Source organism: Rutilus rutilus, assembly GCF_951802725.1.
Source record: "Rutilus rutilus genome assembly, chromosome: 22".
NCBI classification, from domain to species: Eukaryota; Metazoa; Chordata; class Actinopteri; order Cypriniformes; family Leuciscidae; genus Rutilus; species Rutilus rutilus.
This window is the reverse complement of record NC_140227.1, coordinates 13,511,479-13,583,567: the sequence shown is the minus strand read 5'-3', so window position 1 is coordinate 13,583,567 and position 72,089 is coordinate 13,511,479. Positions and strand designations below refer to the sequence as shown.

The following is a 72,089-nucleotide window of genomic DNA, read 5'->3' as shown; positions in this document are numbered from 1 at the left end:
AATGCAAAATATTGACATCTAATTAATCTTGAAAGCCTATAATTAAAAATAATGAATTGTTGTAATTAAAATGTATTTGACACTGGGTATCGAGGCCCCTCCTCGAACTGCCACCTTAACGTGGTGGAGGGGTTTGAGTACCCGAATGACCCTAGGAGCTATGTTGTCCGGGGCTATATGCCCCTGGTAGGGTCTCCCAAGGCAAACAGGTCCTAGGCGTCGGGGTCCGGCCGGGCTCAGCCCGATGGAGCGACGTGGGGCCGCCTTCCTGTGGGCTCACCACCTGCAGGAGGGACTGTAAGGGGCCGGTGCTGAGAGGATCGGGCGGCAGTCGAAGGCGGAGGCCTTGACAACCCGATCCCTGGACACGGAAACTAGCTCTAGGGATGTGGAACGTCACCTCGCTGGCAGGGAAGGAGCCTGAGATTGTGCGTGAGGTTGAGAGGTTCCGACTAGAGATAGTCGGGATTCACCTCTACGCATGGCTTGGGCTCTGGAACCACACTCCTCGAGAGAGGATGGACTCTTCACCACTCTGGAGTTGCCCATGGTGAGAGGCGGTGGGCTGGTGTGGGTTTGCTTATAGCCCCCCAGCTCAGCCGCCATGTGTTGGAGTTCACCCCGGTGAACGAGAGGGTCATTTCCCTGAGCCTACGGGTCAGGGATAGGTCTCTCACTGCAGTGCAGAGTACCCGGCAGTGCAGAGTCAGTGCAGAGTACCCGGCCTTCTTGGGGTCTCTGGGAGGGGTGCTGGAAAGTGCTCCGACTGGGGACTACGTCGTTCTACTGGGGGACTTCAACGCCCATGTGGGGCAACAACAGTGACACCTGGAGGGGCGTGATTGGGAGGAATGGCCCCCCTGATCTGAACCCGAGTGGTGTTCAGTTATTGGACTTCTGTGCTAGTTACAGTTTGTCCATAACGAACACCATGTTCAAGCATAAGGGTGTCCATCAGTGCACGTGGCACCAGGACACCCTAGGCCGTAGGTCGATGATCGACTTTGTGGTCGTTTCATCTGACCTGCGGCCGTATGTCTTGGACACTAGGGTAAAGAGAGGGGCGGAGCTGTCAACTGATCACCACCTGGTGGTGAGTTGGATCCGATGGCGGGGGAGGAAGCTGGACAGACTCGGCAGACCCAAGCGTACTGTGAGGGTCTGCTGGGAACGTTTGGCCAAGTCTCCTGTCAGAGAGATCTTCAACTCCCACCTCCGGCGGAGCTTCGACCGGATCCCGAGGGAGGCTGGAGATATTGAGTCCGAGTGGACCATGGTCTCCACCTCCATTGTCGAAGCGGCCGCTCGGAGCTGTGGCCGTAATGTCTCCGGTGCCTGTCGAGGCGGCAATCCCCGAACCCGGTGGTGGACACCGGAAGTAAGGGATGCTGTCAAGCTGAAGAAGGAGTCCTATCGGGCCTGGTTGGCTCGCGGGACTCCTGAGGCAGCTGACGGGTACCGGCAGGCCAAGCGAACTGCAGCCCGGGTGGTTGTGGAGGCAAAAACTCTGGCCTGGGAGGAGTTCGGTGAGGCCATGGAGAAGGACTATCGGCTGGCCTCGAAGAGATTCTGGCAAACCGTCCGGCGCCTCAGGAGAGGGAAGCAGTGCCCTACCAACGCTGTTTACAGTGGAGGTGGGCAGCTGTTGACCTCAACTGGGGATGTCGTTGGACGGTGGAAGGAATACTTCGAGGATCTCCTCAATCCCACCGTTAAGTCTTCCATTGAGGAAGCAGAGGCTGAGGGCTCAGAGGTGGACTCGTCCATCACCCAAGCTGAATTCACAGAGGTAGTCAAGAAACTCCTCGGTGGCAAGGCACCGGGGGTGGATGAGATCCGCCCTGAGTACCTCAAGTCTCTGGATGTTGTGGGGCTGTCTTGGCTGACACGCCTCTGCAGCATCGCGTGGCGGTCGGGGACAGTGCCTCTGGGATGGCAGACCGGGGTGGTGGTCCCTCTTTTTAAGAAGGGGGACCGGAGGGTGTGTTCCAACTACAGGGGGATCACACTTCTCAGCCTCCCTGGGAAAGTCTATGCCAGGGTACTGGAGAGGAGAATACGGCCGATAGTAGAACCTCGGATTCAAGAGGAACAGTGTGGTTTTCGTCCAGGCCATGGAACACTGGACCAGCTCTATACCTGCTACAGGGTGCTGGAGGGTTCATGGGAGTTTGCCCAACCAGTCCACATGTGCTTTGTGGATTTGGAGAAGGCATTCGACTGTGTCCCTCGCGGCGGCCTGTGGAGGGTGCTCTGGGAGTATGGGGTCCGGGGTCCTTAGCTAAGGGCTGTCCCTGTACGACCGGAGCAGGAGCTTGGTTCGCATTGCCGGCAGTAAGTCAGATTTCTTCTTGGTGCATGTTGGACTCCGGCAGGGCTGCCCTTTGTCGCCGATTCTGTTCATAATTTTTATGGACAGAATTTCTAGGCGCAGCCAGGGGCCAGAGGGTGTCAGGTTTGGGGACAACACGATTTCGTCTCTGCTCTTTGCGGATGATGTTGTCGTGTTGGCCCCTTCAGACCAGGACCTTCAGCATGCACTGGGACGGTTTGCAGCCGAGTGTGAAGCGGCTGGGATGACAATCAGCACCTCCAAATCCGAGGCCATGGTCCTCAGTCGGAAAAGGGTGGCTTGCCCACTTCAGGTTGGTGGAGAGTTCCTGCCTCAAGTGGAGGAGTTTAAGTATCTTGGGGTTTTGTTCACGAGTGAGGGAAGGATGGAACGGGAGATTGACAGACGGATCGGTGCAGCTTCTGCAGTAATGCGGTCGATGTACCGGTCTGTCGTGGTGAAGAAAGAGCTGAGCCGCAAGGCGAAGCTCTCGATTTACCGGTCAATCTAAGTTCCTACTCTCACCTATGGTCATGAGCTTTGGGTCATGACCGAAAGGACAAGATCCCGGATACAGGCGGCCGAAATGAGCTTTCTTCACAGGGTGGCTGGGCGATCCCTTAGAGATAGGGTGAGAAGCTCGGTCACTCGGGAGGAGCTCAGAGTAGAGCCGCTGCTCCTCCACATCGAGAGGGGTCAGCTGAGGTGGCTTGGGCATCTGTTCCGGATGCCTCCTGGACGCCTTCCCGGGAAGGTGTTCCGGGCGCGTCCAACTGGGAGGAGACCCCAGGGAAGACCTAGGACACGCTGGAGAGACTATGTCTCCCAGCTGGCCTGGGAACGCCTCGGTGTCCCCCCGGAAGAGCTACAGGAAGTGTCTAGGGAGAGGGAAGTCTGGGCATCTCTGCTTAGACTGCTACCCCCGCGACCCGGCCCCGGATAAGCGGAAGAAGATAACATAACATGACATGACTGGGTAAAACTGTGGACACAAAAGACTGAGTCTCGCTGTATTGCTCAGGCTGCACTACAGTGTCTATTCACAGGCGCGATCCCACTCCTGATTGGTACGGGACTTTGACCTGCTCTGTGTCCGAGCTGGGCCAGTTCACCCCTCCTTAGACGACCTGGTGGTCCCAGACTCCCCCAGGAGCACCATATCGATACCGACCTTAGTGTGGACACCCGATCGGCATAGTCCACTGCAGCCCAGAACCCCTGAGCTCAAGTGATCCTCCAGCCTCAGCCTCCCATTAGTATCATTGCACCCTTATTAAATAAAAGAGAATAGACAAAATGTAACAAAATGTATTTTAGTTGCATTATTAAAGGTATTGGCATGTAGATTAAAGCAGCTATTATATGTGAAGGGAAAGGTATAGGCCTACCTTTCGGTTTTGAGTCTGAAGGGGGTGCATTGGAATCCACTGCTGCTTCAATTTATATGTAATGAGTGATTATAATCAAGGTATTAATCAATATTTTTCCTTCTAAATATCAAATGAGTTGAATGACTTCTCTGGAGATTTTACTTTGTTATAGAAGTTACAAGTGTGATTACTGAATGTGATGTTCTTTTCATGTATTCTTTAATGTCAGTATTTGATATCTGAATGCAGCTTGCTTATTTAGCCTGGTTTCCAGAAATGAAATAGGGACATGTTTTGTGTTTGAGAAAGGTCTTCAACGTGTTATTCTTCAGTAAAACTTTTCTTCAATTTTTTATAATTCTGACTCCGGGTCTTCTTTCAAACATCTGGTCCTTGGGTCCTAAACTGGTAACCCCTATTATCAGTGCTGGTACTACTCGACCTCAGTGCTGCATTTGACACTGTCGATCACAACATACTTCTTGACAGGTTGGAAAACTGGGTGGGGCTTTTTGGGATAGTCCATGGTTCAGGTCATACTTAGGAGGGAGAGGTTATTATGTGAGTATAGGAGACCATAAGTCTGAGTGGAGATTCATGACATGCAGAGTCCTTCAAGGCTCAATTCTTGCGCCACTCCTGTTCAACCTGTATATGCTCCCAATGAGCCAAATAATGAAAAAGAACCAAATTGCTTACCATAGCTATGCAGACGACACACAGCTCTACTTAGCCCTATCGCCTAATGATTACAGCCCCATTGACTCCCTGTGTCAATGCATTGATGAAGTCAACAGTTGGATGTGCCAAAACTTTCTTCAGTTAAACAAAGACAAAACTGAAGTCATTGCGTTTGGAAACAAAGATGAAGTTCTCAAGGTGAATGCATACCTTCACTCTAGGGGTCAAACAACTAAAAATCAAGTCAGGAATCTTGGGTCTTGTCACTAGAGTCAGACCTTAGTTTCAGTAGTCATGTCAAAGCAATAACTAAATCAGCATACTATCATCTGAAAAATATTGCAAGAATTAGATGCTTTGTTTCCAGACAAGTCTTAGAGAAACTTGTGCATGCTTTCATCACCAGCAGGGTGGATTGTTGTAATGGACTCCTCACTGGCCTTCCCAAAAAGACCATAAGACAGTTGCAGCTCATACATGCTGCCAGGATTCTGAGCAGAACCAGAAAATATGAACATATCACACCAGTCCTCAGGTCTTTACACAGGCTCCCAGTTAGATTTAGGATTGATTTTAAAGTATTATTACTGGTATATAAATCCTTCAATGGTCTAGGACCTCAATACATTGCAGATATGCTCACTGAATATAAACCCAACAGATCACTCAGATCAAGGATCACATTAGCTAGAAATACCAAGGGTTCACTCTAAGCATGGTGAGTCCGCTTTTAGCTATTATGCCAGCTGCAGCTGGAACCAGCTTCCAGAAGAGATCAGATGTGCTCCTACAGTAGTCATATTCAAATCCAGACTCAAAACACTTCTGTGTAGCTGTGCATTTAATGAATGAGCACTGTGCCACTGTTCGTCCGACTGTTAGTACTGTACTGTATTTTATTTTATTTTTCTAAACTGTTTTAATTATTCTTATTTCTTTTTATTATTTTAATTTCTTCTATGTAAAGCACTTTGAACTGCCATTGTGTATGAAATGTGCTATATAAATAAACTTGCCTTGGCTTAGCCTACATTTATTCATTTTTAGCATTAGTCATTTATTTGTAAGAAACACTTTAAGTGGGCTATTTAAAAAGTGTTATTTATATGTTAAATTATGTTTTTTTAAACATACCTGCAGAGTGTTTCATCATTATTGTGTGTGTGTGTAAAAAGAATTCTTTAGCAGCCACAAAAAAAAAAAAAAAAGAAAAAAAAGAAAGAAAAAGAGTGCAACTCCACCGTCAGTGTTGTGTTTATTAGTGCTGCTGTTTATTAGATTCCCACAGAATAACTGTAGTCTGTACAAAAGACTGAGTCTCGCTGTGGCCATTACTGATCAGCAATGGACTATGCAGATCCGGTGTCCTCACTAAGTTTGGCATCAATGGTGTTCCTGGGGGAGCCCAGGATCACCAGCTCACTTATGAGAGGTGGTCCGTCCCAAGTTGGAAACAGCGCGGGTCAAAGTCCCTGACCTGGGCCGGTTTACCCCTCCTTAAACGACCTGGTGGTCCCGGGCTCCCCCAGGAGCACCATATCGATACTGAACTTAGTGCGGACACCCGATCGACATAGTCCACTGCAGCCCAGAACCCCTGAGCTCAAGCGATCCTCCAGCCTCAGCCTCCCAGTATCTTGGATTACAGGCGCGCGCCACTGCACCCGGCGAGAGCTGCGAGAATCAGCGCTGATACTGAATCTAGTGGCTCACAGCGACATCTAGTGTATGAAAACAGATGATTAGGTTACAATAAGGCAGGGTGAATTAAAGCTTTTATAATCTCCTTGGTAGCTTTTTTTTTTAAAGTATATTTTTCATAATTATTTGTTTTCAAATTCATGCTTCAAGTGGATTCAGCAACAACACAAAAAACACAACATCAGATTCTGTTTTACCATATTTAAGTTTTCCATAACTTTCATCAAGAGTTATTGCATTTCATTATGCAATTAGCATTACACTTCATTCATAGCGCCCTGTATGCAAGCAGACTGTTAGACTACTGTAAGCACGGTGAACTGAAGATTTTTCCAATCTCTTTTGCAGCTTTTTTTGTCAAAGGTAAATGTCTTCAAACTTGCATTTAAAATTAAAACTGATGCCTCAGGTTGTTAGAGCACAACACACAAAATCACACAATAACCGTTTGACCACAGTCTAAATTTTCCAGACATAACTTTCATCTAGCCATTCATAACGCACATAGGCTACCATATTTACCTTCATCTGTTCTCATTCATTTTAACACAGCTGATTCCTTTTTAATCAAACTGATTTCTAGTTTAATAAGTTAATCATTTGCTAGGCTATATAGGCTAAAGATTTACAGATGTTGTTTTTCGATTGTTAAATATAATTATAAATGCAAAATATTGACATCTAATTTACAATCTTAATAGACTATAATTAAAAATGAAGAATTGTTGCAAATAAATTAATTTGACATTGGGTATAACTGTGTACACAAAAGACTGAGTTTTGCTGTATTGCTCAGGCTGCACTGCAGTGTCTATTCACAGGCGCGATCCCACTACTGATCGGCACGGGGACTTTGACCTGCTCCGTCTCCGACCTGGGCCGGTTCACCCCTCCTTAAGCGACCTGGTGATCCCAAGCTCCCCCAGGAGCACCATATCGATACCGAACTTAGAGCGGACATCCGATCGACATAGTCCACTACAGTCCAGAACCCCTGAGCTCAAGCGATCCTCCAGCCTCAGCCTCCCAGTATCTTGGATTACAGGCGCGCGCCACTGCACCCGGCGAGAGCTGCGAGAATCAGCGCTGATACTGAATCTAGTGGCTCACAGCGCCATCTAGTGTATGAAAATAGATTATTAGGTTACAATAAGACAGTGTTAATTGAAGCTTTTTGAAATCTCCTTGGCGGCTTTTCGTTTATTTTTTATTTTTAAAGGTAGGCCCTAGTGGTATATTTTCTTTATAATTATTTGTTTTCAAATCCATGCTTCAAGTTGATTCAGCACAACACAAAAACACACACAATCTGTTTTACCACATTTAAGTTTTCCATAACTTTCATCAAGAGTAATTGGCTATTATTATAAGAGTATTTTATTAATAATGGCCTATATGAAAGCAGACTGTTAGACTATGTAAGCAGGGTGAACTGAAGCTTTTATCTCTTTTGTAGCTTTTTTTTTTGTCAGAGATAAGTGTCTTCAAAATTGCATAAAAAAAAAAAAAACTGATGCCTCATGTTGTTTTAGCACAATACACAAAATCACACCGTAACCGTTTAACCACATAGCCAAAGTTTTCAAGACATAACTTTCATCTAGCCTTTGCATAAGATTATTTGTTAATCTATTCTCGTTCATTTTAACATATTTGATTATTATTTTTAATCAAACTGATTTATAGTTTAATAAATGAATCATTTGCTAGGCTACAGGATATATATAGATTTTCAGAGATTGTTTTTCGATTGTTAAATATATGTATTATTAAAGGCTAAATGCAAAATATTGACATCTAATTAATCTTGAAAGCCTATAATTAAAAATAATGAATTGTTGTATTTAAATTTATTAGACACTGGGTATAACTGTGGACATAAAAGACTGAGTCTCGCTGTATCACTCAGGCTGCACTGCAGTGTCTATTCACAGGCGCGATCCCACTACTGATCGGCACGGGGACTTTGACCTGCTCCGTCTCCGACCTGGGCCGGTTCACCCCTCCTTAGACGACCTGGTGATCCTGGGCTCCCCCAGGAGCACCATATCGATACCGAACTTAGTGCGGACACCCGATCGACATAGTCCACTGCAGCCCAGAACCCCTGAGCTCAAGCGATCCTCCAGCCTCAGCCTCCCAGTATCTTGGATTACAGGCACGCGCCACTGCACCCGGCGAGAGCTGCGAGAATCAGCGCTGATACTGAATCTAGTGGCTCACAGCGCCATCTAGTGTATGAAAACAGACGATTAGGTTAAGATTTTTCATTTAGGTTATTATTAAAACAGTGTTAATTAAAGCTTTTTGAAATCTCCTTGGTGGCTTTTTTTTTAAAGGTAAGTGGTAGGCTATATTTTCTTTATAATTATTTGTTTTCAAATTCAAGCTTCAAGTGGATTCAGCACAACACAAAAAACACAACATCTGTTTTACCACATTTAAGTTTTCCATAAATGTATTCATAATAACCTATATGAAAGCAGACCGTTAGACTATGTAAGCAGGGTGAACTGAAGCTTTTATCTCTTTTGTAGCTTTTGTATCTTGTCAGAGATATGTGTCTTCAAAATTGCATTTAAAAAAAAAAAAACCTGATGCCTCATGTTGTTTTAGCACAATACACAAAATCACACCATAACCGTTTAACCACATAGCCAAAGTTTTCCAGGCATAACTTTTGTCTAGCCTTTGCATATTAGATTATTTGTTAATTTGTTCTCATTCATTTTAACATACTTTTTTAAATCAAGCTGATTTATAGTTTAATAAATGAATAATTTGCTAGGCTACTGCTACACAGGATATGTAGCCTATAGATTTTCAGAGTATGTTTTTCGATTGTTAAATATATGCATTATTATAGACTAAATGCAAAATATTGACGTCTAATTAATCTTGAAAGCCTATAATTAAAAATAATGAATTGTTGTATTTACATTTATTAGACACTGGGTATAACTGTGGACATAAAAGACTGAGTCTCGCTGTATTGCTCAGGCTGCACTGCAGTGTCTATTCACAGGCGCGATCCCACTACTGATCGGCACGGGGACTTTGACCTGCTCCGTCTCCGACCTGGGCCGGTTCACCCCTCCTTAGACGACCTGGTGGTCCCGGGCTCCCCCAGGAGCACCATATCGATACCGAACTTAGAGCGGACACCCGATCGACATAGTCCACTGCAGCCCAGAACCCCTGAGCTCAAGCGATCCTCCAGCCTCAGCCTCCCAATATCTTGGATTACAGGCGCGCGCCACTGCACCCGGCGAGAGCTGTGAGAATCAGCGCTGATACTGAATCTAGTGGCTCACAGCGACATCTAGTGTATGAAAACAGATGATTAGGTTACAATAAGGCAGGGTGAATTAAAGCTTTTATAATCTCCTTGGTAGCTTTTTTTTTTTTTAAGTATATTTTTCATAATTATTTGTTTTCAAATTCATGCTTCAAGTGGATTCAGCAACAACACAAAAAACACAACATCAGATTCTGTTTTACCACATTTAAGTTTTCCATAACTTTCATCAAGAGTTATTGCATTTCATTATGCAATTAGCATTACACTGTTCATCCATAGCGCCCTGTATGCAAGCAGACTGTTAGACTACTGTAAGCACGGTGAACTGAAGATTTTTCCAATCTCTTTTGTAGCTTTTTTTGTCAAAGGTAAATGTCTTCAAACTTGCATTTAAAATTAAAACTGATGCCTCAGGTTGTTAGAGCACAACACACAAAATCACACAATAACCGTTTGACCACATAGTCTAAATTTTCCAGACATAACTTTCATCTAGCCATTCATAACGCACATGGGCTACCATATTTATCTTCATCTGTTCTCATTCATTTTAACAGAGCTGATTCCTTTTTAATTAAACTGATTTATAGTTTAATAAGTTAATCATTTGCTAGGCTATGTAGGCTAAAGATTTACATATGTTGTTTTTCGATTGTTAAATATAATTATAAATGCAAAATATTGACATCTAATTTACAATCTTAATAGACTATAATTAAAAATAAAGAATTGTTGCAAATAAATTTATTTGACATTGGGTATAACTGTGTACACAAAAGACTGAGTTTCGCTGTATCACTCAGGCTGCACTGCAGTGTCTATTCACAGGCACGATCCCACTACTGATTGGCACGGGGACTTTGACCTGCTCCGTCTCCGACCTGGGCCGGTTCACCCCTCCTTAGACGACCTGGTGGTCCCGGGCTCCCCCAGGAGCACCATATCGATACCGAACTTAGAGCGGACACCCGATCGACATAGTCCACTGCAGTCCAGAACCCCTGAGCTCAAGCAATCCTCCAGCCTCAGCCTCCCAGTATCTTGGATTACAGGCGCGCGCCACTGCACCCGGCGAGAGCTGTGAGAATCAGCGCTGATACTGAATCTAGTGGCTCACAGCGCCATCTAGTGTATGAAAACAGATTATTAGGTTACAATAAGACAGTGTTAATTGAAGCTTTTTGAAATCTCCTTGGTGGCTTTTCGTTTATTTTTTATTTTTAAAGGTAGGCCCTAGTGGTATATTTTCTTTATAATTATTTGTTTTCAAATTCGTGCTTCAAGTTGATTCAGCACAACACAAAAACACACACAATAGCTGTTTTACCACATTTAAGTTTTCCATAACTTTCATCAAGAGTAATTGGCTATTATTATGCAATTAATATAAGAGTATTTTATTAATAATGGCCTATATGAAAGCAGACTGTTAGACTATGTAAGCAGGGTGAACTGAAGCTTTTATCTCTTTTGTAGATTTTTTTTTTTTTTTTTTTTTTTGTCAGAGATAAGTGTCTTCAAAATTGCATAAAAAAAAAACTGATGCCTCATGTTGTTTTAGCACAATACACAAAATCACACCGTAACTGTTTAACCACATAGCCAAAGTTTTCAAGACATAACTTTCATCTAGCCTTTGCATATTAGATTATTTGTTAATCTATTCTCGTTCATTTTAACATATTTGATTATTATTTTTAATCAAACTGATTTATAGTTCAATAAATAAATAATTTGCTAGGCTACAGGATATATATAGATTTTCAGAGATTGTTTTTCGATTGTTAAATATAGGCCTATGTATTATTAAAGGCTAAATGCAAAATATTGACATCTAATTAATCTTGAAAGCCTATAATTAAAAATAATGAATTGTTGTATTTACATTTATTTTACATTGGGTATAACTGTGGACATAAAAGACTGAGTCTCGCTGTATCACTCAGGCTGCACTGCAGTGTCTATTCACAGGTGCGATCCCACTACTGATCAGCACGGGGACTTTGACCTGCTCCGTCTCCGACCTGGGCCGGTTCACCCCTCCTTAGACGACCTGGTGGTCCCGGGCTCCCCCAGGAGCACCATATCGATACCGACCTTAGAGCGGACACCCGATCAACATAGTCCACTGCAGTCCAGAACCCCTGAGCTCAAGCGATCCTCCAGCCTCAGCCTCCCAGTGTCTTGGATTACAGGCGCGCGCCACTGCACCCGGCGAGAGCTGCGAGAATCAGCGCTGATACTGAATCTAGTGGCTCACAGCGACATCTAGTGCAGGAAAACAGATGATTAGGTTAAGATTTTTCATTTAGGTTATTATTAAAACAGTGTTAATTAAAGCTTTTTGAAATCTCCTTGGTGGCTTTTTTTTTAAAGGTAAGTGGTAGGCTATATTTTCTTTATAATTATTTGTTTTCAAATTCAAGCTTCAAGTGGATTCAGCACAACACAAAAAACACAACATCTGTTTTACCACATTTAAGTTTTCCATAAATTTTTCATAATAACCTATATGAAAGCAGACTGTTAGACTATGTAAGCAGGGTGAACGGAAGCTTGTATCTCTTTTGTAGCTTTTGTATCTTGTCAGAGATAAGTGTCTTCAAAATTGCATTTAAAAAAAAAAAAAAACTGATGCCTCATGTTGTTTTAGCACAATACACAAAATCACACCGTAACCGTTTAACCACATAGCCAAAGTTTTCCAGGCATAACTTTCGTCTAGCCTTTGCATATTAGATTATTTGTTAATTTGTTCTCATTCATTTTAACATACTTTTTTAAATCAAGCTGATTTATAGTTTAATAAATGAATAATTTGCTAGGCTACTGCTACACAGGATATGTAGCCTATAGATTTTCAGAGTATGTTTTTCGATTGTTAAATATATGCATTATTATAGACTAAATGCAAAATATTGACGTCTAATTAATCTTGAAAGCCTATAATTAAAAATAATGAATTGTTGTATTTACATTTATTAGACACTGGGTATAACTGTGGACATAAAAGACTGAGTCTCGCTGTATCGCTCAGGCTGCACTGCAGTGTCTATTCACAGGTGCGATCCCACTACTGATCGGCACGGGGACTTTGACCTGCTCCGTCTCCGACCTGGGCCGGTTCACCCCTCCTTAGACGACCTGGTGGTCCCGGGCTCCCCCAGGAGCACCATATCGATACCGAACTTAGAGCGGACACCCAATCGACATAGTCCACTGCAGCCCAGAACCCCTGAGCTCAAGCGATCCTCCAGCTTCAGCCTCCCAGTATCTTGGATTACAGGCGCGCGCCACTGCACCCGGCGAGAGCTGTGAGAATCAGCGCTGATACTGAATCTAGTGGCTCACAGCGCCATCTAGTGTATGAAAACAGATGATTAGGTTACAATAAGGCAGGGTGAATTAAAGCTTTTATAATCTCCTTGGTAGCTTTTTTTTTTTTTAAGTATATTTTTCATAATTATTTGTTTTCAAATTCATGCTTCAAGTGGATTCAGCAACAACACAAAAAACACAACATCAGATTCTGTTTTACCACATTTAAGTTTTCCATAACTTTCATCAAGAGTTATTGCATTTCATTATGCAATTAGCATTACACTTCATCCATAGCGCCCTGTATGCAAGCAGACTGTTAGACTACTGTAAGCACGGTGAACTGAAGATTTTTCCAATCTCTTTTGTAGCTTTTTTTGTCAAAGGTAAATGTCTTCAAACTTGCATTTAAAATTAAAACTGATGCCTCAGGTTGTTAGAGCACAACACACAAAATCACACAATAACCGTTTGACCACATAGTCTAAATTTTCCAGACATAACTTTCATCTAGCCATTCATAACGCACATGGGCTACCATATTTATCTTCATCTGTTCTCATTCATTTTAACAGAGCTGATTCCTTTTTAATTAAACTGATTTATAGTTTAATAAGTTAATCATTTGCTAGGCTGTGTAGGCTAAAGATTTACATATGTTGTTTTTCGATTGTTAAATATAATTATAAATGCAAAATATTGACATCTAATTTACAATCTTAATAGACTATAATTAAAAATAAAGAATTGTTGCAAATAAATTTATTTGACATTGGGTATAACTGTGTACACAAAAGACTGAGTCTCGCTGTATCACTCAGGCTGCACTGCAGTGTCTATTCACAGGCACGATCCCACTACTGATCGGCACGGGGACTTTGACCTGCTCCGTCTCCGACCTGGGCCGGTTCACCCCTCCTTAGACGACCTGGTGGTCCCGGGCTCCCCCAGGAGCACCATATCGATACCGACCTTAGTGTGGACACCCGATCGGCATAGTCCACTGCAGCCCAGAACCCCTGAGCTCAAGTGATCCTCCAGCCTCAGCCTCCCATTAGTATCATTGCACCCTTATTAAATAAAAGAGAATAGACAAAATGTAACAAAATGTATTTTAGTTGCATTATTAAAGGTATTGGCATGTAGATTAAAGCAGCTATTATATGTGAAGGGAAAGGTATAGGCCTACCTTTCGGTTTTGAGTCTGAAGGGGGTGCATTGGAATCCACTGCTGCTTCAATTTATATGTAATGAGTGATTATAATCAAGGTATTAATCAATATTTTTCCTTCTAAATATCAAATGAGTTGAATGACTTCTCTGGAGATTTTACTTTGTTATAGAAGTTACAAGTGTGATTACTGAATGTGATGTTCTTTTCATGTATTCTTTAATGTCAGTATTTGATATCTGAATGCAGCTTGCTTATTTAGCCTGGTTTCCAGAAATGAAATAGGGACATGTTTTGTGTTTGAGAAAGGTCTTCAACGTGTTATTCTTCAGTAAAACTTTTCTTCAATTTTTTATAATTCTGACTCCGGGTCTTCTTTCAAACATCTGGTCCTTGGGTCCTAAACTGGTAACCCCTATTATCAGTGCTGGTACTACTCGACCTCAGTGCTGCATTTGACACTGTCGATCACAACATACTTCTTGACAGGTTGGAAAACTGGGTGGGGCTTTTTGGGATAGTCCATGGTTCAGGTCATACTTAGGAGGGAGAGGTTATTATGTGAGTATAGGAGACCATAAGTCTGAGTGGAGATTCATGACATGCAGAGTCCTTCAAGGCTCAATTCTTGCGCCACTCCTGTTCAACCTGTATATGCTCCCAATGAGCCAAATAATGAAAAAGAACCAAATTGCTTACCATAGCTATGCAGACGACACACAGCTCTACTTAGCCCTATCGCCTAATGATTACAGCCCCATTGACTCCCTGTGTCAATGCATTGATGAAGTCAACAGTTGGATGTGCCAAAACTTTCTTCAGTTAAACAAAGACAAAACTGAAGTCATTGCGTTTGGAAACAAAGATGAAGTTCTCAAGGTGAATGCATACCTTCACTCTAGGGGTCAAACAACTAAAAATCAAGTCAGGAATCTTGGGTCTTGTCACTAGAGTCAGACCTTAGTTTCAGTAGTCATGTCAAAGCAATAACTAAATCAGCATACTATCATCTGAAAAATATTGCAAGAATTAGATGCTTTGTTTCCAGACAAGTCTTAGAGAAACTTGTGCATGCTTTCATCACCAGCAGGGTGGATTGTTGTAATGGACTCCTCACTGGCCTTCCCAAAAAGACCATAAGACAGTTGCAGCTCATACATGCTGCCAGGATTCTGAGCAGAACCAGAAAATATGAACATATCACACCAGTCCTCAGGTCTTTACACAGGCTCCCAGTTAGATTTAGGATTGATTTTAAAGTATTATTACTGGTATATAAATCCTTCAATGGTCTAGGACCTCAATACATTGCAGATATGCTCACTGAATATAAACCCAACAGATCACTCAGATCAAGGATCACATTAGCTAGAAATACCAAGGGTTCACTCTAAGCATGGTGAGTCCGCTTTTAGCTATTATGCCAGCTGCAGCTGGAACCAGCTTCCAGAAGAGATCAGATGTGCTCCTACAGTAGTCATATTCAAATCCAGACTCAAAACACTTCTGTGTAGCTGTGCATTTAATGAATGAGCACTGTGCCACTGTTCGTCCGACTGTTAGTACTGTACTGTATTTTATTTTATTTTTCTAAACTGTTTTAATTATTCTTATTTCTTTTTATTATTTTAATTTCTTCTATGTAAAGCACTTTGAACTGCCATTGTGTATGAAATGTGCTATATAAATAAACTTGCCTTGGCTTAGCCTACATTTATTCATTTTTAGCATTAGTCATTTATTTGTAAGAAACACTTTAAGTGGGCTATTTAAAAAGTGTTATTTATATGTTAAATTATGTTTTTTTAAACATACCTGCAGAGTGTTTCATCATTATTGTGTGTGTGTGTAAAAAGAATTCTTTAGCAGCCACAAAAAAAAAAAAAAAAGAAAAAAAAGAAAGAAAAAGAGTGCAACTCCACCGTCAGTGTTGTGTTTATTAGTGCTGCTGTTTATTAGATTCCCACAGAATAACTGTAGTCTGTACAAAAGACTGAGTCTCGCTGTGGCCATTACTGATCAGCAATGGACTATGCAGATCCGGTGTCCTCACTAAGTTTGGCATCAATGGTGTTCCTGGGGGAGCCCAGGATCACCAGCTCACTTATGAGAGGTGGTCCGTCCCAAGTTGGAAACAGCGCGGGTCAAAGTCCCTGACCTGGGCCGGTTTACCCCTCCTTAAACGACCTGGTGGTCCCGGGCTCCCCCAGGAGCACCATATCGATACTGAACTTAGTGCGGACACCCGATCGACATAGTCCACTGCAGCCCAGAACCCCTGAGCTCAAGCGATCCTCCAGCCTCAGCCTCCCAGTATCTTGGATTACAGGCGCGCGCCACTGCACCCGGCGAGAGCTGCGAGAATCAGCGCTGATACTGAATCTAGTGGCTCACAGCGACATCTAGTGTATGAAAACAGATGATTAGGTTACAATAAGGCAGGGTGAATTAAAGCTTTTATAATCTCCTTGGTAGCTTTTTTTTTTAAAGTATATTTTTCATAATTATTTGTTTTCAAATTCATGCTTCAAGTGGATTCAGCAACAACACAAAAAACACAACATCAGATTCTGTTTTACCATATTTAAGTTTTCCATAACTTTCATCAAGAGTTATTGCATTTCATTATGCAATTAGCATTACACTTCATTCATAGCGCCCTGTATGCAAGCAGACTGTTAGACTACTGTAAGCACGGTGAACTGAAGATTTTTCCAATCTCTTTTGCAGCTTTTTTTGTCAAAGGTAAATGTCTTCAAACTTGCATTTAAAATTAAAACTGATGCCTCAGGTTGTTAGAGCACAACACACAAAATCACACAATAACCGTTTGACCACAGTCTAAATTTTCCAGACATAACTTTCATCTAGCCATTCATAACGCACATAGGCTACCATATTTACCTTCATCTGTTCTCATTCATTTTAACACAGCTGATTCCTTTTTAATCAAACTGATTTCTAGTTTAATAAGTTAATCATTTGCTAGGCTATATAGGCTAAAGATTTACAGATGTTGTTTTTCGATTGTTAAATATAATTATAAATGCAAAATATTGACATCTAATTTACAATCTTAATAGACTATAATTAAAAATGAAGAATTGTTGCAAATAAATTAATTTGACATTGGGTATAACTGTGTACACAAAAGACTGAGTTTTGCTGTATTGCTCAGGCTGCACTGCAGTGTCTATTCACAGGCGCGATCCCACTACTGATCGGCACGGGGACTTTGACCTGCTCCGTCTCCGACCTGGGCCGGTTCACCCCTCCTTAAGCGACCTGGTGATCCCAAGCTCCCCCAGGAGCACCATATCGATACCGAACTTAGAGCGGACATCCGATCGACATAGTCCACTACAGTCCAGAACCCCTGAGCTCAAGCGATCCTCCAGCCTCAGCCTCCCAGTATCTTGGATTACAGGCGCGCGCCACTGCACCCGGCGAGAGCTGCGAGAATCAGCGCTGATACTGAATCTAGTGGCTCACAGCGCCATCTAGTGTATGAAAATAGATTATTAGGTTACAATAAGACAGTGTTAATTGAAGCTTTTTGAAATCTCCTTGGCGGCTTTTCGTTTATTTTTTATTTTTAAAGGTAGGCCCTAGTGGTATATTTTCTTTATAATTATTTGTTTTCAAATCCATGCTTCAAGTTGATTCAGCACAACACAAAAACACACACAATCTGTTTTACCACATTTAAGTTTTCCATAACTTTCATCAAGAGTAATTGGCTATTATTATAAGAGTATTTTATTAATAATGGCCTATATGAAAGCAGACTGTTAGACTATGTAAGCAGGGTGAACTGAAGCTTTTATCTCTTTTGTAGCTTTTTTTTTTGTCAGAGATAAGTGTCTTCAAAATTGCATAAAAAAAAAAAAAACTGATGCCTCATGTTGTTTTAGCACAATACACAAAATCACACCGTAACCGTTTAACCACATAGCCAAAGTTTTCAAGACATAACTTTCATCTAGCCTTTGCATAAGATTATTTGTTAATCTATTCTCGTTCATTTTAACATATTTGATTATTATTTTTAATCAAACTGATTTATAGTTTAATAAATGAATCATTTGCTAGGCTACAGGATATATATAGATTTTCAGAGATTGTTTTTCGATTGTTAAATATATGTATTATTAAAGGCTAAATGCAAAATATTGACATCTAATTAATCTTGAAAGCCTATAATTAAAAATAATGAATTGTTGTATTTAAATTTATTAGACACTGGGTATAACTGTGGACATAAAAGACTGAGTCTCGCTGTATCACTCAGGCTGCACTGCAGTGTCTATTCACAGGCGCGATCCCACTACTGATCGGCACGGGGACTTTGACCTGCTCCGTCTCCGACCTGGGCCGGTTCACCCCTCCTTAGACGACCTGGTGATCCTGGGCTCCCCCAGGAGCACCATATCGATACCGAACTTAGTGCGGACACCCGATCGACATAGTCCACTGCAGCCCAGAACCCCTGAGCTCAAGCGATCCTCCAGCCTCAGCCTCCCAGTATCTTGGATTACAGGCACGCGCCACTGCACCCGGCGAGAGCTGCGAGAATCAGCGCTGATACTGAATCTAGTGGCTCACAGCGCCATCTAGTGTATGAAAACAGACGATTAGGTTAAGATTTTTCATTTAGGTTATTATTAAAACAGTGTTAATTAAAGCTTTTTGAAATCTCCTTGGTGGCTTTTTTTTTAAAGGTAAGTGGTAGGCTATATTTTCTTTATAATTATTTGTTTTCAAATTCAAGCTTCAAGTGGATTCAGCACAACACAAAAAACACAACATCTGTTTTACCACATTTAAGTTTTCCATAAATGTATTCATAATAACCTATATGAAAGCAGACCGTTAGACTATGTAAGCAGGGTGAACTGAAGCTTTTATCTCTTTTGTAGCTTTTGTATCTTGTCAGAGATATGTGTCTTCAAAATTGCATTTAAAAAAAAAAAAACCTGATGCCTCATGTTGTTTTAGCACAATACACAAAATCACACCATAACCGTTTAACCACATAGCCAAAGTTTTCCAGGCATAACTTTTGTCTAGCCTTTGCATATTAGATTATTTGTTAATTTGTTCTCATTCATTTTAACATACTTTTTTAAATCAAGCTGATTTATAGTTTAATAAATGAATAATTTGCTAGGCTACTGCTACACAGGATATGTAGCCTATAGATTTTCAGAGTATGTTTTTCGATTGTTAAATATATGCATTATTATAGACTAAATGCAAAATATTGACGTCTAATTAATCTTGAAAGCCTATAATTAAAAATAATGAATTGTTGTATTTACATTTATTAGACACTGGGTATAACTGTGGACATAAAAGACTGAGTCTCGCTGTATTGCTCAGGCTGCACTGCAGTGTCTATTCACAGGCGCGATCCCACTACTGATCGGCACGGGGACTTTGACCTGCTCCGTCTCCGACCTGGGCCGGTTCACCCCTCCTTAGACGACCTGGTGGTCCCGGGCTCCCCCAGGAGCACCATATCGATACCGAACTTAGAGCGGACACCCGATCGACATAGTCCACTGCAGCCCAGAACCCCTGAGCTCAAGCGATCCTCCAGCCTCAGCCTCCCAATATCTTGGATTACAGGCGCGCGCCACTGCACCCGGCGAGAGCTGTGAGAATCAGCGCTGATACTGAATCTAGTGGCTCACAGCGACATCTAGTGTATGAAAACAGATGATTAGGTTACAATAAGGCAGGGTGAATTAAAGCTTTTATAATCTCCTTGGTAGCTTTTTTTTTTTTTAAGTATATTTTTCATAATTATTTGTTTTCAAATTCATGCTTCAAGTGGATTCAGCAACAACACAAAAAACACAACATCAGATTCTGTTTTACCACATTTAAGTTTTCCATAACTTTCATCAAGAGTTATTGCATTTCATTATGCAATTAGCATTACACTGTTCATCCATAGCGCCCTGTATGCAAGCAGACTGTTAGACTACTGTAAGCACGGTGAACTGAAGATTTTTCCAATCTCTTTTGTAGCTTTTTTTGTCAAAGGTAAATGTCTTCAAACTTGCATTTAAAATTAAAACTGATGCCTCAGGTTGTTAGAGCACAACACACAAAATCACACAATAACCGTTTGACCACATAGTCTAAATTTTCCAGACATAACTTTCATCTAGCCATTCATAACGCACATGGGCTACCATATTTATCTTCATCTGTTCTCATTCATTTTAACAGAGCTGATTCCTTTTTAATTAAACTGATTTATAGTTTAATAAGTTAATCATTTGCTAGGCTATGTAGGCTAAAGATTTACATATGTTGTTTTTCGATTGTTAAATATAATTATAAATGCAAAATATTGACATCTAATTTACAATCTTAATAGACTATAATTAAAAATAAAGAATTGTTGCAAATAAATTTATTTGACATTGGGTATAACTGTGTACACAAAAGACTGAGTTTCGCTGTATCACTCAGGCTGCACTGCAGTGTCTATTCACAGGCACGATCCCACTACTGATTGGCACGGGGACTTTGACCTGCTCCGTCTCCGACCTGGGCCGGTTCACCCCTCCTTAGACGACCTGGTGGTCCCGGGCTCCCCCAGGAGCACCATATCGATACCGAACTTAGAGCGGACACCCGATCGACATAGTCCACTGCAGTCCAGAACCCCTGAGCTCAAGCAATCCTCCAGCCTCAGCCTCCCAGTATCTTGGATTACAGGCGCGCGCCACTGCACCCGGCGAGAGCTGTGAGAATCAGCGCTGATACTGAATCTAGTGGCTCACAGCGCCATCTAGTGTATGAAAACAGATTATTAGGTTACAATAAGACAGTGTTAATTGAAGCTTTTTGAAATCTCCTTGGTGGCTTTTCGTTTATTTTTTATTTTTAAAGGTAGGCCCTAGTGGTATATTTTCTTTATAATTATTTGTTTTCAAATTCGTGCTTCAAGTTGATTCAGCACAACACAAAAACACACACAATAGCTGTTTTACCACATTTAAGTTTTCCATAACTTTCATCAAGAGTAATTGGCTATTATTATGCAATTAATATAAGAGTATTTTATTAATAATGGCCTATATGAAAGCAGACTGTTAGACTATGTAAGCAGGGTGAACTGAAGCTTTTATCTCTTTTGTAGATTTTTTTTTTTTTTTTTTTTTTTGTCAGAGATAAGTGTCTTCAAAATTGCATAAAAAAAAAACTGATGCCTCATGTTGTTTTAGCACAATACACAAAATCACACCGTAACTGTTTAACCACATAGCCAAAGTTTTCAAGACATAACTTTCATCTAGCCTTTGCATATTAGATTATTTGTTAATCTATTCTCGTTCATTTTAACATATTTGATTATTATTTTTAATCAAACTGATTTATAGTTCAATAAATAAATAATTTGCTAGGCTACAGGATATATATAGATTTTCAGAGATTGTTTTTCGATTGTTAAATATAGGCCTATGTATTATTAAAGGCTAAATGCAAAATATTGACATCTAATTAATCTTGAAAGCCTATAATTAAAAATAATGAATTGTTGTATTTACATTTATTTTACATTGGGTATAACTGTGGACATAAAAGACTGAGTCTCGCTGTATCACTCAGGCTGCACTGCAGTGTCTATTCACAGGTGCGATCCCACTACTGATCAGCACGGGGACTTTGACCTGCTCCGTCTCCGACCTGGGCCGGTTCACCCCTCCTTAGACGACCTGGTGGTCCCGGGCTCCCCCAGGAGCACCATATCGATACCGACCTTAGAGCGGACACCCGATCAACATAGTCCACTGCAGTCCAGAACCCCTGAGCTCAAGCGATCCTCCAGCCTCAGCCTCCCAGTGTCTTGGATTACAGGCGCGCGCCACTGCACCCGGCGAGAGCTGCGAGAATCAGCGCTGATACTGAATCTAGTGGCTCACAGCGACATCTAGTGCAGGAAAACAGATGATTAGGTTAAGATTTTTCATTTAGGTTATTATTAAAACAGTGTTAATTAAAGCTTTTTGAAATCTCCTTGGTGGCTTTTTTTTTAAAGGTAAGTGGTAGGCTATATTTTCTTTATAATTATTTGTTTTCAAATTCAAGCTTCAAGTGGATTCAGCACAACACAAAAAACACAACATCTGTTTTACCACATTTAAGTTTTCCATAAATTTTTCATAATAACCTATATGAAAGCAGACTGTTAGACTATGTAAGCAGGGTGAACGGAAGCTTGTATCTCTTTTGTAGCTTTTGTATCTTGTCAGAGATAAGTGTCTTCAAAATTGCATTTAAAAAAAAAAAAAAACTGATGCCTCATGTTGTTTTAGCACAATACACAAAATCACACCGTAACCGTTTAACCACATAGCCAAAGTTTTCCAGGCATAACTTTCGTCTAGCCTTTGCATATTAGATTATTTGTTAATTTGTTCTCATTCATTTTAACATACTTTTTTAAATCAAGCTGATTTATAGTTTAATAAATGAATAATTTGCTAGGCTACTGCTACACAGGATATGTAGCCTATAGATTTTCAGAGTATGTTTTTCGATTGTTAAATATATGCATTATTATAGACTAAATGCAAAATATTGACGTCTAATTAATCTTGAAAGCCTATAATTAAAAATAATGAATTGTTGTATTTACATTTATTAGACACTGGGTATAACTGTGGACATAAAAGACTGAGTCTCGCTGTATCGCTCAGGCTGCACTGCAGTGTCTATTCACAGGTGCGATCCCACTACTGATCGGCACGGGGACTTTGACCTGCTCCGTCTCCGACCTGGGCCGGTTCACCCCTCCTTAGACGACCTGGTGGTCCCGGGCTCCCCCAGGAGCACCATATCGATACCGAACTTAGAGCGGACACCCGATCGACATAGTCCACTGCAGCCCAGAACCCCTGAGCTCAAGCGATCCTCCAGCTTCAGCCTCCCAGTATCTTGGATTACAGGCGCGCGCCACTGCACCCGGCGAGAGCTGTGAGAATCAGCGCTGATACTGAATCTAGTGGCTCACAGCGCCATCTAGTGTATGAAAACAGATGATTAGGTTACAATAAGGCAGGGTGAATTAAAGCTTTTATAATCTCCTTGGTAGCTTTTTTTTTTTTTAAGTATATTTTTCATAATTATTTGTTTTCAAATTCATGCTTCAAGTGGATTCAGCAACAACACAAAAAACACAACATCAGATTCTGTTTTACCACATTTAAGTTTTCCATAACTTTCATCAAGAGTTATTGCATTTCATTATGCAATTAGCATTACACTTCATCCATAGCGCCCTGTATGCAAGCAGACTGTTAGACTACTGTAAGCACGGTGAACTGAAGATTTTTCCAATCTCTTTTGTAGCTTTTTTTGTCAAAGGTAAATGTCTTCAAACTTGCATTTAAAATTAAAACTGATGCCTCAGGTTGTTAGAGCACAACACACAAAATCACACAATAACCGTTTGACCACATAGTCTAAATTTTCCAGACATAACTTTCATCTAGCCATTCATAACGCACATGGGCTACCATATTTATCTTCATCTGTTCTCATTCATTTTAACAGAGCTGATTCCTTTTTAATTAAACTGATTTATAGTTTAATAAGTTAATCATTTGCTAGGCTGTGTAGGCTAAAGATTTACATATGTTGTTTTTCGATTGTTAAATATAATTATAAATGCAAAATATTGACATCTAATTTACAATCTTAATAGACTATAATTAAAAATAAAGAATTGTTGCAAATAAATTTATTTGACATTGGGTATAACTGTGTACACAAAAGACTGAGTCTCGCTGTATCACTCAGGCTGCACTGCAGTGTCTATTCACAGGCACGATCCCACTACTGATCGGCACGGGGACTTTGACCTGCTCCGTCTCCGACCTGGGCCGGTTCACCCCTCCTTAGACGACCTGGTGGTCCCGGGCTCCCCCAGGAGCACCATATCGATACCGAACTTAGAGCGGACACCCGATCGACATAGTCCACTGCAGTCCAGAACCCCTGAGCTCAAGCGATCCTCCAGCCTCAGCCTCCCAGTATCTTGGATTACAGGCGCGCGCCACTGCACCCGGCGAGAGCTGCGAGAATCAGCGCTGATACTGAATCTAGTGGCTCACAGCGCCATCTAGTGTATGAAAACAGATTATTAGGTTACAATAAGACAGTGTTAATTGAAGCTTTTTGAAATCTCCTTGGTGGCTTTTCGTTTATTTTTTATTTTTAAAGGTAGGCCCTAGTGGTATATTTTCTTTATAATTATTTGTTTTCAAATTCGTGCTTCAAGTTGATTCAGCACAACACAAAAACACACACAATAGCTGTTTTACCACATTTAAGTTTTCCATAACTTTCATCAAGAGTAATTGGCTATTATTATGCAATTAATATAAGAGTATTTTATTAATAATGGCCTATATGAAAGCAGACTGTTAGACTATGTAAGCAGGGTGAACTGAAGCTTTTATCTCTTTTGTAGATTTTTTTTTTTTTTTTTTTTTGTCAGAGATAAGTGTCTTCAAAATTGCATAAAAAAAAAACTGATGCCTCATGTTGTTTTAGCACAATACACAAAATCACACCGTAACTGTTTAACCACATAGCCAAAGTTTTCAAGACATAACTTTCATCTAGCCTTTGCATATTAGATTATTTGTTAATCTGTTCTCGTTCATTTTTAACATATTTGATTATTATTTTTAATCAAACTGACTTATAGTTCAATAAATAAATCATTTGCTAGGCTACAGGATATATATAGATTTTCAGAGATTGTTTTTCGATTGTTAAATATAGGCCTATGTATTATTAAAGGCTAAATGCAAAATATTGACATCTAATTAATCTTGAAAGCCTATAATTAAAAATAATGAATTGTTGTATTTACATTTATTTGACACTGGGTATAACTGTGGACATAAAAGACTGAGTCTCGCTGTATCGCTCAGGCTGCACTGCAGTGTCTATTCACAGGCGCGATCCCACTACTGATCGGCACGGGGACTTTGACCTGCTCCGTCTCCGACCTGGGCCGGTTCACCCCTCCTTAGACGACCTGGTGGTCCCGGGCTCCCCCAGGAGCACCATATCGATACCGACCTTAGTGCGGACACCCGATCGACATAGTCCACTGCAGCCCAGAACCCCTGAGCTCAAGCGATCCTCCAGCCTCAGCCTCCCAGTGTCTTGGATTACAGGCGCGCGCCACTGCACCCGGCGAGAGCTGTGAGAATCAGCGCTGATACTGAATCTAGTGGCTCACAGCGCCATCTAGTGTATGAAAACAGATGATTAGGTTAAGATTTTTCATTTAGGTTATTATTAAAACAGTGTTAATTAAAGCTTTTTGAAATCTCCTTGGTGGCTTTTTTTTTAAAGGTAAGTGGTAGGCTATATTTTCTTTATAATTATTTGTTTTCAAATTCATGCTTCAAGTGGATTCAGCAACAACACAAAAAACACAACATCTGTTTATCCACATTTAAGTTTTCCATAAATTTATTCATAATAACCTATATGAAAGCAGACTGTTAGACTATGTAAGCAGGGTGAACGGAAACTTTTATCTCTTTTGTAGCTTTTGTATCTTGTCAGAGATAAGTGTCTTCAAAATTGCATTTAAAAAAAAAAAACTGATGCCTCACATTGTTTTAGCACAATACACAAAATCACACCATAACCGTTTAACCACATAGGCAAAGTTTTCCAGACATAACTTTCGTCTAGCCTTTGCATATTAGATTATTTGTTAATCTGTTCTCATTCATTTTAACATACTTTTTTAAATCAAGCTGATTTATAGTTTAATAAATGAATAATTTGCTACTGCTACACAGGATATGTAGCCTATAGATTTTCAGAGTATGTTTTTCGATTGTTAAATATATGCATTATTATAGGCTAAATGCAAAATATTGACGTCTAATTAATCTTGAAAGCCTATAATTAAAAATAATGAATTGTTGTATTTACATTTATTTGACACTAGGTATAACTGTGGACATAAAAGACTGAGTCTCGCTGTATTGGTCAGGCTGCACTGCAGTGTCTATTCACAGGCGCGATCCCACTACTGATCGGCACGGGGACTTTGACCTGCTCCGTCTCCGACCTGGGCCGGTTCACCCCTCCTTAGACAACCTGGTGGTCCCGGGCTCCCCCAGGAGCACCATATCGATACCGAACTTAGTGCGGACACCCGATCGACATAGTCCACTGCAGTCCAGAACCCCTGAGCTCAAGCGATCCTCCAGCCTCAGCCTCCCAGTATTTTGGATTACAGGCGCGCGCCACTGCACCCGGCGAGAGCTGCGAGAATCAGCGCTGATACTGAATCTAGTGGCTCACAGCGCCATCTAGTGTATGAAAACAGATGATTAGGTTACAATAAGACAGTGTTAATTGAAGCTTTTTGAAATCTCCTTGGCGGCTTTTCGTTTATTTTTTATTTTTAAAGGTAGGCCCTAGTGGTATATTTTCTTTATAATTATTTGTTTTCAAATTCATGCTTCAAGTTGATTCAGCACAACATAAAAAAACACACACAATAGCTGTTTTACCACATTTAAGCTTTCCTTAACTTTCATCAAGAGTAATTGGCTATTATTATGCAATTAATATAAGAGTATTTTATTAATAATGGCCTATATGAAAGCAGACTGTTAGACTATGTAAGCAGGGTGAACTGAAGCTTTTATCTCTTTTGTAGATTTTTTTTTTTTTTTGTCAGAGATAAGTGTCTTCAAAATTGCATAAAAAAAAAAACTGATGCCTCACATTGTTTTAGCACAATACACAAAATCACACCGTAACCGTTTAACCACATAGCCAAAGTTTTCCAGACATAACTTTCGTCTAGCCTTTGCATATTAGATTATTTGTTAATCTGTTCTCGTTCATTTTTAACATATTTGATTATTATTTTTAATCAAACTGATTTATAGTTCAATAAATAAATCATTTGCTAGGCTACAGGATATATATAGATTTTCAGAGATTGTTTTTCGATTGTTAAATATAGGCCTATGTATTATTAAAGGCTAAATGCAAAATATTGACATCTAATTAATCTTGAAAGCCTATAATTAAAAATAATGAATTGTTGTATTTACATTTATTTGACACTGGGTATAACTGTGGACATAAAAGACTGAGTCTCGCTGTATCGCTCAGGCTGCACTGCAGTGTCTATTCACAGGTGCGATCCCACTACTGATCGGCACGGGGACTTTGACCTGCTCCGTCTCCGACCTGGGCCGGTTCACCCCTCCTTAAGCGACCTGGTGATCCCAAGCTCCCCCAGGAGCACCATATCGATACTGAACTTAGAGCGGACACCCGATCGACATAGTCCACTGCAGTCCAGAACCCCTGAGCTCAAGCGATCCTCCAGCCTCAGCCTCCCAGTATCTTGGATTACAGGCGCACGCCACTGCACCCGGCGAGAGCTGCGAGAATCAGCGCTGATACTGAATCTAGTGGCTCACAGCGACATCTAGTGTATGAAAACAGATGATTAGGTTACAATAAGGCAGGGTGAATTAAAGCTTTTATAATCTCCTTGGTAGCTTTTTTTTTTTAAGTATATATATATTTTTCATAATTATTTGTTTTCAAATTCATGCTTCAAGTGGATTCAGCAACAACACAAAAAACACAACATCAGATTCTGTTTTACCACATTTAAGTTTTCCATAACTTTCATCAAGAGTTATTGCATTTCATTATGCAATTAGCATTACACTGTTCATTCATAGCGCCCTGTATGCAAGCAGACTGTTAGACTACTGTAAGCACGGTGAACTGAAGATTTTTCCAATCTCTTTTGTAGCTTTTTTTGTCAAAGGTAAATGTCTTCAAACTTGCATTTAAAATTAAAACTGATGCCTCAGGTTGTTAGAGCACAACACACAAAATCACACAATAACCGTTTGACCACATAGTCTAAGTTTCCAGGCATAACTTTCATCTAGCCATTCATAACGCACATGGGCTACCCTATTTACCTTCATCTGTTCTCATTTATTTTAACAGAGCTGATTCCTTTTTAATTAAACTGATTTATAGTTTAATAAGTTAATCATTTGCTAGGCTATGTAGGCTAAAGATTTACAGATGTTGTTTTTCGATTGTTAAATATAATTATAAATGCAAAATATTGACATCTAATTTACAATCTTAATAGACTATAATTAAAAATAAAGAATTGTTGCAAATAAATTTATTTGACATTGGGTATAACTGTGTACACAAAAGACTGAGTCTCGCTGTATCGCTCAGGCTGCACTGCAGTGTCTATTCACAGGCGCGATCCCACTACTGATCGGCACGGGGACTTTGACCTGCTCCGTCTCCGACCTGGGCCGGTTCACCCCTCCTTAGACGACCTGGTGATCCCGGGCTCCCCCAGGAGCACCATATCGATACCGAACTTAGCACGGACACCCGATCGACATAGTCCACTGCAGCCCAGAACCCCTGAGCTCAAGCGATCCTCCAGCCTCAGACTCCCAGTATCTTGGATTACAGGCGCGCGCCACTGCACCCGGCGAGAGCTGTGAGAATCAGCGCTGATACTGAATCTAGTGGCTCACAGCGCCATCTAGTGCATGAAAACAGATGATTAGGTTACAATAAGACAGTGTTAATTGAAGCTTTTTGAAATCTCCTTGGCGGCTTTTCGTTTATTTTTTATTTTTAAAGGTAGGCCCTAGTGGTATATTTTCTTTATAATTATTCGTTTTCAAATTCATGCTTCAAGTTGATTCAGCACAACACAAAAACACACACAATAGCTGTTTTACCACATTTAAGTTTTCCATAACTTTCATCAAGAGTAATTGGCTATTATTATGCAATTAATATAAGAGTATTTTATTAATAATGGCCTATATGAAAGCAGACTGTTAGACTATGTAAGCAGGGTGAACTGAAGCTTTTGTCTCTTTTGTAGATTTTTTATTTTTTTTTGTCAGAGATAAGTGTCTTCAAAATTGCATAAAAAAAACTGATGCCTCACATTGTTTTAGCACAATACACAAAATCACACCGTAACCGTTTAACCACATAGCCAAAGTTTTCAAGACATAACTTTCGTCTAGCCTTTGCATATTAGATTATTTGTTAATCTGTTCTCATTCATTTTAACATACTTTTTTAAATCAAGCTGATTTATAGTTTAATAAATGAATAATTTGCTAGGCTACTGCTACACAGGATATGTAGCCTATAGATTTTCAGAGTATGTTTTTCGATTGTTAAATATATGCATTATTATAGGCTAAATGCAAAATATTGACGTCTAATTAATCTTGAAAGCCTATAATTAAAAATAATGAATTGTTGTATTTACATTTATTTGACACTGGGTATAACTGTGGACATAAAAGACTGAGTCTCGCTGTATCGCTCAGGCTGCACTGCAGTGTCTATTCACAGGCGCGATCCCACTACTGATCGGCACGGGGACTTTGACCTGCTCCGTCTCCGACCTGGGCCGGTTCACCCCTCATTAGACGACCTGGTGATCCCGGGCTCCCCCAGGAGCACCATATCGATACCGAACTTAGTGCGGACACCCGATCGACATAGTCCACTGCAGTCCAGAACCCCTGAGCTCAAGCGATCCTCCAGCCTCAGCCTCCCAGTATCTTGGATTACAGGCGCACGCCACTGCACCCGGCGAGAGCTGCGAGAATCAGCGCTGATACTGAATCTAGTGGCTCACAGCGCCATCTAGTGTATGAAAACAGATGATTAGGTTACAATAAGGCAGGGTGAATTAAAGCTTTTATAATCTCCTTGGTAGCTTTTTTTTTTTAAGTATATATATATTTTTCATAATTATTTGTTTTCAAATTCATGCTTCAAGTGGATTCAGCAACAACACAAAAAACACAACATCAGATTCTGTTTTACCACATTTAAGTTTTCCATAACTTTCATCAAGAGTTATTGCATTTCATTATGCAATTAGCATTACACTGTTCATTCATAGCGCCCTGTATGCAAGCAGACTGTTAGACTACTGTAAGCACGGTGAACTGAAGATTTTTCCAATCTCTTTTGTAGCTTTTTTTGTCAAAGGTAAATGTCTTCAAACTTGCATTTAAAATTAAAACTGATGCCTCAGGTTGTTAGAGCACAACACACAAAATCACACAATAACCGTTTGACCACATAGTCTAAGTTTCCAGGCATAACTTTCATCTAGCCATTCATAACGCACATGGGCTACCATATTTACCTTCATCTGTTCTCATTTATTTTAACAGAGCTGATTCCTTTTTAATTAAACTGATTTATAGTTTAATAAGTTAATCATTTGCTAGGCTATGTAGGCTAAAGATTTACAGATGTTGTTTTTCGATTGTTAAATATAATTATAAATGCAAAATATTGACATCTAATTTACAATCTTAATAGACTATAATTAAAAATAAAGAATTGTTGCAAATAAATTTATTTGACATTGGGTATAACTGTGTACACAAAAGACTGAGTCTCGCTGTATCACTCAGGCTGCACTGCAGTGTCTATTCACAGGTGCGATCCCACTACTGATCGGCACGGGGACTTTGACCTGCTCCGTCTCCGACCTGGGCCGGTTCACCCCTCCTTAGACGACCTGGTGATCCCGGGCTCCCCCAGGAGCACCATATCGATACCGAACTTAGCACGGACACCCGATCGACATAGTCCACTGCAGCCCAGAACCCCTGAGCTCAAGCGATCCTCCAGCCTCAGCCTCCCAGTATCTTGGATTACAGGCGCGCGCCACTGCACCCGGCGAGAGCTGTGAGAATCAGCGCTGATACTGAATCTAGTGGCTCACAGCGCCATCTAGTGCATGAAAACAGATGATTAGGTTACAATAAGACAGTGTTAATTGAAGCTTTTTGAAATCTCCTTGGCGGCTTTTCGTTTATTTTTTATTTTTAAAGGTAGGCCCTAGTGGTATATTTTCTTTATAATTATTCGTTTTCAAATTCATGCTTCAAGTTGATTCAGCACAACACAAAAACACACACAATAGCTGTTTTACCACATTTAAGTTTTCCATAACTTTCATCAAGAGTAATTGGCTATTATTATGCAATTAATATAAGAGTATTTTATTAATAATGGCCTATATGAAAGCAGACTGTTAGACTATGTAAGCAGGGTGAACTGAAGCTTTTGTCTCTTTTGTAGATTTTTTATTTTTTTTTGTCAGAGATAAGTGTCTTCAAAATTGCATAAAAAAAACTGATGCCTCACATTGTTTTAGCACAATACACAAAATCACACCGTAACCGTTTAACCACATAGCCAAAGTTTTCAAGACATAACTTTCGTCTAGCCTTTGCATATTAGATTATTTGTTAATCTGTTCTCATTCATTTTAACATACTTTTTTAAATCAAGCTGATTTATAGTTTAATAAATGAATAATTTGCTAGGCTACTGCTACACAGGATATGTAGCCTATAGATTTTCAGAGTATGTTTTTCGATTGTTAAATATATGCATTATTATAGGCTAAATGCAAAATATTGACGTCTAATTAATCTTGAAAGCCTATAATTAAAAATAATGAATTGTTGTATTTACATTTATTTGACACTGGGTATAACTGTGGACATAAAAGACTGAGTCTCGCTGTATCGCTCAGGCTGCACTGCAGTGTCTATTCACAGGCGCGATCCCACTACTGATCGGCACGGGGACTTTGACCTGCTCCGTCTCCGACCTGGGCCGGTTCACCCCTCATTAGACGACCTGGTGATCCCGGGCTCCCCCAGGAGCACCATATCGATACCGAACTTAGTGCGGACACCAGATCGACATAGTCCACTGCAGTCCAGAACCCCTGAGCTCAAGCGATCCTCCAGCCTCAGCCTCCCAGTATCTTGGATTACAGGCGCGCGCCACTGCACCCGGCGAGAGCTGCGAGAATCAGCGCTGATACTGAATCTAGTGGCTCACAGCGCCATCTAGTGTATGAAAACAGATGATTAGGTTACAATAAGGCAGGGTGAATTAAAGCTTTTATAATCTCCTTGGTAGCTTTTTTTTTTAAGTATATATATATTTTTCATAATTATTTGTTTTCAAATTCATGCTTCAAGTGGATTCAGCAACAACACAAAAAACACAACATCAGATTCTGTTTTACCACATTTAAGTTTTCCATAACTTTCATCAATAGTTATTGCATTTCATTATGCAATTAGCATTACACTGTTCATTCATAGCGCCCTGTATGCAAGCAGACTGTTAGACTACTGTAAGCACGGTGAACTGAAGATTTTTCCAATCTCTTTTGTAGCTTTTTTTGTCAAAGGTAAATGTCTTCAAACTTGCATTTAAAATTAAAACTGATGCCTCAGGTTGTTAGAGCACAACACACAAAATCACACAATAACCGTTTGACCACATAGTCTAAATTTTCCAGACATAACTTTCATCTAGCCATTCATAACGCACATGGGCTACCATATTTACCTTCATCTGTTCTCATTTATTTTAACAGAGCTGATTCCTTTTTAATTAAACTGATTTATAGTTTAATAAGTTAATCATTTGCTAGGCTATGTAGGCTAAAGATTTACAGATGTTGTTTTTCGATTGTTAAATATAATTATAAATGCAAAATATTGACATCTAATTTACAATCTTAATAGACTATAATTGAAAAAAAATAATTGTTGCAAATAAATTTATTTGACATTGGGTATAACTGTGTACACAAAAGACTGAGTCTCGCTGTATCGCTCAGGCTGCACTGCAGTGTCTATTCACAGGCGCGATCCCACTACTGATCGGCACGGGGACTTTGACCTGCTCCGTCTCCGACCTGGGCCGGTTCACCCCTCCTTAGATGACCTGGTGGTCCTGGGCTCCCCCAGGAGCACCATATCGATACCGAACTTAGAGCGGACACCCGATCGACATAGTCCACTGCAGTCCAGAACCCCTGAGCTCAAGCGATCCTCCAGCCTCAGCCTCCCAGTATCTTGGATTACAGGCGCGCGCCACTGCACCCGGCGAGAGCTGTGAGAATCAGCGCTGATACTGAATCTAGTGGCTCACAGCGCCATCTAGTGCATGAAAACAGATGATTAGGTTACAATAAGACAGTGTTAATTGAAGCTTTTTGAAATCTCCTTGGTGGCTTTTCGTTTATTTTTAATTTTTAAAGGTAGGCCCTAGTGGTATATTTTCTTTATAATTATTTGTTTTCAAATTCATGCTTCAAGTTGATTCAGCACAACACAAAAACACACACAATAGCTGTTTTACCACATTTAAGCTTTCCTTAACTTTCATCAAGAGTAATTGGCTATTATTATGCAATTAATATAAGAGTATTTTATTAATAATGGCCTATATGAAAGCAGACTGTTAGACTATGTAAGCAGGGTGAACTGAAGCTTTTATCTCTTTTGTAGATTTTTTTTTTTTTTTTGTCAGAGATAAGTGTCTTCAAAATTGCATTAAAAAAAAACTGATGCCTCACATTGTTTTAGCACAATACACAAAATCACACCGTAACCGTTTAACCACATAGCCAAAGTTTTCCAGACATAACTTTCATCTAGCCTTTGCATATTAGATTATTTGTTAATCTGTTCTCGTTCATTTTTAACATATTTGATTATTATTTTTAATCAAACTGACTTATAGTTCAATAAATAAATCATTTGCTAGGCTACAGGATATATATAGATTTTCAGAGATTGTTTTTGGATTGTTAAATATAGGCCTATGTATTATTAAAGGCTAAATGCAAAATATTGACATCTAATTAATCTTGAAAGCCTATAATTAAAAATAATGAATTGTTGTATTTACATTTATTTGACACTGGGTATAACTGTGGACATAAAAGACTGAGTCTCGCTGTATCGCTCAGGCTGCACTGCAGTGTCTATTCACAGGCGCGATCCCACTACTGATCGGCACGGGGACTTTGACCTGCTCCGTCTCCGACCTGGGCCGGTTCACCCCTCCTTAGACGACCTGGTGGTCCCGGGCTCCCCCAGGAGCACCATATCGATACCGACCTTAGTGCGGACACCCGATCGACATAGTCCACTGCAGCCCAGAACCCCTGAGCTCAAGCGATCCTCCAGCCTCAGCCTCCCAGTATCTTGGATTACAGGCGCGCGCCACTGCACCCGGCGAGAGCTGTGAGAATCAGCGCTGATACTGAATCTAGTGGCTCACAGCGCCATCTAGTGTATGAAAACAGACGATTAGGTTAAGATTTTTCATTTAGGTTATTATTAAAACAGTGTTAATTAAAGCTTTTTGAAATCTCCTTGGTGGCTTTTTTTTTAAAGGTAAGTGGTAGGCTATATTTTCTTTATAATTATTTGTTTTCAAATTCAAGCTTCAAGTGGATTCAGCACAACACAAAAAACACAACATCTGTTTTACCACATTTAAGTTTTCCATAAATTTATTCATAATAACCTATATGAAAGCAGACTGTTAGACTATGTAAGCAGGGTGAACGGAAACTTTTATCTCTTTTGTAGCTTTTGTATCTTGTCAGAGATAAGTGTCTTCAAAATTGCATTTAAAAAAAACAAACTGATGCCTCACATTGTTTTAGCACAATACACAAAATCACACCATAACCGTTTAACCACATAGGCAAAGTTTTCCAGACATAACTTTCGTCTAGCCTTTGCATATTAGATTATTTGTTAATCTGTTCTCATTCATTTTAACATACTTTTTTAAATCAAGCTGATTTATAGTTTAATAAATGAATAATTTGCTAGGCTACTGCTACACAGGATATGTAGCCTATAGATTTTCAGAGTATGTTTTTCGATTGTTAAATATATGCATTATTATAGGCTAAATGCAAAATATTGACGTCTAATTAATCTTGAAAGCCTATAATTAAAAATAATGAATTGTTGTATTTACATTTATTTGACACTAGGTATAACTGTGGACATAAAAGACTGAGTCTCGCTGTATCACTCAGGCTGCACTGCAGTGTCTATTCACAGGCGCGATCCCACTACTGATCAGCACGGGGACTTTGACCTGCTCCGTCTCCGACCTGGGCCGGTTCACCCCTCCTTAGACGACCTGGTGGTCCCGGGCTCCCCCAGGAGCACCATATCGATACCGAACTTAGTGCGGACACCCGATCGACATAGTCCACTGCAGTCCAGAACCCCTGAGCTCAAGCGATCCTCCAGCCTCAGCCTCCCAGTATCTTGGATTACAGGCGCGCGCCACTGCACCCGGCGAGAGCTGCGAGAATCAGCGCTGATACTGAATCTAGTGGCTCACAGCGACATCTAGTGTATGAAAACAGATGATTAGGTTACAATAAGGCAGGGTGAATTAAAGCTTTTATAATCTCCTTGGTAGCTTTTTTTTTTAAGTATATATATATTTTTCATAATTATTTGTTTTCAAATTCATGCTTCAAGTGGATTCAGCAACAACACAAAAAACACAACATCAGATTCTGTTTTACCACATTTAAGTTTTCCATAACTTTCATCAAGTTATTGCATTTCATTATGCAATTAGCATTACACTTCATCCATAGCGCCCTGTATGCAAGCAGACTGTTAGACTACTGTAAGCACGGTGAACTGAAGATTTTTCCAATCTCTTTTGTAGCTTTTTTTGTCAAAGGTAAATGTCTTCAAACTTGCATTTAAAATTAAAACTGATGCCTCAGGTTGTTAGAGCACAACACACAAAATCACACAATAACCGTTTGACCACATAGTCTAAATTTTCCAGACATAACTTTCATCTAGCCATTCATAACGCACATGGGCTACCATATTTACCTTCATCTGTTCTCATTAATTTTAACAGAGCTGATTCCAGGGACGTGCGGTCAGGGTAGGCAGGGTAGGCAGTGCCTCACCAAAGGAAATGTTGACATTACATTTATTAATTCCAAGAACTTTATTAATTCACCACATTATTAATTGCATTTATTTTATTCCAAATATTAATTTTTGTAACAAAAATTTTCAGGAATACACATATAATATACTCATTTTGCCATTGTTTGCTCCTAAAACCATTGTTTCATGCAGGAAATTCAAGGCCATGGCCATTGAGGCAGAGGTTAGCAGTGCCTCTTTGGTCCATAGAACGTAGTTTACGTAGGTTTGCGCATGCGCAGTCAGTTCTCATGCTGTCTTGAATTATCAACATTGAGGCAGAGACCGAGCTTGCTTCATGTCACGTGATCCACTCGCTCTCACTCAATCCGCGCTTGCCGATCTAGCGGCGCCTAGCGTTGGCTGTCAACAGGCCCGGGGTGGGTAATCGGGAGAAATCCCGGTGGGCCGCTTCACTTTTGGGCCGGTCGAGGATTTTTGTTTTTTCACATTTGTCACGTTAGTTACATTAGGCTACACACGTTCCGCATTCTGACACCGCAGCGCGCAGCCTCTGCATAGGTTGTACCATGTGAGGGAGTTCTCCCCTCCCCTCCTATAGAGTTGGTTGGGTCCATAGCCCGTCTTTTCCAAAACGTTCTCTCAGGTAACTACCGCGGCACCGCCGGCGCCTACCGATAGCTGGGCCGGCCCGGTAGCTATGCGTCAGGGAGGATGGATGGGAGGAAGAGGCCAGGAGGTATGGAAGCTTGTTTCCGCCACAGAATAAAACATTTTAAAAAATAATTGCGACTTTTTATCTCACAATTGCGAGTTTACATCTCGCAATTCTGTCATTATTTCTCAGAATTGCGTGAAATAAAGTCGCAATTGCGTGTTATAAAGTCAGAATTGCGAGATATAAAGTCAGAATTGCGTGAAATAAAGTCGCAATTGCATGTTATAAAGTCAGAATTGCAAGATATAAAGTCAGAATTGTGTGAAATAAAGTCGCAATTGCTTCTTATAAAGTCTAAGTGAATTATTATTTAACCTTTAACGTTACATTATTTTTTGAACCATGGCATTAATACAAACTAGGCTGCTTGTCGGTTCGCTGACACCGCGCCGCCTCCCTCTCTTACTGTGTCCCGCACAAAACATTTGTTTGTTGTATAATATATATCTATCGATGTGTCCATTAATTTGATTATTAGATTTGATTGTGCATTAGCCTCACATATGACTTTGCTGTATGCAGGCAGCGATGTGATGATGCCTGATATGAACTTGGGTTGCTACATTAACTGAATGAATATATGAACATGCCACATTGATAGGTCACAGCCTACCCATGACAAGATTTCACCGCACGTTACTGGCTGATTCCTTTTTAATTAAACTGATTTATAGTTTAATAAGTTAATCATTTGCTAGGCTGTGTAGGCTAAAGATTTACAGATGTTGTTTTTCGATTGTTAAAAATAATTATAAATGCAAAATATTGACATCTAATTTACAATCTTAATAGACTATAATTAAAAATAAAGAATTGTTGCAAATAAATTTATTTGACATTGGGTATAACTGTGTATACAAAAGACTGAGTCTCGCTGTATCGCTCAGGCTGCACTGCAGTGTCTATTCACAGGCGCGATCCCACTACTGATCGGCACGGGGACTTTGACCTGCTCCGTCTCCGACCTGGGCCGGTTCACCCCTCCTTAGACGACCTGGTGGTCCCGGGCTCCCCCAGGAGCACCATATCGATACCAAACTTAGAGCGGACACCCGATCGACATAGTCCACTGCAGTCCAGAACCCCTGAGCTCAAGCGATCCTCCAGCCTCAGCCTCCCAGTATCTTGGATTACAGGCGCGCGCCACTGCACCCGGCGAGAGCTGCGAGAATCAGCGCTGATACTGAATCTAGTGGCTCACAGCGACATCTACTGTATGAAAACAGATGATTAGGTTACAATAAGACAGTGTTAATTAAAGCTTTTTGAAATCTCCTTGGCGGCTTTTTTTTTTTTTTTTTTTTTAAAGGTAAGTGGTATATTTTCTTTATAATTATTTGTTTTCAAATGCATGCTTCAAGTTGATTCAGCACAACACAAAAACACACACAATAGTTTTACCACATTTAAGCTTTCCTTAACTTCCATCAAGAATTGCCTTTCATTATAGGCTATACAGTTAATATAAGAGTATTTATTCATAATGGCCTATATGAAAGCATACTGTTAGACTATGTAAGCACGGTGAACTGAAGCTTTTCTCTTTTTTAGCTTTTTTTGTCAGAGATAAGTGTGTTTAAAATTGCATTTAAAAAACAAACAAACAATTGATGCCTCACGTTGTTTTAGCACAATACACAAAATCACACAGTAACCGTTTAAACACATAGCCCAAATTTTCCAGACATAACTTTCATCTAGCCCTTGCATAAGATTAATTGTTAATCTGTTCTCATTCATTTTAACATATTAGATTATATATATTTTTAAATAAATAATTATAATTTATTTTAATAAATATTTTTTTCTTGACAAGAGAGCGTGAGAAAAAGGGGGAATGGGGATTTTATATGCTATAGGTCAATGTCCAGTGCGACATCTAATATCATATAGCATCTACAATCTTATTTTCATTTAGACAACAAATGAAATTTACTTTATACTTTTAGTCGGACTGAAGAAACACTGCAAAAAAGAATATCTTGTTAAAATAAATTAAGAAAAAATTAATATGCCTATTATCACTTTAACTGGCAGGACGCCAGTGTTTCTAAAAAAGTCACAGGGAACTAATCTTTGTTATTAAAAAAAATCACCAGCACGATGAATCTCAGATAGGATCTTATAATGTATCTTTTTTTTTTCTTTTTTTTTGTTGCTATGACAGAGTCACGATTTTCATGATAAATTTCATTGCATAACAAAAACCTCCGTCTCAGGCAGAGCTTCACCCATCCTGCTCGAGTCTGGAGTCTGGACCAATACAGAGTGTCATCGGTGAGTCTCGAAGCCAATGAAAGGACACGATTCAGTGATCTAGCGAAAGAGAGATGCGTCCATCCATGTAACGGGACTCCTCACATCTGCGTTTACTGCCATCAGCCACAAAGCCCATGCTCGCGGAATCGAGTGTAATATAAACTTTAAGGTAAAAAGCTCAATTTTATCTCTTGCATTGATGGACATTATTGGGTTATTTGGACTTGCTGGTGCAAATACTTATGGGTGAATGGTGTGGATAGTTTATAAATGTATCATTTACACGGCCGTAGCCTTCTTGCTAACGCGATGCTTCCTCTTTTGTTGCAACAAACAGAAGTAATTCACGAAACACGATAACGCTTCGGTTTGGTCATTTTATATAGCCTACTGACTTTTGAAATAAGCGACATGACGAACGTTTCCATCCGGAAGAGCTGGAATCTATTTTGGCTTGGCTTGACTACACGTATGGTGATGCACAAACACGATGTCTAGGTTTGAGACTCATTTGTGTTTATCTTTCTTTTCAGATGCAGTTTATGCTGCTCTTTAGCAGGCAGGGGAAGCTACGTCTTCAGAAATGGTACGTGCCGCTGTCTGACGTACAGAAGAAAAAGATCTCCCGTGAGGTTATTCAGATGGTACTGGCACGCAAACCCAAAATGTGCAGTTTCCTGGAATGGAGGGATCTGAAAATAGTCTATAAAAGGTTAGAAAACGACACTGAATGATAAGGACTGCATGGACGGAACTGCAGATCCATTGTATTTGGCACTTTCCATGATATGGTAGACTTGGGTGTTCCCTGACTTTTATTATTTTATTTTTATAAATATTAAAGGCACAACTCCCATGTCTTCTGTGTTGTGAGGCATATTTGATAAACTATTATCTGACATAAATCAAACTAGCAAGAAAAGTAGCTAGTTTTAAACACTTCAAATGTCTGTATATCCCCCTTAAAATGGTGAACATGGTCCATCCCGTCTTAGAGATCCTGACCTTCTCAACCGTATTCAGCAATTAAAACAAGAAGTATGTTCAGTTCATTGTAGTAAAGAGGCATTTATTTATTACATTAATTTAATTAGAGTCCACTTTTTTCAGGGGCCTTGGTTCTTGAAATATTTCTACTAATATTTCATAGGGATTTTTTATCGAGTTATCGTTAAAGAGTTAAGCCAACCAAACCAACCAGCTACAAGCTGAATCATGCCATTGCAAACTTGGATTCGAAGCAAAAAAAAATTAGAAAATTGGGGGAAAAGAAAAAGGTACAAGACTGTGTCCTAAAAGCTTCAATGAGGGGAAAAAAACTACAATCCCATAAAGCATTGTGAATGAAAGTATATGATTGTATATTATATAATATGATTGTATTTACAGGCACATACAGTTGTCCTTATTACTTACTTGGTTCTTTATTTGTGGAAAGTGCCAATTCCTGTGGTTGAGTTTCTTTTTTATATTTACATTTAATGCAAATGTAATTTGTTGCAGTCAAATCTCAACTTTCGGTGTATTTTATTGCCTAGTGCTACTTTAATTACAATATATAAGAGAGTAACAGTCATATATCTGTGATATTGTCAACAAGGTAAATAAGAAGGACTGCTTAGAACAAAAAGATCCTGTTTTTGATATTTTGTAACAATGTGTAACTTTCCTGACAGAAAGAGGAACAGAGAAAAGCGTTTCACTTTCTTTGTACTGTTAGTAGCCTATTTATGAGGTGAGCTTATTTTGCATTTCAGATATGCCAGCCTGTACTTTTGCTGTGCTGTGGAAGACCAAGAAAATGAGCTGATAACCCTGGAGATCATCCACAGATACGTGGAACTGCTGGACAAATATTTTGGCAGTGTGAGTTAAGATTTATGTCAGCTTTTGCTTTTCAGCCTCAAGGAGCTATAAAAGAGTTTGTTGTTTTTGGCTTGTTAAAGTCACCATGACATCAGAATTGGCAATTCTTATTTTTATTTACATAATGTTGCAGTGCTTCTTATAAATTATAAATCCATGCACATCATTATTTTAATAAAATTCATATGCCCTTGAAATCTTTTAATCAAAATCTTCATGACGTACGTCTCTTCAGTCGGATATACAGTATGTCACAATAGGGAAGAAAAGACTATCGCAACTTCCGTTTCATGCTTACTTTAGTAATAATTCACCCAAAGAATGACAACTTGCCCCTCATGTTTTTTCAAAGCTGTATGACTAAACGACTCCAAAAAGTACAAAAGATCCCCATTAAAACATAATAAACAAGTCCATATAGCTTGAAGCCTATTGATAGCATTGTGTGAGGAAAAGAATGACATTTGACCATTCAACTTGCATTGTATTGAAAAGAGCAGCTGAGCAAAGAAAGTAAGGTTTTTAGTAAATAAAGTCTGAATTTTCATCTAACTATTCCTTTAAACCAATGACCATATCTGTTGCTATATTTTAACAGTTTCGAACTCTTGCAACCACTCATTGTTAAACTGACTGTGTGTTTGAAAACCAGGTGTGTGAACTGGACATTATCTTCAACTTTGAGAAAGCCTATTACATACTGGATGAGTTTATCCTGGGTGGTGAAGCCCAAGAGACATCGAAGAAGAATGTTCTGAAGGCCATAGAGCAGGCTGACATGTTGCAGGAGGTGAGGAATGCACACACTTCTCATTCTAAACATGCTTGGGGAAAAACACTGGCAGTTTTTGAGTATATGAATGGATTTTCTTTGATTTTTACCTCTAACAGGAAGCCGAGACGCCACGTAGCGTTCTGGAGGAGATTGGACTGACATAAATGTTGAGGACTAACAAACCTACCAAAACACTAACACACATATTCTTTTCTTTTTTCTGTAGGCATTCTCTCTATAAAATGTCTGTATTTTAGGTTATCATACAAAATAGTGTTTAAAATAATCAGCACTTCCTGGTAAGGTATTGATGCCTGCATTTCTACTGCCAAACATCTGAGGGAATCGAGCTCATCAAAAAGTTCACCTGTGCCACTATCTTAGCAGTTATGCAAATTTCCCAGTGTTTGACTTTGAATTCAGGTTTGGATCAGTACATGTGTAGCAAAGATTAGTGTCAGCATCCCCACTTTTCCCATGACGTCTTCTCTGTATTAAAACATTACCTCTTACCTTCAGCTGCCTTAAAACACTCTTTTCCAGCTCACACACAGTTTTGCTAGTATTTTTTGCAACTCTCAGTAGATCCAGTAGAAGCCAGAGGTTCAAGACCAAGACTTGCTGAAGTGTTACGGACCAAACATTCTTATTCAGACGGGGGAACAGAGATAATGTAAACTAGACATTCAGAATTTTTTGGCATAAATTCAATGATTGTATTAGCTAAGGCACAAGTAAACACCAGTATTAGTGAATTCCTGACCAAAAGCACTGTAATGATTGGTTCCTGTGAACACTTAATTGGTTCAGGCATATCAGGCATTTGCCATTCATTAGTTGTTTAATTTCTAATGCCAAAGAATTTTTTTCACCATCTTCATGCCTTTTTTCCCCATAAAATAATCTTTGTATGCTATTGTATTGGACTGTTTGTCAGACTTACTCTTGAAAAAAATGTCTTTTGAAGCATAAAAACAAATGATGAATAAAGTCAGATATTGCAGCGTGTTGTCCAAATCTTTGACGATCTCTTACTAATAAAGAACATAATTTGATATGTATAGTCATTTTTCTTGTAGTTGGCAACAAAATGCATCTAAATCAGCAGTCTCATCTTTCTTGACCCACCCTGCCTCCGGTACTACCTCTGGTACTTCTGTTGTAATAAAAATAAATTCATAATATGATGTCAGATTACACAATGTCATCTTTATTTTAGTGTATTTTTCCCCCAGCATTTTAATTAAAATAGTTAATTTAATGACATTTTTAGACTTATTGAGGCCCCTCTGAATGTTTGCTGAGGGCCTCTAGTGGGCCCCTTTGTTGAGAACCTCTGATCTAAATGCATCCTGATCTTATTGAGAACAATTAATTAATGCATACAGTTCATTTTGTATTATTATTATTTGAGATATTTTTTGAGCCCGTACTTTTTAATCAAAATGGCGACATCTGCTTAAACCCCTATTTCTTACAATCAACTCAAGCTCACATTCAGATCTGTATCCATCCATTCAACAATCAATGAATAAAACCAATTTCCCACCCAACACTTAACGCGTTTCATTCGGATGTACATCCGATGGAAGAAACGATCTGTCGCTACTTCTGTTCCGTCGCAAATTTAAATAAAATGGCAATAATAATCCCCAAGAACTGCTTACCCAAGTAATGTCTGAGCACCAAAACTGAAAATTATTTTTTATTTTTTTACCACCAACACTTTCAACAAGATTTCAGAAAATGCTAGATTTATTTACAAATGTACAGGGCAATGTATTCATCAGCAAAAATCGTAAAAACTAGGCATTTTGTTATGCAAACTAAAATAACAACAGCTGCTTTAAGACAACAGAAACAGTTTATGTATTTTTATTTTTACTGTGTGATGCTATCTGATTTGGTAGAGTCTGTAAGCGCGCACTGGATCTCCTCATCAGGATGACAAAACCCCGAAGTTGCGGTCTCTACTTTATCTTCTGGCGAACCTGCGCTGGATGCCACAGCTGTACATTCTTCAGATTTAGACGGCGTCTTGCTACCCTCCTCATTGTGGGAATCTTCGCCAGATCCAGCAGACGAGCTCAAGCTGCGTGATTTACTCTTTTTTCTTTTGTGTTTCTTTTTGCCCTTTTTCTTCTTCTTGCTCTTTTTAGAGTGCTTGTGCTGATGTGTATCCATTCGGTCAGAGTTTTCTGGGCTTTGGCTTTCCTTCCTGTGACCCCTCCGTTTCACAGACCCGTTTTTGGACACGTGGTCCGGACTGTTTGATTTTGACCTCTTTCTTCTCGAGTCTGCCGATGAGTCTTCGCTCTGCTTTAACCGGTCTCTGCTGTGGGATCGACTCCTGCTCCTCCTGGATTGCTCTCTCTGAGATCTCCTAATTGATTGCTCTGGCTTCCTTCTCTCTCTGCTTCTGCTACGACTCCACCTTTCCCGGTTTCGACTGTGCCTTTCTCTGCTGCGGCTCCGCCTTCCCCTGTAACTGTACCGCTCACGGCTGTGACTCATTCGATCCGTCCACCTGCGCTGGGATCGTTCAGGGCTATTTCCACGCTGGGACCACATTCCATCTCTGCTGCCCGAATGCCGACTAGAAAAGCCTCCACCGCGGTCAGGGGACATATGAAGATCACGGTCTGCCTCCCAGAATTCATTGCTTGGATTTCTGAAGACATGAAGAAAGTTGCAGTTCTTCCCTTTCGGACATTTCCGTCTGTCGAAAAGTCCTGAGAACATATAAGAAAAAGAATATAGGCATATTTTAAATGATAACTAAAGAAAGACTTAAAGTAATTACGAAGAAACTTCTCTTTTTCTTACCACATATGGCTGTTTTCCATCTAGTTACTGGGGAGAATTCACATTGCAGTTGTTTTCCAGCATACCAGCGGCCATTGAACATCATGAAAGCTTCTTTACATTGCTCCTCTCTGCAGGTATATATATAACAGAGATATCAAAAATAAAAGAATATTTACAACACTTTTCCTTCTACAGCAATGGCTAATAATACGGGACTTACGTGTCATACTGAACGTAAACGTTTCCTCTCAAGTGAGGTTCAAAGTTGCAGCTCACCTATTAAAATATGGGGAAATAATAATGTTAATTTTGACAACATTTTATATAAATTACATTCGAAATATTTAAATTTTTTACAATTATTATTAAATTATAAAGATACATTAATCCAGATAGATAAAATAAAAGGAAATAAGGTTTATAGAAGTTTAGAGAAAACTGGTTCAGAGATAAGCCCCCATACTTTGCATGAGTGAGGACAGAACACGTGATAACCTTCCCCGTGTATTGGCGAACCGGCGTTGGACCAATATATCGGGCCTTACATATACAAAAGGTAGAGAGTTCCATTGACAATGTCCAACAAAGACACAGTCCACATTCATCTGTCTATTGTGTGAGGAGGATTCCAGTGGTTACCTATCTTTTTTTTTCTTTTGCCGCTGTGAGAGCAGCTAACAGTAAACATATTTGTGGAACAGATAAGGTAAGATCCCCAAAATCATTCAAAAAGAAATGACATGGAGTCAAACATATAGCAGTGCCTAACAGATAGGAGTGAGGTGAGAGTCAGGGACACTCCCAGAAGAAGCACAAGTACGTTCCCTGAGATCCCTGAGGACATAAGATTACACTTAGGCCCTGTTTACACCTAGTATCAAGATGCATTTTGGACAATCGGATCACAAGTCGACGATGCTAAATACAGGTGTAAATGTGGGCTGAGTTTCCCGATAACGTTGTCTCTTAGCGCGCTACGAAGACTCTTAAGGTATAACTTAACTGAAGGTATACCATTTCTAGGCGTGTTCCCCGAACTATAGACCTTATGCGCCAGAGAAACGAGGGCGCCGCCATCTTTAGAATATTGTCTTTTAACTTCCGTTTTTGCGGTCGCTCTGTATATTTCTATGGCATTGCTGTCCAGGAGTAATTAGCTTTTGAAGTGGATTTACTTAATGTAAAGTTAACGAAAGTTATCATGAGGGCTGTGATGTTTAAAGCCTTAACAAATGTCAGTCGACCGGGAAGATTTTAAAACGAGCCGTTCATTCATAAATACGCAAGATCACTATGAAAATACAGACCGGAAGTCAAAAGACAACGACCGCAGCGCTGAAAAGGGGCGGGGCTACATAAGGTCTATACCTTAGGAAGCTGCTTAAGATATACCTTCTTACGTGCAACGTTACCCGGCGCTGTCCGTGGCGATGGTGCTGAATTGGTTGATATCGATGGCTCGAGAATCAATTATTCTCTCGTGCAGGGGCTGTTTATGTGAGAAAGCAGTGTTCTTTATAAAAGAAGCACTTCAGAAATAGTTGAAATTGCATTTATTATAAAAAATAACCCAAACTATAATAGCCTATAATAGCCTTGCCTACATATTTTAAAATTGTATCATATATTGCTGCCATAATAACCATTTCAATTATTTATGTGCTTTCTTCTCTTTCCTATTTTTGTTCGCTGAGATGGAGCTGCGATGAAATATTGTTCTTGTAAATACTTTCCAGCATTTCAGTAATAAAAGTGTACGTCACGTACGGTGCTCGGCAGTGATCAAAAAGGATTTAAACAGTGGATTTTGAATCTCTTCTTGTAAACTCGGAGATGTGGATTCAGACGGCAATTAAATTAACGTACGACCTGTTTGTCAAAAAACAGTAGGTACTAATTTGGCCAGGGATTTTTACGCAGGTTGGGTGAGAAAAAACACTGATATTATGGATTGGACGGCACTAAAATAACGGACTTACTGTACGAGCCCATGAGAAACAATATTAGCGTCCGAATAGGACTTAACTGACAGTAGCCTAAGCTTTCACTGGCATTTAAAAGCACTCTTTAATTAAAATAAATGTATACAATTTTATTATATATAATAATATAATTAAAATTCTATTAACAATCAGTGTAATGACAATTTTATTCTTTGCATGAAAACACTTGAATTAGCCTAACTGAACACTGTCTGGGTGTATTAAAACTTCAGAATTATATTCGTATAGACCTGCAACAGTGATAAGGTAAAGCTAAGAGTGGTCCAGACCAACCTTCCGAAAGTGTGACTTACAGAAGGTATACTTAAACTAAGAACGTTTCGGGAAACGCGTATTAACGATAAGGTACAGCTTAAGGTGTAACTTCAGAACGACATAGCGTTAAGAAGGTTTCGGGAAACCCAGCCGTGGTCTAAAACGTTTTAAGCTTGTCCACTTTCGACCACTTCCAGAGGTTGTCGAAAACGCATTTGACCGGATAGCTTTTGTAGTGTAGCCGCACATGTGGTCGAATGTGTTTGAACAGCCATTAATGACCGCATACTCTCCGCCTACTGATTTAATGCGTAAAAATTATGGGAAGCGCGCTAGCCATACGGGACTCAAACTCTGTCGGCTGAAGACCCAAGTTTGGTTTGAAGAATATACAAACGACAGCCGTTTCCCCTCCGACATCACAAAGTACTTCAAATACTCGTATAACACAGCCATTCTCGCCCTCCTCGCCGGCACGGAATCAGTAACAGCATATCACCAATCTGTTGCCCATTTCACCCAATGGTGTACACAGACAGTCATCTCCTCCTTAACAATACTAAAACAAAGGAACTTATCCTGGAAAATCTCCACCGTTCACTGCCCTATCTCCATCAATGGCAAGTCAGTAGACATTGTTGACAGTTTCAGGTACCTTGGCATTATTTTGGAGTTGGACAATAAATTGAGTTTTGACCATCACATTACAGACAATCATAGGCATTGCCAGTGCCAACAGAGACAATTTGTCATACGTAAACTCAGGACTTTCTCAGTCAAACCACACCTTCTTCTACTCTTGTACCATAGTATCATTGAACCCATCCTGTATTGTGCCACCTGATCTTTCACTATGCTTTCTCTCACTAACAGAAACAAGCTCCTTAAAATCACTAACACTTCCTCAAAAAGAATTGGTCTTCCCAAACCCAACTTGCCGGCTCTCATTGACACTGCTCAGATTCGTAAAGCAAACACCATTGTACAAAATCCCAGCCACCCTCTTGACTCAAGTTTCACCCTTCTTCCCTCAGGCCGCAGATACAGACAGCTGCCCCATAAAAAAAGAAATCACTGCTAGGGAAAAGTTTTGTAATCTCAGCTATAAGAGCGTTGAATTCACAGAATGCCTAATTTATCTACTGTAAATGTGTGGTGTTGTTTTTTTGTGTGCAATATGTCTATTTATGTTAATAGTATAAATTCTGTGTGGTATGTGCATGTTTATGCATGGTGAATGTTGCTCCTGGTACAGTCTATAAACAAATTTCCTCTGTCGAGGACAATAAAGAATGAATATGTATATGAATATGAATGTCTCCCCCGGCTCGTCTAACTGTGATCTGATTGTCCAAAATGCATCTTAATACCAGATGTATACAGGGCACCCCATATACCCGAAGGGCCTATCTGATATGCAAAAACATAAAAATGAGGTACCTAGTAAATAATATTGGGTTTTAATGTTCTGAAAGGATTTCAGACCACTATCACCAAAGATAGTATTTCCTTTGTTGTTGACCAGTGAAAGGGAACATATGCCTAACAAAAAAATTTTCTTGTGAAAAATAGGCCAATGCCAGTGCCAGATTGTAACTTGTTGCGATCGCCTTTCGATTATCCTCCATGTGGAGAGGAAATGAGTTACAAAAGGACCAAATTGTGATTTACACTGCCAAAGCAGCGACTCCTGAAAAAGCAAGATGCTTCAGTTCATACAGATAAACAATAGATTCCTCAATTGCACTCCACGACACAGAAGCACCAAACCAGACTGATACATTTGAATTGTTATTATTATTATTATTTTAGTTACCTTGAACTGCACCACCTTCCCTGCGTTCTTGAACTCTGGCAGAGCGTCTTCATAGAAATCCAGAAACTGCTGTTGCGTTTCCTCCTCGCAGTACTCAAGACTGGCATCAGTGTCGTAGTCATCACGTCTGCTCTGCTCCATCCCGAACGTCACAAACATCGCCCTCACCATCAGGGTGGTGCTGGATGTTGGGTGTTCGTGTTTTCGGGAGCACCTTCATTACGCACAGTAAAAAAAAAAATCATCATCTAGAACCTGATCAGAAATTGCACTTTGACTGTCAGTCAAAACCTTGCAAACACTTACCGGTCTCCAAACCTACAAGCACCCGTTTTAAGGAAGAAGGGGCAGTTTGCCCTGTCCTTTTCAGTCCCATAATCCTTTGGAGCATCAGGGTTTTTCCAAGGAACGCCATTTTCCAGCTAAATGCAACAAAAAAATGAGATTATTGCGAACAGAACTGCATTTTCCAACATGCATTTGACATGGAAAGCAAGATGTTACCTGACTCTCTGCTTCATCCAGCATTTTCTGTACCGCTTCCTATAAATGGTGCAAACATACACAGTATGGCGGGTGAAATTGTGTGGTGTGCAAGCACATGTCTGTTAGAATTGGTTAAGACAATCTGGCAGATAATTTGTACATTACGGACTGATATTATCAGTGTTTTGTAATTCAAATTTGACTGTTCACAGCACATGTTCTTTATTGTGGCATAAGTAAGCAACATTATCACTATACACTCAGCTGACACGAAAAGATACATGTTCTTCATTGGAAGTGGACACTTGCTGCATTTTAAATCAATTTTGTGTATCTCAGTTAAGGAAATGAAGACAATATTTTGCTTAACAAACAAAATCACAAAATGTACACATGAAACAGAGACTTCTGGAATATGGTGTGTATGTAAAACCATGATTGGCAAACTGCTTGAAATTTTAAAGGCTGATTTGTTGCAGGTAGCATGAAATGTTTTGATATCTGATAGAGGATATATGTAGACATCAGCCTCTTTATCCTCCCAGTGCAGGGATCACCTCTCTCTGTTTCTTCTCCTGTTCCTTCTTCTCCTGCTCGTCTTTCTCTTTCTTTTGCTGCTCCTCCCATTCTTCTCTTATTTTCCGCTTTGGTTACAGAAAAACAGGATATTGGAGCATTATATGTATGTTAATTGAGATTTGTCCAGGCCATTGCAGAATGTGAAGGATTTAATGTCAGCAATTGGACTTTTGTGGTCCAGAAAATGCTCACCTCTTCTTCCTCCTTTCTCTTTCGCGCTGCCTCTTCTTTCTCCCTCTTCAGCCTAAATTCTTCTTGTGCAATCTTTTCTCTCTCCATCCATATCTGGTGTAATCGCTCACTGGTATTGTAAAACATTGTGACATATTTTGTATTTTGTCTGATTAATATTAGCTTATCATACTGAGCTTAAGATGACAAACCTCTCCTCATCAGCCTTCTGTTCTTCCTCATCTTCAGACTTGTACTCTTGGTTCTCTTTATTTTGTGAATGACCTACAGCTGAAAAAGATGCGTTTGTTACTGACACTTGACAACAAATGCTACTAAGGAGTAAATCAGGCTTATGTTTGTATAGACAGGTGTTACCTAAAACTAATATATATATATATATATATATATATATATATATATATATATATGTATATGTGTGTGTGTGTGTGTGTGTGTGCACACACACCTCAAACAAACATCAAAATAAATTACCTTCTTCTCTTATTTTAGCAAGAGCTTGACGTTTCCTTTTCCTTCTCTCTCGTTTAAGAGCAGCTCGTCGTTGTTTTTGACTAAAAATGAGTTTATAAATAGTTATAAATAAATAGCAATACCAAAAAAAAAAAAAAAAGATAATAATTTAGACAGCTACAGAATTAAAAGCCCATACAACACCTGAGCACAAGAGCAGCAGTTTCACACTCATCTAAGCGACTCTCAGAGTCCTGCGTCTCTGACGGGTCAGTCTGCAACGAGCAACAATCATTATCCGTCATTTTAAACCACTATTTACACATTACGTAGGTAGACAACAACAGCAGCAGCAAAGGCTCTCTATGTAGGCAACACATTTTACACCGATCAAAGAACACGCGCGCAAAGATGACATCACAGTTTTTTTGTCGTACTCTAAACGCGTGTAAACGCGCATGCTCAGCTTAGCATTGGGCGGTCAATTCATTTTAGCGAATCGGTTCATATGAATGGCTCGTTTCAATTAACCTGTTCGATTGAATTTTGAATCTATTGAATGAACTGAAATGAATTGAATCAATTGTTCACTGTTTTTTGGTTTCATCATTTCCTTTATTGTTCCCAGTATTATTAATAATAATAATAATTCATATGAATTTCAAATTCAGAATTTCCTAGTCAAAGTCATTTGCTTTTAGACATTCAAGCTTTTTTTTGAGAACCAAGCAAATTGTACAAACAAGACAGGTACGTTTTAAAGTCAAATTTAAATCGTTAAAACATAGGTATATTCCATTCCATTTGACTTCATGAATATAATAATCAGCAATTATACTAATTGAATTAAATGCAAATGTGTATATTAAACGCAAAATATAGTAGCACTTTGTGAATCGGTTTGACCAAATCATGAATAAGAGTCGGTTCAGAAGAACGACTCGCTAGTGAATCGGACAGCACCAGATAGATTTTGCGCTTTTGGGATGTGCGAGCTGGTGTTGTAAGTGACGGAGTCGCGAGCGCAAAACCCTCAAAACCTGTTTTTTTCAGCTTTTTGGCTTTAAACCCCACAATTCATCCAGTGGCTAACCCGCAGAAAAGCACGCCAAAATGGCAGACAAAGAAGGTAAACTTTTTTCGTTGTGATTAACGTGCATATATTTTTTTTCTTTGGCAGAGTTTGCTAGCTTTAGCCTAAAGTGCTAATGGATGTGACCCACATTCTAACATAAGAATGAATGAGTGTCACAACCTAAGCACGTTTTTACCAAGTACCCACGGTTGACTTTGGTTAAAGCCTCTGGCATTGATAAATGATTCTATTAACTTGAATAATACAGATAATGGTTTCTCAAATCAGATCGAAATGCGGTTGTTCTCCAAGTTCCCTCCATCATTCATAAGCTGCAGTTTAACTATAGGTTGAGGAACTTTACCATGTTAAACTTCAGTTTCTGCTAATTTATTAGAATACAGCAACCTTTTGCTGCCCACTGCACTCCCACAATGCATTTATTGAGAAATGTTCATTTGAATGCATTTGGCCTGAATCTATCCTTCTGTTCTCTCTTCTCAGTGTATGATGATGCAGTGGAGGAGAGAGTAATAAATGAGGAATACAAGATCTGGAAGAAAAACACACCATTCCTGTACGATCTCGTCATGACACATGCACTCGAGTGGCCGAGTTTAACGGTGCAGTGGCTTCCTGATGTGAACAGGTAATCTTATAACTAGCCTGTCCACCTTCTGAAACAACAGATGACTAGCATCAAATCATTGTCTATCATTTTGCAGGCCTGAGGGAAAGGACTATGCGGTTCATCGGCTGGTGTTGGGCACACACACTTCGGATGAGCAGAACCACTTAGTCATCGCCAGTGTCCAGATCCCTAATGACGATGCTCAGTTTGACGCGTCCCACTACGACAGCGAGAAAGGAGGTTAGAGCTGATTTGACTATGAATGAATGAATGCTAATTTAGTATTTTTTTGTGTTGAAGTCATTATACTAAAATCAGTTTTGCGTATGTGTTTCTTCAGCAGGTATGGTCAGGACGTTGGGGGGAAATCCAGATTCAGTTGATCAATAAGACTGAATCTTTCCACAAATATGATGCGGCCACATGCATTTTTGACAACTTAAGAATGTGATGGATCTTTTTTATACATGTATTTAGTGTTTATATGGATGTTAAAGGGATAGTTTTAAATTCTGTCTTCATTTACTCGCCCTCATGCTGTTCCAAACACATAAGACTTTTCATTTTTGAAAACACAAATTATGATATTTTTTAATATTTAAGACTCTCTCTATTGAAAGTAAAATTTAACCAAAATGTCAAGCTTCAAAAAGTATATGAAGCCACTGTAAAAGTAATCCAAATGAAAAGCAGACACGGTTGAATTCCCGTTGATCACTGTTTATATGTGAAGACTAAATTAAATCTGTTCATCATATAAACCAATCGTGCCTCTTCAGAAAACTTGGATTAAACCGCTCGAATCATACAGATTTCAGGTTTAATTAGAAATATCTTTTGTGTTTCAAAGAGGAATGAAAGTCTTGTAAATGATGAGACAGTTTTCAGGTTTGGGTGAACTAACCCTTTAATACCAAGTGTAAACTGGGCCAATGAATTTGAAAGTTAATTTTTTATTTAGTTGAATGCTTCAAACTGATACTTTTCACAAATAAAGTTGATAAAACTAGGACAGAGATCAGACGTTGGACAATAATGATTGTATATAATTTTTCCCCCCAGAGTTTGGAGGTTTTGGGTCAGTGAGTGGAAAGATTGAGATTGAGATTAAGATCAACCATGAAGGAGAAGTGAACAGAGCCAGATACATGCCACAAAACCCCTGCATCATCGCCACCAAGACCCCCACCTCTGACGTGCTGGTGTTTGACTACACCAAACACCCATCTAAACCAGGTCAGTGGCTTTCAGTTGATACAAAGAAGCCCTGATATATTCTAAAGGTACACTCTGTAACGTTTGGCCCTTTAGTGGTTAAAAAAAAACTGCATGCATTTTGCGGAAGAACATTGTTTTAGTTGTTCTTCAGCTTTGCGTGACTGTGCAGATGATTATACACTTCTAGACTTAAGAGAAATAACCAGTTTAGATGGAAAGGATCTCAAGCTGACCAGCTGAAGACGTTACTGCAGCTTTACCCATTAATAATTATAACCCAGACACAGTTCCTTGAAAATAAATTCAGCACAGCGCTACAACAACCCATAATGAATTGACCCTTCACAATAGATAATTCTTTACAATGAACTCTGTTAGACAGCTACACATAGCAATTTTTCTTTTCAATAAAATACCATACTCACCTGTTGAGTAATAAAAACGCTTTTACAACATTTCAAATCCCTCAGTTCTCACTATCTCTGAAAACTAAAGCCAAGGCAATGCTGATTCTTGTTTTATTACGAGTTCTCTTTTTGCCAGTAGACTCTCCTCTGTTCTGCATTTCTTTTTTAAACGGGTGATTTCCTGGAGGTTCGAGATTTAGATGCTCCATGTAAAAATGTCTCACCCGTTGTGACAACTAACCTATGCCACTCTCACACCATATATCACACAACGCGTCAAAGTAGCCAGAGCAACTTTTCTCTATTTACGGATTTGACGAGACATGCATGGGTGAGTGACGTATGTACGCTATTTCCCATGAAAACCATCCCACCAGGTTTAAAATATGAACACTTATAATAATAGGCTTACTATAGTTAATCAGGGTAAGACAAAAATGAGTTTTGGAAGAAGAACTGATGGGATGGTTTTCATGGGAAATAGCGTACATACGTCACTCACCCATGCATTTATTTATCGAAGATGCAATCAACCAATTAATCGATAATTAAAAATCATTATTAGTTGCATCCCTAATTTAAAGATACACTGTCACTTATTTGTTCCAAATGAACAAAATTTTAATTATGAGTCTTAATTATCAATTAATTGGTTGATTGCATCTTCGATAAATCAGATAAAAAGAGCCAAATTTTATTTTCTGTATTTTATTTAAAAGTAATTTATTCTTCCCAATGTTGTCCTTGAAAACATGCAAATTGAAGGCAATGAAACTATGTGGACTATGATATACATTATTTGCAAAAAAAAAAAAGGGTTTAAAACTTAAAATTAATTGGTAAAACTTGCGCACAGTATGAAAAAACGAAACCACAATTAATAAACGTCATTACATTAGTCCATTTACAGTTACTACTCTCATGAAAATACAAGTACTTGTATGTTTAAAATGCTACATGTAAAACAAGTCCAACAAACTGCATGTTTAATCTAACAAAATCTATATACAACATGTATCAGAATTATTTCTCTTAAGCTTTCTCTTTTGTTGTTTGATTTACATTGGTGACACAAACTGCTGTGGTATATTGGGCTGCTGTCACTTTAAGATTAATGCATGGATCCGATATAATGATTCACATCTGTTTTCTTTCTCAATTGTTTACAACACATAACTGACTGTGTTTACGAGGATACACACCGAGACGGGCATTTTGACTTAATTTTGCGTGTACGTTCAAGATCAAAAGAAGAGAAAGAGACCTGAATTCGGTGTTCAGGTGCTGTCTGCGTGGCTCTGTGTGCGTGCGCAGAAAACAGTGTGCGAGTTACAGTCTTCTTGCGCTTGATGTTTGAACTGACAGGACTTAAAAACATATGCAAATGATAAACTTTCAATCCATGATGGTTAAACTTAGCAATTAATCGAATCACATGCGTTCCGAACTGGAACCGATCAACTACGACACCTCACGCTTTATGCTGAGCTCTTAAACAGGACACATCGTGTTAAATACTGAGTTTGTTTGAAGCTTAATAGAAAGCTTCTAAGCTCATGTTTAGGACAACTTTGGTTCCGCATCAGCTAACACCCTGGCCTCCATTATTTTTAAGGTGCGTTTTTGTTAATAGAATTGTTATTCACTGCTGTAAAGTGACGTGACTGTCGGACAGCAACGCGATTAATCAATAATTCGATTAGTCTATTATTATCGATTAGTTGTTGCAGCCCTATATTAAATCATGTGTGAAGTCGCTTGCTTTGATTAATATGTCTGAGTTGTCCATTTGCAGACCCCAGTGGAGAGTGTAGTCCAGACCTGAGACTGCGGGGACATCAGAAGGAGGGATACGGTTTGTCCTGGAACCCCAACCTGAGTGGAAACTTACTTAGTGCATCAGACGACCATGTGAGTGATCTCAAATTCAAACTGACCTCACATATTTAGATACCACTTTTTCCATGTCCAATACCAATAACGGTACTGCAAGCTTGGTATTGGATTGGTAGAGGTATCGGCAGATAAAATCTATACCTCACTTACTTTCTAACTGTACAGGTCTTCATTATATAAAGCTTTATTGCAGACACAGGTCCATATAGCACAACATACAGCATAAAAAAGGAGATACAAAAATACATAATAAATTCCATAATAGCCTATAGAATATACAGGCTATTACACCAGTGTCGTCTAAGCCTCAAAGTGTATCTATAACAGCTTTTCAGAGGACTGACTAGGGCTTCAATTATATGGTTCACTGAATTGTCCAGTCGACACATAAAACCAAACATCAGTTGCCTTAAGAGTGCCTCACAGGTTGGCACTCTATTAGACACAAACAAATGACTGGCACTATGCCACCTAGGGACACGGAGCAGCAATCTCATTGCATCATTGTATGCTACCATTGTATATGTCTTTGTCATCCGTCCAGTCATTAGATATAACATGACCTAAATATTTAACTTCCTCACACACAGCAAGAGGGCTGTCTGACAGATAAAAAGTCGGAAAAATTATATCATTATAAAAAAGAGATAACAGAAAAAAAAATACATAGGCCTAATAGGCCTATGACAAAAAAAGGTATATATTTTTTAGGGGTGGAACGGTACACAGAAGTCACGGTTCGGTTCAGACATCACGGTTCGGTACGAGTTCGGTACAATGGAGGGAAAAGCAAAACAAAAATGCAGAAGGCAATTTTTTTTATTGTGCATGTCTCAGGCTGTACCATAGTGTCATACAGTCTCTCCCCTGAGCTAGCTGCAACAGCCTGCCCTGAAGTGTGTAAAGTAAGATGTAAACAAAATAAGACAATCAGCTATAAAACTGAAAATAAAGCATATCTTATTTATGTGCGGACGCACGAGCGCGAGGGTGCGCGCGGCAAAAATGTCATCATTGCGGTGTGGGCGGTCTTGCGCGTTGGGTGCGCAAGGCCACATTTCGCGTGGCGGTGTGCAGTGCACGGTTTTTTAGCGCGCACGGCTCCGCATCTGAAGACGCACGACTTAGAGCCGAATCTGGCCGAGCATGTACATCTCACAGCACCGGCACCCAGTTCTTGCGTCTAAATTAAGTTGCTTACATTAACAAAATGAGCCTACAATAGCAGACATAAGCATAATAAATGGCCATGTTTTATAAAAAGGTTTACAAAACTAAATGTTTAGAAATTATGTAAGATAACGTTAATTTAGTTGTAGGTTACGTTCTCATATCCATTTTTTTTTTTTTTTTTTTTATGTCACAAGGAATAATCTGGTTTCCTTACTCGATTCTTTTGTAGTGTGGTTTTGGTGTACTAAAGTGTTGTTGTAGGCTACTAAAATAAACATTCACGAGTGTACCTTACTTCTCACCGCTGATTCCTGATGGACAGTTATACTGAGTCGCACCCTGTCGTTTCAAAGAATAGTACACCGGCGAACGCGAAGTATAAATGCCTCGTCCATTTGGGGAGGCGCGCGCTGCGGAGGCAGGCGAAAGTATAAACAAACCTAGCTTAAGGCGGGGCTACAGATTAGGTGTCCCTAAAGAACCCGCGTATCTAACAGTAGTTCCGCATTACATTAATTAATTTGCATGCGAGTTTTATTTATTTTTATACCGTGTATTCTCCGTGTAAATTCATGCACCAAACCGTGACGCCCGTACCGATTCGGTTCAATACGAATACATGTACTGTTCCACCCCTAATATTTTTATCTAGGCTACTGGATACAGCATCAAAATGAACAGTAATTCCAGTAAACCTCTTAAATCCAACAATAGTGTAGACCTTTTACATCTACATCTGGTAAAATCTTAACCCTCTGGGGACCAAGCTGTTTTTGGGGCCCTTGAGATGTTCTGACATGCTCTGACATTTGTGCTTTTTTCAGTTATTTATAAACATGTTAATGGCAAAGGTGTAAATTCACTCTATATAGCACAAACAGGCCTACCATAATATGCGAGCAACATGTATGTAGATGTTTGTATTTTTAAGAGAATAATGTTTATGCGTGGTTATTTAAAAAAATAAAAATGAAAGTTGCTGAAATAAGACCACAAAACTCATACAAAATATGTGCCCACAAGACTTTTGACTAATGGATGTTTTCTCTTCGAGTTCTAGCTTCAAAATTATGTGAAAATAGTCTTGCTTTATCGTTCTCAAAAAAAAAAAACATTGATTTAAATGGTGTAAAACAGGTTTTGCTTGGAAAGCCAATATGCGAGGGGGAGGAGTAGTTTACACCTTAGTCCCACCCACTCTGCATAATGACTCTGCATAATTAGCCATTCATTCAGGTGTGACACTGACTGAGCCACAATGCAAGGACAAAATATATATTTTGAAGAAGACTTATATTGACCATTTAAGATTTTGCTTACATCTATCTTGTAAATATGTTTTGCTATTTTATTAAAAAGGTTACAATTACAACAATAATTACAATTTCAGCAATATTTCTGCAAAAAAGTACTCTTTCTTTGTAAAAAAAAAAAAAAGATTATAGGCCTACATTTTATCATATGTATTCATTAGTTTGAATATAGCCAACATTGGAACATCTTAGTCTATGACTTTATTTTTGACAAAATAGTATTTTATATATATGAGCAGAAAAGCTTATTTGATGTGACAGTATATTCTACAGTAAAAACTGTACCCAAATCTAGTCAACAAAATGTTGTCTTTCATACTTCGCCTGACTGTAACGTTGTTTTTATGAAATATTAGGGCATAGCCTATAAATGTTAATTTGCAGTTTAATACGTTGCTTATACAAATACATTTTATTTCAACATATTTCAGTCGATTTTTACTCATCTCAGTAGGCTCTAGCAAAGCAGTTTATTCTTTCACACACAGACGCGCGATTCATATTTAGGCTAAACAGTCTTTACAAATATGTACCCTTCATTCATCTCACAGAAACGCGATTCATATTTAGGCTAAACAGTCTTTACAAATATGTACCCTTCATTCATCTCACAGAAACGCGATTCATATTTAGGCTAAACAGTCTTTACAAATATGTACCCTTCATTCATCTCACAGAAACGCGATTCATATTATAGAAACGCGATTCATCTTTTTGTTTACATAGGCCTACACTAACGTTATTCCATAACGTTATTCCACATTAACACTTGAGAAAGGATAACTTAGCCTACCTCACTCCTCAGCGGGATCTGCTCCTCATATCAGCACGGAAAATTTTCTCCATAAGGTAGGCTATATTATGCCTCTTTGTTTACAGCTGATGTGGGGGCGATTCACAGACTGAAATGGTTCTCAGAATTTGCGTTTGAATAGCACGCGCTCTCCGGGGCGTGGTCAAATTACTGTGAATCATCTCGTAATGAGCTCGACTGGAGTCGCTCTCTTTTTATACAGATTACAGAAGCTGATAATATTTGTTTTTTATATAAATTACTTCATTTAAAAGCTGCGATCTCAAGCTTTATGCCCGTGGGTCTGTTTGCCTGTTTGACTGAATTTTCGCGGAGTTATAGATCATTTTCGAACGCGTTTCAAATGGGAGTTTACTGACAGAGAGAAGGCAGAAATAGCATCATGTTAGTTTTTCTTTATTTGTCAAAAAGCAAAACACTTTATTTTTATTGTGAGTATACAGAAAAAAAATAGAAACTGAACAGGATCGATTGATGTATTACACGAAAATGAAAGATCAAAATGAACAGAGCATTTTGTGTTTATTTTTCATTGCTAAAAAAAAAAACGAGCAAAACGCGCGGGCGCGTTTTTGGTCCCCAGAGGGTTAAAGGGGACTTATTATGCCCCTTTTTACAAGATGTAATATAAGTCTCTGGTGTCCCCAGAATGTGTCTGTGAAGTTTCAGCTCAAAATACCCAACAGATCATTTATTATTTCATGTTGTAAATGCATTTTTGAGTGGAAGGAAAAACATGTTGTTTTCATGCCTGTGTCTTTAAATGCAAATGAGCTTCTGCTTTCCAGAAGAGGGCGGAGCCACTACAGCTTGTGCCTCTGATACTCTGCCAAACACTAAAACATCTGTTTAGTTTTGATTATCATCTCTATCGCGGTCACGCTTGCGTGACATTGCAGTTCTTCATCATCATGAAAGTTAATTGTCTGCATGCGCTTTAAAGCCATATCAATCTAAACTTCTGATATATGGTTTTCTGAGCGCACACATCTGAAGCATGCGCACAGAAAGCTGGATGTCAGACTGACCATCCTGTGAGTATTAAACCGTTTCTTTTCTAGCAAAAGAAAAACTGTTAATTCAGTCTAGAGCAGTGAGTGATTTTCTTATTATCTTTAATAATAATACATTTCTTAAATGCTGCTCTGGTGAGGAGATGAACATGTTGGACTGTGTACAGCTCACTCAGGGCGGGGCTATGCTAAAGCCCCGTTCACAATACAAGCGACTATCGCTGCATGTCGCCAGTGGCTGGCGGTGAGGTCGTTAGTGGGCGTTCTCACTACTGGTTGCCTAGTAATGTTTGTGAGTGACATTTACGGATGTTACTCCGTGTTGTAGACAACAAATCTGTTTTCTTGCCGCTACAAGCTAACATTTTGGAAGGAAAAGACTAAATATAAATGGAATCAGTACATAAAATGCATAATATTAAAGATGAATGAGAAACAGCGAGTGCCCTGTGCTATCGCGGCTATTTAACTGCAGAAAATGGGCAAATACTGGTCTTTCTGAGTTCATGAAACCATTCAGGCTCGGAGTCAGCACGGCGAGTACCACTGTATGTACACGGAGACATACCATAAATTATTGGACAGTTTCTGACTGCTAAAATAAACTTCTCATTCATCTTGCCTCGGTCAGACGCTGCACTGAAGAGTGACGGATCACGTGTGCTCCACTGACTTCACTCCTATTGGTTGTCGCTCGCGAAAGTCGCTCTTCATTTGCATAAAGTTAAATATTTCTCAACTTTGTCGCGTCGCCAGACACGCCCCATCCAGTCGCCAACGGTCGCAACCGCGCATGTCGCCGGAAGTCGCCCGCTCCCCAATGAAAATGAATGGTATCGTGTCGCGTGTAGTGTGAACGTAGCTTTATAGGGCAGAGTCTGTCAGCAGTTGTGGGCGGGGCCTAAACATTTGTGACGTCACAAAAGCTACAATCCGCTTGTCCTGAGACACTGCTTATGATTTATGGGGATTAAAAAAAGAGGAGTGGGTGGATTTTTACCATTATAGGGTGGTTGTGTACACACACTGACGACACATTTATGTTCAAACACCGTGTTAAAGTGAATTTTGCATAATGGGTCACCTTTAATTAAAAAAAACTTGCAATTACATAAATATAGGCTATACACACTATAAACAGCATTTCTTCACAATGTACGGTGCAGATTTTTAATAGGACAACAAACATGATAGATATGTGATGCGATCTGGGAAAACCCGTCGGATGTCGCGCTGGGCCGGTATCAGTAAATTCGAAAATAGTTTGAATGTCAGTTTTTTTTGTCAAATTTTTTTTCCATTAAATTATTATTCTATAACATCTTTTCTCTTATCTCTGAAAATATCTTGGCAAAATTCCCTTGTTTAGTGCAGAAAAACAGCGATTTATAGTGTCAAGCTGACTCTCTTTCTCTAATGCATTCTATGCAACCATTTTCTCTAACGCCCGGCAGAGGTGAAAAAAAAAACAATCGCCGTATGTCCCATACACCTGTCCGTCTCTTAACACTACAAAGATAGTTTACCTTTAAAATAAACCACATAACATGTACAGTGAATGTGTATAGTGCGCATTTCGCGCCAATCCTGTTTAAACTATAACGCCACGCAGTTTTATAACAATCGCGCGACGTCCCGACGGTGACAGTTAATTAAACCTGTTTTTCTCAAAATTCCGTTCCAGAAAATCGTAGCGATCGACCGACTTCAGATAAACATAACTTTTGCTACCAACAAGCTATGATAAAAATAAAAACAGATTTGGAAAGGGCCAGCTTCCATATGATATCAAAACCTGTAATAGGTAAAATTTCACCACGCGGTGGGTTTTCCCAGATCGCATCACATATGATAAAACAAATAAATAGGCTAACTATTATCTTTTATTGTGCACAGCTATCATGAAAAGCTTTAATGCAGAGCAGCACAAAAGTGTGTTGATGCGCATCCCGCAACATCACTTTCACGGGCGAGATTCCCTCCAGCATTAAAAGTCTGTTTAACTCAAATAGAAAAGATATTGTGTGTGCGCAACACCTGGTCTATTGCATCCACCCAACAGTTTACTGAGCCTTTTCATAGAGTTTTAAATACCAGTTACTATATGCGTGTGAATGACACGTTTCATTCAGTCTGATACTCCAGTGCCTTAATCTAACATGCCTGGCAGCGAGTGAAAATACAGTCCTTTTAAACAAAAGCATAGACCTTTACGTACAGATGGTGCATAATAATGGGAACACTAAAACATCTTGGAGAGACTGAGTTTTGCTGACTGTCGAAACCGAATGCGGCTCGCAGTTTAAATGCTGAATGCAGAATGGCGTGACTGCTGCAGTGTAGTGTTTTATTGTAATATTTAACATTGTAATATTTCTGTTCCTCAAATAAAGCTTTCAAATGGTTTCAGAAGCTTCAAAATATAATGCACGAAAAGCTTATGGTGCTTTTATAGTAGTTTTTTGTCTTTTATACAGCTTGTGAGTAACAACCATAACTCTCAGTATCGGAATATCCGTTCCATGACTGACCGATACCCAATCCGACAAAAAGGGCCCGTATCGGACCGATTTTAAGTATTGGATTAACTCATCCCTACTTAAAACTTGTATGATGTAGGATCATCTGTTGTTCTTCAACTCTAGACAATCTGTCTGTGGGATATCAGTGCCGTTCCAAAGGAGGGGAAGATAGTAGATGCCAAGACCATCTTCACAGGGCACACAGCTGTGGTGGAGGATGTGTCCTGGCACCTTCTACATGAATCGCTGTTTGGCTCTGTGGCTGATGACCAGAAACTCATGATGTGAGTAAGCAAAACGTACTGTTCTCCCTCTGCTGTGCAGGAATCAGTGAAACTGTAGGACATTTAAAGGGTTAGTTCACCCAAAAAAGAAAATTCTGTCAGTAATTACTCACCCTCATGTTGTTCCAACCCCGTAAGACTTTGTTCATCTTCGGATATTTTTTATTAAATCTGAGAGCTGTCTCACTTCTCCATTGGCTTCTATGTTATTGAAACTTGCCGGCCCAGAAAGTTAGTAAAGACAACTTTTAAAATAGTCCAAGTGACTACAGTGGTTCAACCATAAGTTTATCAAGCGACAAAAATACTTTTTGTGTGCAAAAAAACCCCAAAATACCGACTTTATTCAACTATTTATTTTCTTCTGTGTGGGCATCTGACGTGAGTTCATGTAGTGTAACAGCACAGCGCAACGTCAGAATGTAGGCTCACTATTGGCTGAAGCTGGTCATGTGTGTGATGCTGGCCAATAGTGAGCCTACATTCTGACGTTGCGCTGTGCTGTTACATTGTCTTTACTAACTTTCTGGGCTGGCAAGTTTCAATAACATAGAAGCCAATGGAGTAGTGAGACAGCTCTCAGATTTAATCAATATATCTTAATTTGTGTTCCGAAGATGAACGAAAGCCTTACGGGGTTGGAACAACATGAGGGTGAGTAATTACTGACAGAATTTTTATTTTTGGGGTGAACTAACCCTTTAGTTGTATTACACTATGAAATGTCTGTCTTCTACAGCTGGGACACACGATCCAATAACACATCAAAGCCCAGTCACTCTGTGGACGCCCACACGGCCGAAGTCAACTGCCTGTCCTTCAACCCATACAGCGAGTTTATTCTGGCCAGTGGCTCAGCAGACAAGGTCTGTACATGTTGCGATCTACATAATCACACATGCACACTCATCTGTAGGAAGAATTTGCTTTAGAGATCCGTATTCATGCGGAGGGGACACAATCCCCTTAAAGAGTTAGTTCACCCAAAAATAGAAATTCGGTCATAAATTTCTCGCCCTCATGTCGTTCCAAACCCATAAGACTTTCGTTCATCTTCAAAGCACAAATTAAGATATTTTTAATGAAATCTTAGAGATTTCTGTCCCTCTATTGACAGTCTACAGAACTACCACTTTGACCCTTTAAAAAGTTAATAAAGAGATCGTAAAACGAATCCAGATGAATTGAATGGTTTAGTCCAAATGTTCTGAAGAGATTTGATCGCTTTATATGATAAACTGATTGAATTTAGGCTTTTATTCACATATTAACATTCATCAACTCACACATCAGTTGTGGTAAACGGAAGCTCAAGCATGTTCGTTTGACATGCGAGAAACAATGAGGTTCATTCTCGCATGTCAAGTTCGGTTGAGCTTCTGTTTGTGTTTGCTGATCAATGTTTATATATGAATTAAAGCCTAAATTAAATCTGTTTATCATATAAAGCGATGGAGTCTCTTCAAAAAAATTGGACTAAACCGCTCAATTCATATGGATTGGTTTACAATCTTTTTTATAAACTTTTTGAAACATCAAAGTGGTAGTTGTGCAGACAAATCTTTCAGATTTCATCAAAAATATATTTTGTGCTTTGAAGATGAACGGAAGTCTTACGGGTTTGGAACAACATGAGGGTGAGTAATTAATAACAGAATTTTCATTTTTGTGTGAACTATCTGTTTAACTATCTGTTTAATCAGTTTTGATGTATGCATACAGCCTAATGCATAAGCTTTTAAAGTATAGTCTATTTAATATTGTGCATGATTTAGAAAAAAAATGACATGCTCACTGTTTGTTTATGGCTGTAGACTGTTGCATTGTGGGATCTGCGCAACCTGAAGTTGAAGCTTCACTCTTTTGAGTCACATAAGGATGAAATCTTCCAGGTAACTCAAGATTCTGTTACAATATAACAACATGCAATCCGTAAGCAATAGTGTAGTGATAATAATAATAATAATGCTGATTCTCTTGACAGGTCCAGTGGTCTCCTCATAACGAGACCATCCTGGCCTCCAGTGGCACAGACAGACGCCTCAATGTTTGGGACCTGAGGTATGGCATTACTACTCTTTTATAATTGATCCTGAAAATATACTTTTTTTCTTTCTTGATGCTCATTCCTGGTTTAATTTGAACCGTTCATTTGTGCTAACTGTATTTGGATCCACAAATGCTTTTATCTTATATTGATTGCTTTGTTACATTTATGTCCTTTAGTAAAATTGGAGAAGAGCAGTCTGCGGAGGACGCCGAGGACGGGCCACCTGAGCTGCTGGTGAGTCGAGATAGATTTGCTGAAAATATTTATTGTGACAGATGGAGCTATAATGATATGATTATTGATAACTATTTCAATACCACAGCAAAAAACACACACTATTGATCACACTCTATTTTAGTATAAAGTTGAATACAAGTGTAAATAACATATTTAATTAATATATATTAATTGATAATTAATATAGGATTATATATTTAAAAATTTTGGGGGGTTTAAATGTCTCTTATGCTCATCAAAGCTGCATTTATTTGATCAAAAATACAGTTTTTGACAGTAATACTGTGGAATATTACAATTTAAAATAACAGATTTCTATTTAATATAAAATGCAATTCATTCCTGAATAGCAAAGCTGAAATTATCATCATTACTCCGGTCTGCAGAGTTACATTACATGATCCTTCAAAAATCATTCTAATATGCTGATTTGATGGTCAAGATATATTTTTATCAATATTGAAAAAAGTTGTGCTACTTGATGCATTTTTTTCAGGATTCTGACTGAATAGAAATTCTAAATGAAGAGAATCATTCTGATGAATAGAAAGTTCAAAAGAAAGCATTTATTTAAAAGAAATGTATTTACTGTCAATTTTGATCAATTTAATACATCCTTTCTGAATAAAAGTATTAATATCTTGAGTAGTGTTGTCAGAAATGGTAAATTTAACTCAAGTTAAATAGGGTCCAATATTACATTTCTGCCGTATCAATACATCGATACCATCTGCGCTTTATTGCTCTCTGTTCTCTCCGACAGCGAGTTGACACACACACACACACGCCTCCTCTTACTCACTCGTCTCAATGCACTCTGATAGTGTTGGTGTTATAGGGCATGAATTTCAATGTGGGATTGTGGGTATAGCGCATAATTTTACTACTACTCACAGATTTCACAGTCACAGTCAAAGCGCACACACATAAAGCTGCCTCTTAAACAGCTTGAGAAAATTGTCAAAATGCTCATCTTGGCGAGTATTTACATAAACACAGTCGGTTGTGTCTTGATTGAAGGTAAACCGAAGAAAATGGATGTGTATCAGTGTATTGGATCCGTGCATTCAGTCTTAATGTGACAGCAGCCTAATATTCCTGTTAATCAATGAACAAAAGAAAAGAGAAAATCACTCGCTGAATAACTTTTAACTTTAATTGTAAGGATTAATCTGTATTTATTTTTTACAATGAAGAATATCCAGTGTTATTTTACATTTGATTACTTCAATTTCTGTAGTATTTCTTACCTGAATACTACTATTAGACTTACAGTACCTGAAAAACATAAAGCACTATTTCTTCCATTTGTATATTTATTCTGTTGTATTTATTTGTGCTATTGTTTGTGATTTTGTTTATTTTTTTCTTATTTTATTATTGACTGTTTGTATTTTTATGTAAATGAAATTTAAAGTTTGAAACCAAGCTTCCTTGTAAGCTATTGCGCAACAACATTACCCCATTGTAAAAACACAAATACATTGAGTGAGCAAGCATTTAAGTGAGATAATTGTAATGGTAATTGATTAAGTATGAAATATAGAATCAAAATTAGATTCAAAATCTTGTCTCTTTAGAAGCCTTGGATTAAACCGCTTGATTCATGTGGATTACTGTTATGATGTGTATCATTTTTGAAGCTTGAAAATATTGATAGAATTTCAATGCATGTACAATTTTGCATGCCAGTTTTGACAGTCTAATAATCCACTTTTGTTTGTTTTGGTAGTTCATTCATGGTGGGCACACAGCTAAGATCTCAGATTTCTCCTGGAACCCAAATGAACCCTGGGTAATCTGTTCTGTGTCAGAGGACAACATTATGCAAGTATGGCAGATGGTAAGTACAGCAAAACTGTAGATTCTTAAGATTTCCATTTATTTTGAGGATGGTTTTTTTTTTAGGACTTTGCACTGATATCATAAACTTGTCTCGTTTAGGCTGAGAACATCTACAATGATGAAGAGCCAGACACCCCCGCGTCGGAGCTGGAGGGACAGGCGTCATAACTGATCTCATTAAAAATCTACAACCCTTTCATGGCTTCTTACTCCAGCTTTTGCTTTTCAGCATTATTCAGTAAAATCCATCCTCTTACTTTCTACTCCATACATAGAAGATACTTTATCCATCACAGGGTCCTTCTGTAGACTAAAAGGTTCAGCCCACACCCAGTAGAGAAGTTTGTCCTCAGATGGTTTGGAGAAAGACTGCACCACTTGTTCAATCACTTCTGAGAAGTTACGGCCTGGTGTGGCTCATCACAATTCTAAATTTGTTTTTGTGCATAAACCTTGGTGTCAATTTGCAAAAAATCTTTTGTAATAACTTTTAGAATGATTTTGTATTCCTAAATTGTTGATAATTTTCTGTACTTAATTCACTTATGAAAATAAACTACAGATCAACTGTTTTTTGTTTCAAAATGTCAGACTTTCTCATTGTTCTTTGTGTGTGTTTTTAAAATTATATTTGAATGTATTAAAATTGGGGGAAGGGGGGTTTAGTGTACTGAGCAATATCTGCATAGCTGGCCTACAACCAATCAAATCACTTTCCTGGGTTTTCAATGTGTCCTGTCCTCCAGTAGTGGTCTGGGTAATGGGAGGAGGGGGGGGGGGGGGGGAGGCCAAAAGGTGCACAAAGGTGTGAAAATGTTCTCTTGAAAAAAACTTTGATGGGATTACTTGCCATGGCAACAAATGGCTGTAGCACGGAAGTATACGTCCACAACATGATACATCCGATTTGGTATCATTTCGGATGTATACGGATACAGACCCATGGAATTTGAGCTATTTCAAAATTGTTATTTATATGTTAAATTATCTTTTTAAAACATAAGCGCAGAGTGTTATGTGTGTGTGTCGAAAGAATTTGTCCGCAGCTGCTCAAAAAAAAAAAAAAAAAAAACCACTGTCTGTTTTGTAAGGAACATGCAAATATGTAAAATATAGCAGGAGACCTTTTAATTGTTTACTAATAAAACAGTTATTTTTTATGTCAGTGTCTGTCGGCTAGACAGATGAAGTGACGACTCGCGATCTTCGCAGCGCCAGAGAGAAATCCCGACCAGACTCGCTCAAGAGACTGTGTCAACAGCAAGGGGAGAAAGAATTTGTGACAAACACTTGTTGCGTTAGAAAATGTTGTACGATGTATTTAAGGAATTTAAATGCTAAAGCAGTGAAATTTAAAACATCACATCACAAAATAATATATATTTTTATTTATAATGACCAGGAGAACAGCAAGGATTTGCCGTGGAACAAATAAATGTAACCTTATAATAACCCTATTTTATATTTCCTATTTAGTTTATAATTATTATTGTTTCTCTCTTTTTTATGACCTATTTAGTTTCAAGCTAATACATTTAATTGACCCTTATTCTATTAATATATGTATATAATTTATTTGTTTATCTATTTATTCAGTTTGTTTCTAATTGGCTTATTTAATGTAAACGTTTTAAATTCGAATACAATCCTTCCAAATGATAACCCTGTAAGAATACCCTTTTTACTCTCGTTCTCCAAGAAAAAAAATATTTTAAAAAAAATATAAAACCAAAATTGAATGAAATACAATAGAATTTGAAAGTAGAAAAATAACAGTAGAGAAAATAAAATCACAACAGGTCAAATTTACTGCTTCAATAGCAGTCTCAATATAATTCAGATTCCTCTTTATATATATATATATATATATATATATATATATATATATATATATATATATATACACACTAATTCTCAGTTCCAGTTCGAATGCCGCTCCCACGAGATCCTTCTTCCGCAATGTATCTCAGACCAACCAGAGCCCGTCTACGGAGAGCCTTGGCACTTCCTATTAGCCCCATTGTATCGATCTTGGTTGCAGTTCCATTAGAATTCCACTGGAGGTGATCGCGGGCGATTGCAGACTGAATGGGAGTCTATGGGGCTAGGCGGCTAAACCAATGAGCATTAAGCTGTGTCGTCAGCAAGTCGTTTCCCATCGTGCTTTTGATCAGCGCAGTCGGTGGAGAGCAACTGCGCTCGACTGCAGAATCCGACACGTGCGCCTTGCGCTCGCGAGAAATTTTTGCCAAACGTCAGCATGACATCAGAGCAAGGCGGACCGCACTCGGACACATTTCTAACCGGCATGCATCTCGCGCTGATCACCGGTGATCGATTCTGCGCAGATTTTGCTCATCTCAAACAAGCCTATTGTAAGAATATCATATTGCACGTGATATTTGACTGTTAGACGAGGCTTTTTTTAAGTTGCAAGCGCGGTGCCGCGGGCGCGATTGCCGTCAGTCCGCCTGCTAGTGACAGAATATCCTGTGTACTGTTAATGTCGTGGCAGGGCAATAATGTTAACGTTAGTCCTTAAAGGGATAGTTCACTTTGAAATTAAATTTTGGTATGTTTTAGCTTACTGAAGGGCATCCAAGAAGTAGGTGTCTTTGTTTCCGCAGTAGTTTCAATTTTGATATTTTTAGGTCAAACCGTTCTTGTCTGTCAGTCATATAATGCAGGTCTATGGTCACTGTCTCAAAGAGCATGCACAAGTCCAAATTAAAACAATTCCCCATCGTCCAAATGAAACAATTCCCCATCGTAAGTACACTTTGATGGCCTAAGACACGAAACGAGCGGTTTGTGTGAGAAAACGAACCGTATTTATATAGTTTTTGCCTCTTGAACAAAGCCGCGTCCAACTGATCTGACGGCGCGGGCGGGTATAGATATATACACTGATGTCGCCTTGGCTAATGAACTGCAATAGCGAAGGCGACATCTAGTGCTAGTGTTTCTATACCCGCACGCGGGCGGATATAGATATAGAAACACTAGATGTCACTAGATGAAGTTTGGGTATGCCTCCTTTTCATGTGATCATGGTATAAATATTGGGGGGGTTGTAATGCATATATTTAAATATTGGGGGGGGTTATGTCCCCCCCACAAATTACGCCCCTGGGTTGATTGCATAATTTGACTGGTTTCATATTGATTGTTTTATCTGTGCAGGTGAAGGACTTCTTGGGGAAATGGGCGGCTCTTCGGATTGAATCACAGGTAAAACAGACTCACTTCTCTTTTCTGCCACTCTTCACACATATTTCTATGCCAATTTTTTAATATGTATCACATTCAAATGGAACAGCAAATGCCACTATTCACTGTGTGTAAGAACTATCACTTTGCATGTGACCATGTTGCTCAACAATGTATTTTAACTGAACATGTTGCATCACAAATGTGTTTTCTGTTGCAATCGAGTATTAGTCTTTTTATATAATTATTTTTGTTTCTTTTTGGTTTTGTAGCTTTGTGCTGAGTTCAACTGTCACGGCTTTGCCTGGCTCCTCCTCCTGTTTGTGTGCTGCGTCTGTCTCCTACAGGTGAGCTGGGCGCAGGTGTTTGGAGTTGTGCTAATCAGTTCCTGGTCTAGGCCTTTAAAGACGCTTCAGATGAGACCGGGAGGAGATCTGCCGCTGTTCCATCTCTCCCGCACCGTTTAGGATTTTTGTTTTGCTTATTCACTGCACTTCACTACACTGATTGCTTACACTTTTATTTTTTTAAAGCCAACTTCATTACTGACTGTATACAATTTATTCTGTTAAAATTCTATTTATTTAATAAATCTAATATCTATTGCTATTCCGCATGTGGTCTTTCCCTACTCTGTTGCTTGCTTTGAGCCAGGCTTGTAACACAACGCATCACAAACGTCAACATACGGAACCAGTTCTCTGCTGTGCTTGACCAACATACACCTGCACTGGTGGCCTTGTATAGGCAGAAGGCAGCACGAACCGGAAAGATATCAGAGGCGCTGCGTGACATCTTAAAGATTTATGAACTGGTATGTTTTGTCTCTTATGTTTACTGTGATGGCCAACTTATTCAAACTGAAAATTCAGTTTTGTGGTTCTTGCAGATTGTGAATCCATTTAAATGCTTTTTAATTTCAAACTTTACAGGAATCTGTAAGGCGCCTCCATAATTCAGAGAAAAACCCACACAAATACGATCCACAAACCGGGTAAGACTGCGTATTGTATACTGTAAATGTTAGTTTAATCTACTACTATAATACCAAAATATTAAATACATAAATACCAAAACTGAATTTCATTAATGATGCCTGCAACTTTTTCCCCCAGAATAAATTCATCACATAACCTGACTGTGACCACTTACCTCTTCGAAGAATTAAGGACAACTTTTACAGACGTTGACCCTGAATGTGTAAAAGGGAATCTTAAAGATGTTGTAATCATTTTAATGTCCTCTGTTTTACTTTTATTGGCATTACATTTATTTATGATTTATTTAACGGGTTGCAAGATGTATTTTGAAACTTTGCGGAGGAAGTATTCTTTGGCTCAGCCTGAAAAGGCCCAGAAAAGAAACACTATGAAGAACATTGCAAAGAACCGTCAAAGAAAGAGACGGGTAAGTTAAAGGTTTAGTGGAGGATTTTCTTTTTCCGGGTGGATCATCAAGACTATTGTTCCTCCTAATTGTCAATCATTCTGGTGATATGTTTACGTAAGGCCATGTATGTGCTTGCAAGTAAGCATGTATGAGCGATGCCGACAGCAAATTGTAAACAGAGCATGCACGAGGAGAACAGGGCCCGTGCATGCTCTCTCGTACACGTTTAATAGGCGTTCTCTCTCGGGAGCAGGTAGAGTGTTGCGCATGTGAAAGTGGAGAGGGCGGTTCTTTTCTAAAATTCGGAAAAATCCTCCACTATACCTTTAAGAAACTGGTTAAGCAGGTTTTTTTTCTTTTTTTTTTTTTTCTTCAGAATGTAACTGTTTGCTTTTTGCAGGTGTTTTAGTGGTTAAATTACTGTCATGTTTTGCAGTTGCTGGAGACCAGGTCCAGTGTTGTACAAACCAACACAGAAAGGGAACTGTGGAAGACTGCAGCAATAGAACTGATGTCTGATGAAGATGCTATTGTTGATGGAAGGCCAGTGTGGATGGTGAGGTCTCCACCAAACAGAACCACAGAGTTATCTGCTCTCTGCCAGGTACTACAAACCAGACTAGAGGCTGACCCACGCTACATGTCACACCACCAGTGCATCATGGCAGTTTGAAAAAATGAATATTTACATATATTTTATATACACTTAATTTCTATATTTCTTATTTATTGATCTCGTTTTATATTGTATACTTTGTATATTTGTTCCTTTTTGATGTGCATGTTGCTTATCTCCATCCATCCATCTTCTTCCGCTTATCCGGGGCCGGGTCGCGGGGGCAGCAGTCTAAGCAGAGATGCCCAGACTTCCCTCTCCCTAGACACTTCCTCCAGCTCTTCCGGGGGGACACCGAGGCGTTCCCAGGCCAGCCGGGAGACATAGTCTCTCCAGCGTGTCCTAGCTCCTTATCTCCACGTTTTGTATTTTATTCCTTTACACCTTTGTTCACATTTCTTTTTCCCCATTCATTTTAA

The 72,089-nt window shown here is 39.2% G+C and overlaps 3 protein-coding genes and 1 long non-coding RNA gene across 5 annotated transcripts; 3 read left to right on the top strand and 1 right to left on the bottom strand.

Annotated features, from left to right (window-relative positions):
• Window positions 1-38,563: 38,563 nt before the first annotated feature.
• Window positions 38,564-42,388, top strand: ap1s2 (adaptor related protein complex 1 subunit sigma 2). The gene is made up of 5 exons (XM_084395994.1): window positions 38,564-38,913; window positions 39,278-39,456; window positions 40,502-40,610; window positions 41,263-41,400; window positions 41,502-42,388. The coding sequence occupies exons 2-5, from the start codon at window positions 39,278-39,280 to the stop codon at window positions 41,547-41,549; spliced, it is 474 nt and encodes a 157-aa protein (XP_084252120.1). The 5' UTR covers window positions 38,564-38,913; the 3' UTR covers window positions 41,550-42,388.
• Window positions 42,389-43,064: 676 nt separating this feature from the next.
• On the bottom strand, window positions 43,065-50,460 carry zrsr2 (zinc finger (CCCH type), RNA-binding motif and serine/arginine rich 2). The gene is made up of 11 exons (XM_084395882.1): window positions 50,182-50,460; window positions 49,999-50,078; window positions 49,716-49,794; window positions 49,525-49,633; window positions 49,311-49,397; window positions 48,772-48,810; window positions 48,574-48,689; window positions 48,268-48,481; window positions 44,414-44,469; window positions 44,212-44,321; window positions 43,065-44,117 (listed from the first exon to the last, which is right to left on the bottom strand). Exons 1-11 carry the CDS (start codon window positions 50,280-50,282, stop codon window positions 43,267-43,269), a joined length of 1,842 nt encoding a protein of 613 aa, XP_084252008.1. The 5' UTR covers window positions 50,283-50,460; the 3' UTR covers window positions 43,065-43,266.
• A 470-nt stretch (window positions 50,461-50,930) lies between these two features.
• rbbp7 (RB binding protein 7, chromatin remodeling factor) lies at window positions 50,931-67,027 on the top strand. Of its 2 annotated transcripts, none has more exons than XM_084395779.1 (12): window positions 50,931-51,106; window positions 51,557-51,701; window positions 51,778-51,923; window positions 52,746-52,919; window positions 55,104-55,219; window positions 62,163-62,323; window positions 63,063-63,189; window positions 64,138-64,215; window positions 64,308-64,384; window positions 64,550-64,607; window positions 66,343-66,453; window positions 66,555-67,027. In XM_084395779.1, the coding sequence occupies exons 1-12, from the start codon at window positions 51,091-51,093 to the stop codon at window positions 66,621-66,623; spliced, it is 1,278 nt and encodes a 425-aa protein (XP_084251905.1). In that variant the 5' UTR covers window positions 50,931-51,090; the 3' UTR covers window positions 66,624-67,027. The 2 variants fall into 2 exon arrangements, with proteins under 2 accessions (XP_084251905.1, XP_084251904.1); XM_084395778.1 differs by having other exon boundaries at window positions 50,955-51,106; window positions 52,743-52,919.
• A 3,573-nt stretch (window positions 67,028-70,600) lies between these two features.
• LOC311281918 lies at window positions 70,601-71,736 on the top strand. The gene is made up of 3 exons (XR_014625862.1): window positions 70,601-70,659; window positions 70,781-71,072; window positions 71,491-71,736. It is a non-coding gene; the product is annotated as an uncharacterized lncRNA (long non-coding RNA).
• Window positions 71,737-72,089: the final 353 nt, after the last annotated feature.

Coding starts and splice junctions, on each gene's coding strand:
- ap1s2 (XM_084395994.1), top strand. CDS start 39,278: ATGCAGTTTATGCTGCTCTTTAGCAGGCAGGGGAAGCTACGTCTTCAG. Junction 40,611..41,262: donor TGGACAAATATTTTGGCAGT/GTGAGTTAAGAT, acceptor TTTGAAAACCAG/GTGTGTGAACTGGACATTAT. Junction 41,401..41,501: donor AGGCTGACATGTTGCAGGAG/GTGAGGAATGCA, acceptor TACCTCTAACAG/GAAGCCGAGACGCCACGTAG.
- zrsr2 (XM_084395882.1), bottom strand. CDS start 50,282: ATGACGGATAATGATTGTTGCTCGTTGCAGACTGACCCGTCAGAGACG. Junction 48,811..49,310: donor AGGAGAAGAAACAGAGAGAG/GTGATCCCTGCA, acceptor CACCATTTATAG/GAAGCGGTACAGAAAATGCT. Junction 44,322..44,413: donor GTTTACGTTCAGTATGACAC/GTAAGTCCCGTA, acceptor ATATACCTGCAG/AGAGGAGCAATGTAAAGAAG.
- rbbp7 (XM_084395778.1), top strand. Junction 64,385..64,549: donor CTCAATGTTTGGGACCTGAG/GTATGGCATTAC, acceptor TATGTCCTTTAG/TAAAATTGGAGAAGAGCAGT. Junction 64,608..66,342: donor ACGGGCCACCTGAGCTGCTG/GTGAGTCGAGAT, acceptor TTGTTTTGGTAG/TTCATTCATGGTGGGCACAC.